The sequence below is a fragment of the Salvia miltiorrhiza genome, chromosome 8, assembly GCF_028751815.1.
Source record: "Salvia miltiorrhiza cultivar Shanhuang (shh) chromosome 8, IMPLAD_Smil_shh, whole genome shotgun sequence".
Taxonomy (NCBI): domain Eukaryota; kingdom Viridiplantae; phylum Streptophyta; class Magnoliopsida; order Lamiales; family Lamiaceae; genus Salvia; species Salvia miltiorrhiza.
This window is the reverse complement of record NC_080394.1, coordinates 22,801,737-22,873,268: the sequence shown is the minus strand read 5'-3', so window position 1 is coordinate 22,873,268 and position 71,532 is coordinate 22,801,737. Positions and strand designations below refer to the sequence as shown.

Genomic DNA, 71,532 nt, shown 5'->3' with positions numbered 1-71,532 from the left:
TATACATGTTTTGGTAATTGCGGGAAATGGAACCAATTAAAGCATGACAAAACAATTACCAACTAAATCATTAAAACCTAGGCAGCCTCAACTTTGACCACAATGCACCAAATGATTAAACCCCTACCCATCAAACCCTAGTTCTCCTACTTGATTATCTCTAGAGTTTTGATACTCAAATTTTGGTCAAATTAAAACGAACCACTCCTAACTTATAATTGTACATTTACGCACATATAAATATGTAGTCCTCTGAGTGTTTCAAGCATCGAACACGATCTTATAAAAAGAGATCATATTGAAAAACTACCAAACATTTGGTACTTTTATCTCATAACAAATGGCAAAGTTAGGTAATTTGTTAGGTCCCATATCAATATTTTGGTTGGTTTTAATATTGAAAGGCTTAATAGTTGAAGCCGAATCCAAGGCATTCTTTGTGTTTGGAGATTCGTTGGTGGACAATGGCAACAACAATTACTTGGCCACCACCGCTAGGGCTGATTCACCACCGTATGGGATCGATTACCCGTTGCACCGTCCCACCGGACGTTTCTCCAACGGCCTCAACATCCCCGATATAATCAGTATGTTGTGATAATATTTATCTATAAATAGATTCACTTTATTTGCTAAAAATCAATATTGTTTAACGTGCAATTAGTTTTGTGGCTAATTACTTTTGAGAAAATGTGATTAATCCATAGGTGAGAAAATGGGTTGGGAACCTACATTGCCATACTTGAGTCCAGAGCTTAGAGGGAAAAATCTACTAATTGGTGCCAACTTTGCTTCTGCTGGCGTTGGAGTGCTTAATGATACTGGATATCAATTTGTAAGTTATTTCAATTAATTAGTAGTAGATTGGAATTTCTGAAATATAAAAAAAGTTATTTTCGTTTGCAGGCTAACATAATTAGGATATACCAACAGCTTGATTATTTCGAGGAATACCAGCAAAGATTGAAGGGACTAGTTGGCAAAGAGAAAGCCCACAAACATGTGAAAGAATCACTCGTTCTTATTACTTTGGGAGGAAATGATTTTGTCAATAATTATTATTTGGTCCCTTATTCTGCAAGATCTCAACAATACTCTCTCCAAAAATATGTGCCATTTGTCATCTCCGAGTACAAAAAGGTCCTGCAGGTAAAATTAGAAACTCAATATATAACTTCAATAATGGATGGAGCTAGCTAGTGTATTTGATGAATGAATGAATATAATGTTGCAGAGACTCTATAAGCTTGGAGCTCGTCGAGTTCTAGTGACGGGAACGGGGCCGTTGGGGTGCGTGCCGGCCGAGCTGGCACAACATAGTAGGAGAGGCGAATGCGCACAAGACTTGATGAAGGCTGCATCACTCTTCAACCCTCAACTTGTTCAAATGCTTAAACAGCTTAACCATGAGTATGCTAAAGACGTGTACATTGCAGCCAACACTAATCAAATGCATATGGATTTCATTTCCAATCCTACACAATTTGGTATGTACCTCTAATCTTTTCTAATTTTTATTTATTCATATACACATCAAATCTTATGCGTCACTTACAATACTAAATCTTTGAGTTGCAAAATTGGATATGTGAATTCCTTTGACGTTTTTCTTATATGGAGTATGTATTTGGGCAGGATTTACAACCTCAAAGGAAGCTTGTTGTGGACAGGGCCCATATAATGGGCTGGGGCTTTGTACGCCGTTGTCGAATTTGTGCTCAAATAGAGATGCATATGTTTTCTGGGATCCATTTCATCCTACTGAAAAGGCGAATAGGTTGATAGTCCAACAAATCTTGATGGGCACAAATAAGTATGTTTATCCAATGAATCTTAGTGCAATCATGGCTATGGATTCCAGGGCTTAAGACCACACCCACTTCCATCAGATTTTGGGCCCAACTTCACCCCAAATCATTGTCTTCTTTTCTTTTTTCATATATGTATCTCTATTTCATTCATGTATTGTTTTTCTTTTCCTTTCGAATTCGATCGGTGTTGTATTTTTAAGAATTTCTTTCTCTCGTAGGTCTTATTTTTCAGCAATATTGCACATCTCTCTCTCTCTCTCACACACACACATAAGAGGTGAGCTAGGGAGAGCTCAAGCAAACCCACATCCACATCACAAATTTCGAGGGTTTTAAGCCCTATATATAAATTTGTTTAATTTCATACAAAAATTCAGATTTTAGATCCGTTATATATATGGCCAAGTTGGCAAGTTTGCCCGTCAAAGAAACACATGTTACACTTCAGTATTAAATTTATGTATTTAATTTTTTGGTGCTAATCATCAATATACAAAACATATGGAGTATTTTTTTTTAAACCTACAAAACATATGTATTGATCATACCTTGAACCGAAAAGAAAATAAAAGAAAAGAAAAGAAAATTTGTGGAACCGAATACATCATATATATATATATAGGGTGCGGTTATAATGAGAACCACAATTATTGTGAGAACATAAGAACCAATAAAATTACTGCATCTGCTATTAAATTTAATGCATCCGAAAAAAATAATTTTTTTGCTCCCTTCAGGATTTGAACCCAGCACCTGCATCCATCCACCAAGATGATGCATCCACCGTAGATCTTGATGATCGAATGGCTTAAAATGGTTCTCCGTTCTTATTTTATTAGTGGTTCTTATTTGAACCTCTCCCTATATATATATATATATATATATATATATATATAATGAGAACCACACTTATCGTGAGAACATAAGAACCACTAAAATCAATGCATCTGCTATATAAATTAATGCATTCGCTATTAAATTTAATGCATCCGAAAATAATAAAAATTTTGCTCCCTTCAGGATTCGAACCCAGGATCTGCATTCATCCACCAAGATGATGTATCCACCTTAGATCTTGATGATCGAATGGCTTAAAATGGTTCTCCGTTCTAATTTTATTTAGTGGTTCTTATTTGAACCTCTCCCTATATATATATATATATATATATATATATAGGGTGAGGATCTACAAAGAATCCCCTTAGTATAAAGAATAAGGAATTAATCCATACCATAGGATCTGAATAAATTAATGGTCCAGATTAACACTAATTAATAATTAATCTACATTTTTTATTTACTGAATAACTTTAAAAATCATATATAAAAACGTTGGGGGTATGTTAGACATTTTGTCTATTCAGAAAACTGTCAATTCCTAAATTAACTCCAGTAAATTAGGACATTTACTTTCACCCCCACTTTCATCCACCAAACGATCTTCCCCCCACTTTCGTCTGCCAAACCCTAGAGGCGACGGCGATTCTAGTCTACCAGACGACGCTCCATCTATAGCAGACGACGCTTCTGTTTTGGCCGACGAAAATCGATTAAGTAGTTAGGGTTCATTTGTTTTGATTTAGTTCATATGTTTATTCGATAATTCATACAAATCTCCTGTCAAATCGGAAACTTCTTTCGGTGTCACAATGGCGATTAGTATACAATATATCTGCGATTCATCCGAATAGATAGTTAGGGCTTTTATTTCTATTTGTTTTTGTTTCTTGTGTTATTCTGAATAGTTTAAGAAATATGCAGAGCAAGGTCGCTCGATACTTTATGAAATGGTTATGAAATCGACAAATCAAGGTTTATATTGAGTACTTTTTGATAGTATTATATGGTACTGTATGTTAATATGGTCCCCCCATGAATTTCCTATTCTATTCGGTTGAAATGTGGGCTATGGTGTTACAATAAATTTATTATATTTTCATGTTTGTAGGGACAATGACTAAAAAGGGGAAGAAGATAGCAGGTTATGATTAAATTCATGTATTTATATTTTTTTTTTCCAACTCTATACAGTTCTTATATCTTAAGTTTCATTTGAAATTTGATTTCAGATGTTGGCGAGCCATCTTCAAGTAAAATCAAAGGTAAACACAAGAAGAGTAAAAGGGTAAAAGCAACTTAAGAAGGTATGTGAATGATTTGGATTTATTGGAGTGAAATGTACATTTATAGATTGTGAATTATGTTTTTGTTTGAAAAATTGTTTTGGTGTGTATTTGGTCTGCTAAATCCCAAAAATGATAGAGGTATTATGATAAATTGTATCTTTATTCAATTTGTATAATTCCTACTTTCACTTCCCCCTAAAGGTCAACATTATTCAGATGTTATAATATTAGTTATATGAAAATATTCAGATGTTATATCGTATGTATTCACATGCTTGGCAACATTATTCAGATTATTTGTGCTTTTGTGAATTACTAATATCATTCAAAGCAATAAAACTAATGAGTTGACATTGAATTATGATTAATATTTTATCATTGAGATGTTATCAGTGTGTAATCAGATTTCTGTTAACATTATTCACATGATTTAAGTTTTCAATATTGTAAATTAATGTTTTTGGTCTGAATTAATTTTAAATATTTTGAATTAAAGATGATATTCATACAAAAAATTATGATGGTCTTATGATAAACTGTATCTTTATTCAATTTGTGTACTTCCTACTTTCAAATCCACCTTAAGGTTATTCAGATAATATTCACAAAATTTATTGCCAAAATACACGTGAAACCTCAAGCAAAACTGATACAAGGCTTAAGACAAAGACGAAACCTTTAAAAACAGGTAATTGTTATAAAGTGAAATGTTTGATATATTAATAACTTACAAGTTATGATCATGTAATTAATATACTTGCTTATTGAAATGCCCAACAAAAAGGATAATAACCACATAGGAACAGGCAGAGAGAATTAGGGTGCAAAGAAGGAGGAATTTCAACAAGCACAAAGATGTTACCTGTAAGCGTCGAGGTGATGTAAAAAGCGAGCTGCAAGGAGCACCTATAAAGTTTCCATCACTAAATACTCAAACAACACCATCATCCTTGTTTGATGAGCTGCCAAAATTGAATGATGCCCAGAAACAAGCCATTCATGATATTGGATTTGGAAGTGTACTGAGTTTGCAGGTGAAAAAGTTGCCTTGCAGACTTGCCTATTGGATTTTGGAACATTTTGATGAGAACAGATGTGAACTGGAGCTTGAAGGAGGAATCAGGGTTAAAATCACCGAAGACGACGTTTATAGGGTTTATGGATTCCCAAAAGGGAGTGAGATAATACAGGATTTTAATCGTTGTTCAAATAATGCATTATGTGAAGAATGGGTGGCATTTTTCGGGCTTGGGAATCGTGAAAAGATAAAGATTGGCCACGTCTTGAGTGAAATGCTGGATTGTACGACAGGTGGGACATGGTTCAAGAGCCATTTTATGATAGCAATGACGCATTCACTGATACAAAGTTGTACAAGTGGAACGGTTTATCCTCACATCTTGAGGTGTTTGGAGAATGTGAGAACGCTAAAGAAATGGAATTGGGGGGAATATGTTCTCAGGAGTCTCGTTGATCATAAGCTGTCATGGGTCGGTGACACTACAAGAAAATTGAGTATACATGACACTGCATACATGACGTTTTTTATTAAAAAGCGTCATGTATGAGCGCCTTTTTTGAATACATGACGTTTTTCAAAAAAAACGTCATGTATGCAGTGTCATGTATTCAATACATGACGCTCGGCTGACACTTTTTGAAAAAGTGTCATGTATGAGCGTCATTTATTCATAGTATTGATGACACTCATTACAAAGCGTCATATATGTGCGTTAATTTAAATGCAATACATGACAGTTAATTAAATTGTCATGTATGTTATTGAACAAACTGTCATTAAATATGAAATAATTTATAATAAAAATAATTTAATTCAAGAATGATTCACTCCCACCCACTAAACCCTAAGTACGTCCCCCCTCTCCCCACTTCCCCTCAAACCCGCTCCCTCTGGCTTCCGCTCAAAATCGTCGCCTCTCTCCCTCATCCGCGGTCTCTCTCCCTCGGACGTCGTCCCACTCCCTCAAACCGACGTCCCTCTCACGCCGCCTTCACCACGCCGTCGTCCACAGTTCTGTCACCGCTACGGTCATCCCCTGCACGGCATAGCCATCGTCCTCCGTTGAATCACCCTGCCTTCCTCTGCCTCACTGAGAGAGGATCGCTGCCTCCGCCGGGGAGAGGACCCCCTCCTCCTCAGGCTGACAGGCCCGCCGCACCTCGCCCTAAATCTGTCGATCGTGAGAAGGTTCTCTCTCCCTCTCCTCTATGTCCATCTCTACATTCTTTTGATTTTGATTCTGATGTTTTCAATTTATGAGTTTTCTATCTAGGGTTTCTCGGTTGAAATGTTGACTGGTTATTTTTGTGAGCAATTATTTTTGTGACTTTCTGGCAATGCCTGTCTAAGAAACGTTGCTGCAATTCTCGAGCTAAATGAAAACCTTGAAAGAAGTTTCGTGTATTTGAAGCAGCTCCGCTGGAATCAAGAGGAGTACCGGTGAAGAAGCCTTCTCCGGATTACTTTTTATAGGAAAGAGAATTCATATACGATTGGTAAAATTGTGAATTCTGTGGTGTTGGAGACCAGAATCTGTAAGCAGCTATTGGTTTGTTAAAGTTAACCATTAATTTACTGTCATTTTCATATCAAATATGCTAATCATAGACTAAACGATGGAGAACATGTGAAGTGGATTAGTCTTTATCTTCTTCTTCTGCAGAGAATATATAGAAGTGATATGTAAGGATGGGTATCCTGAGAGTTGCAGGTAAACAAAATACAACCTTAATTTCATCATCATGTACATATGTGATTAAGATTAGGGAATATCACTGAAAGCTACTACTTGTTTTTTTCTTGATTATTGGTCTGGTGTGGGCGGAGACAGTAATGGAAAGAGTCTTCTTCATCATGCAAACTTATTTCACAAGTGTTTGGAAGCTGAGCTTCACCAACGCTGCTACAATTCTTAATATATGGGGTGGATTCTACAGAATTCTTCCAGTTTTCTTTCTTTTCCTTGCTGACACTCTTCTTGGGAATATATAATGTTTTATTTTCCTACCATTGGTTTGTCAAAGTTAACCATTAATTACTTGTTTTATACCATTTATTGGTTCCTTCCAAACCATTTTGGAACAAGTTATTCAAAGAGCATATTCCAGATCGAAGTGACACTGGTTTATATTTCTTTCCCGGAGTTGGAGAGAGGTGTGCCTTTATTTAGAGTTGAACTTGTTAATTTTTTTTAACTGCTGTTGTAGTTTCTAGATGTCAACTTATTGTTTCACTTATTGGCAGCTCGAAGGAGTATTATTTCTTCCTCGTAGATCAAATAATTTCGACGAACTATGCATTGAGGAAGCAGATTGCAGATGTTGACCTATTGGTTTTCAGTACCAAACTTCTACATGCCAATTGTGTGCATCTAACTAATCTCATCATTAGTTTTATATTGTGTCTTACGGGGTTAGTTGAAAACATACATAAAACGGATGCAACTTCAGCACTAAAACTGTTACTTTGTCTTGTTACCAATCTAGAAATTGATAGGTAGTATTAGAATCCTTAGTTGGTTGAGTTCTCTCTGATTTGATGGATTCATGCCGAATTGTACAATTTGTAGATGATGAGGACCTTTTATCTTATGAACACCATTATCATTTCCTTGATTTAAGTAAGGGACCATCACTTATAGTCTTGTGTGGTTAATTTAGATAATTGATATTAGTCGTGGATGGATAATGGAGTCCATAACTTGGTATTGATATTAGCTGAGCAGACTGATTAAAGATTAAAAATGTAAAAACTTTATTTGAATGAAAATAATATTTTTTCTTTTGAGCACTAGGATTTGTGTTGCTGAAGTTGTTACACTTGACATTGTTGTTTCATTTTCATCTAAATTAAATATCTGATTCTTATGCAGGTATGCCAAAGAGATTCTTCAAAAAGAAATGCTTTCTCATGTTGGTGTTGGGGAGTACTGTGAGACAAAATTTGCTTATTACTTTGGGTAAGGCATTATTCTTTTGTAAGTTTCTATCTACATGTATGTGGTTGTTGCTCCTGAACCAGTACCAATTTTTGTTCTCTCCAGGTATGACTGTTGTCACAGTAATTAAATGATCTAACTATGATGTTGTTGGGATGTTTTTGATGTCTGAAGGAAGATCATTGGAGCAAGATACTTCAACAAGTGATATAGTGCCGTTGTCGGGAACAAACTGTGCTTGAAGAGGGAGAGCCTCTCAGCTACATTGTTGCCTCTACACAAGGCGTACCCCGTCATCTCTGCTGCATCGGCCAAAGCTGGCAACGCATCAGCTGATGAGGCGTAAGTTGATGTACATTATTGCTGATAATAATCAATCACTGGAATCCTATTGCTGCTGTTTTTTTTTCATCAAGAAATGTTGTGAAAAATGTAGCTTGCTCTGCAAATCTGGCACCTTGAATCCACGGAAGGCGAAGGGGAAGTTTTGGTGTGCCTACGAGGGGACAACGCGAGAGTTGACAAGGGCGAGCAAGCTGCCTTGGCTGGTGCAGTAGGGATGGTTTTAGCTAACAATGAGGCTTCTGGTAATAAAATTCTTGCTGATCCTCGTGTTCTCCCTGCATCACACATCAACTTTTCCGATGGCCTCGCCCTTTTCTCTTCACACATCAACTTTTCCGATGGCCTCGCCCTTTTCTCCTACATCAACTCAACGAGGTTCGAATCATGAATCATGGATCCTATTGAAAGCTTTTTCTGACATGGAGAAGTTCTTGCTTTCTTTGACCTTTCGAAAGCTTCTGGGAACTATTATGACTTGTGGATTTTGAATGTAGGATTCTCTATGAAAAATACTATTATGGTGTAGCTTTTTAGATGTTCATTATGGTGTTGGGAGATGTTGTAAAACAATGGATCTTATTTTGTGGATGTTGGATTATTAGTTGTTATCAATGTTTAAATGAGCATTTTTAGTATGTGTTAGTTTGTTATTTTATGGTACAATGAATTCATATTTATAAATATAAAAGCAGGAAAAAATAAATAAAATAGGAAATATTATATTCAAATTATGAAAAAGCATAGATGACGGTTTTCAACTGTCATCTATATACCTAAAATATGTCAAAAAACGCAAAAATGACGGTTTTCAAGCAATTAATGACGGTCAAAAACTGTCGTATATGTTAATATACATGACGCTTATCGGTTTTACATGACGGTCAAAAAGCGTCAAGAAAAAAAATATGAGTATCATGTATTGTACAATATTTGACGGTTTCAAACCGTCAAGTATAGATACAGAACCGTCAAGAAAATTGATCATACATGACGGTTGTTAACCGTCATCTATACTAGGGGTTATTCTTGACACCACTATACTTGACAGTTCTGAAAGGACATAGATGACGGTTTTTAGCCGTCATCTATGAGCGTTTTTCTTGTAGTGTGATGAAGATAAGGTCTTTTTTGGGCCAACGCTGTTCCTTGTGGTACGGCTTATTAATCTTATAGTTTTTACTGATTTTAAGGAAAAATTTCTATAATGATCAAAAACTGATAACTTGTTACTTTTTTCAGCTATTTTACGTTGATAGATGTGAGCTGCATCGAAAGAGAGTGGAAAGGGAGTTCCCAATTATAAAGAATTGGACTAGCGCAGTGTTGAGGAAGCGTCAGGCAAAATTAACGAATCTGCATGGTTAGGAGCACCTTCTATGTTACAAAGCATATATCGAGTACTTATGGACCCATCGTCAGTTTTGTTGATGGTAGCCTTACGAGAAATAAAACCACAGACTTTTGCGTAATCCTCATAAAACTTCTCAGCTTGTTGAAGATTACAGAAAATCTGCCCCTCAAATGGTTTTTCCTTAGCATCACAGTCAGGGATGAAAAAATCGGCACAACCTTCTACTTCATTTGTCGTTGATTCACCTAAAATAATATAAATAAACGTTGACAAAAAATATCACTAGAAATTCGGACAATTTTATTAAACTCAACATCCGGCCGTGCATGTCTAATAGTATAACTGGAAATCTCATATATATAAATGTTCTCCAACGTAAAAGGTAAAATATAATGTTATAAAACATGATGTTTCCATTCGAAATGTTGAAACTAAAGTAAATATTATGGACACAAACCTGTACTACACGAGCCAAACTCCATTCGCAGGTTCGTCGGATGAACGGACGATGATGTTTGCGCTGTCGATTTTATAAGTAATTTTATAGTTCGCCGGAATGATGGAGACTTCAGATGAAGGACGCCGACGATGATAGACAAACTTTCTGCAACAAAAAAAAAAAAAAAAAAACGCTACAGCTAGACCAGAAGGTGTTAGGTTTTTCTAAGTTTAAGGAAAGAAAAAGATTTGCCATATAATTGATAGATATTTACGGTAGGGTTAATTAGATTAGGACAAAACTAACCTTTTATTGATTTATAGCTGCAATATATCTTCTAAATCATCAGCCGTAGGATTTAAAACAATAAAGGGCAGGATTTGATTCCTTATTCTTCTTACATTTAGCTTTCTTTTTTGATCCCTTTCCTATATATATATTATTTTCTTAGGGTGCGTTCACTTTTATAAAATTTTCAATGAAAAATGATGGATAAGAAAAGATGATGAAATATTATCTTTTTCTCATTTTTCTATCCTATGTTTACTAGAGATGAAATGATGAGATCAAATGTTGGAAAATATTTTTACATCCCTACCTTAGGGTAATATTATCCAACATTGAAGAGAAAATGAGCGAAAAGGAGCTGCAGGAGAAAATTTTCAACGCTGCTCGGAGAATTTCTTTTATCATAGTAAAAGATATGAAAATGATAGAAAATGGTTAAAAATATATTTTTTCTCTCATTTTCCATCAAAACACAGGCACCCTTAGAGTAAAAGATTGTAAAGATTGTAAATTTATATAATAACGTATAAGGTAGGTTTGATTATTTCAAGTAAGTTGTTAGTTGTCATTTGTCAATGTATACATATATAAATCACAGTGAGCTGGAAAAAAGACTTGCCCTCTTCTTATTCTCTTCTTTTTTAATTGATAACCACAACATTAATTTTCTTGATCCAAGAAATATTGACTTTCAACTTTCTTAGCTTTTCATATTTTTATTCATGAAACAAACTATGTTGTTACGTGATTAATAATTGTTTCTAATCATATCATTCAAGAAAAAAGAAAAGCAAATAAAAAGCAAAGTGCAATAGTAAATTAATTAAATGTAAAAAAGAAAAAACGCAAACATTTATGTTACCAAGTGCCATCCCCAAAAAATATACTACGTCTTACCACATGCAATAATGGGAGAAATTAAATAAAGAAACCATATTAATTAAAGAGTGACTGAGAAGAAAAGAAAAGAAAAAATGGAAGTGGTGTGTTTGGAGGAGAATTAATGGGGAAGTTTGTGTTGGTGGCAGAAGGCAGATGCTTGTATTCGAGTGGGCTGCATTAATAAAAAGGTCTTTTTTTAAGGGTAGTTGTAAAATGATTTATTATAATGCTTAAAATTTTATATATATATATATATAGCTCTACTTTTTCTTCTTTTTCTCTCCTCTGCTTAGCCTCATTCTTCCATTGTGTGTGTGTGTGTGAAAGAGCAAATGTTATTCTATCATTGCTGGACATAATCCCATGCAGTATTTACCAGAACTGCAGCTAGCTATATTATGTTACCCAGTGTGTGTTGAGTCAAGAATTGATGAATAGAAGTCAATTTCCAAAAAAAAAAAAATGGTTTAAAATAGTTGTGTGTGGGGTTTCTTGGGCATTGAATGAAATGGGAATTGCTGCTGATAAAAGAGGATTTTCAATAATTCCTCTTCTTGTGCTATCTTTTGTTGCAATCTTGTGCCAAAAATCATTAGCCATTTCCACTTTCAACCATACAAATTACAAACAAATTAGCAGCTTGAGACAAGCCAGAATTCAGAGGCATTTAGACAAGATCAACAAGCCTCCTGTCCTCACCATTGAGGTATATATTTTAACACACACTTAATTATGTATTATCATTATTAATTGTTGTTATAATTATGATTAATCTTATCTATAATATTGCTTAATTTGATCAGAGCCCGGATGGAGACATCATAGATTGTGTACATAAAAGAAGACAGCCAGCTCTAGACCATCCTCTTTTGAAGCATCATAAAATCCAGGTTTATAACCTCGTAACTCAATAATGATCATGAAATCAAACACTTAGGACCATCAATAGAAAGCATTTTTTTTTTCTACATGAAAATAATTTTCTACCTCCGTCACGGATAATATTAATGTTGATATATTTAATTAGAGGGTGGCATCAAAAATGCCGAAAGGAGTGAAAATGGATGATAAATCAAATAGGAGCAGAAGCGTAGATGGATTTAGAGGGGTGTGGCAAATGTGGCATCAAAAGGGGCAGTTGTGCCCAAAGGGGACTGTTCCGATTAGGCGTAGCGCAATGCAAGATGTGATGAGGGCTAAATCTTTGTATGATTTCGGCAAGAAATCGCCCCAATTCTTGCCTCTCGCCTCCACCGCCGCCGCGCCGGATATTGCTGGCAGTGGGCATGAGGTACGATTTACAGTTCTTGCTCACTTATGCATTGCAGTCATCAAACCAACAAAAAAAATGGAGTTAAGAAATTTTTTCGATAGTAACATTAGATATTAGCGTGTGTTGGTCTTTTAGCAGAGGCAAAAGTTTGAGACCAAAGTTTTTTTAGACCCATAATTTTGATTTTTTTTGCAAATATAGGATAAATTTTTTCGGGCTTGCAATTATAGGACAAATTTTAAAAAATTCGACATAAGTAGGACAAATTGAGCCTGAAAAATCAATTTGTCCTGCAATTGCAAGCCCGAATATTTTTGTCCTATATTTGCAAAATGACCAAAGTTACGGGCCTAAAAAAACGAGAGAGAAGATAGAATTTTTAAGATTTTAATCTTTAAATAAATATAAATTTTACATTTCAAATCAAATATTTACATAAAGTATATAAAATTTAAGCTCTTATTGTGATATTTAATTTGATATGCATATTAAATATTTTATAATTAATCGAATTTTACAATTTTTATAAGAAATAAACAAAAAAAAATTAAAAGATAAAAAGAAAAATAGAAAGAAAATACTATAATTTATAAATAAACCTTCAATTTTATAAGAACTCCAAAATTGCCACTCAAATTGAAATCTTGTCTTTTTAGGGGTTATTTTTTTGCTTTTTTTTTTCTTCCCCTATATTTTCTTTTTTTGCGCTCAAAATATTTAATATGCATATCAAATTTAATATCACAATAAGAGCTTTAATTTGATATATTTTATGTAAATAGTTGATTTGAAATGTAAAAGTTATATTTATTTAAGATTAAAATTTTAAAAAATTATATCTTCTCTCTCATTTTTTTAAGCCCATAACTTTGGTCATTTTGCAAATATAGTACAAAAATTTTCGAGCTTGCAATTGCAGGACAAATTGATTTTTCATGTTCAATTTATCCTACTTATATCGAATTTTTTAGAATTTATCCTATAATTGAAAGCCCGAAAAAAATTGTCCTATATTTGCAAAACAACCAAAGTTAAGGGCCTAAAAAAACTTTGGGGTCGCAAAAGTTTATGTACACTTGAATATACGGTGCATTTATTTATTTTTTTTAATAAATTTTTATATACATATAATCTATCTATTTATTTTAATTTCTCTGATGTTTTGATAAGATGAGAATTATTATATAAATTTTATAACTTTCATGCATGGCATGCATTTAGCTAGTATATGAAAGTATGGAATAGCATAAAATAAATTCATGAAATCGAGTGAAAGTTAAAAAATTTGTGTGTAAATTTATTATGTGAAGCACGCGATCGCATATACGACGTCGTCGGACGAGATATACGGGGCAAAAGCGACAATTAACGTGTGGGATCCAGCGGTAGAACATTCGAACGAGTTCAGCCTAGCTCAGATTTGGGTTCTTTCAGGCTCCTTTGATGGCTCAGACCTCAATAGCATTGAAGCCGGCTGGCAGGTGACTTAATTAATTAATTAAAATATGAAGTCGTGAGTTACACAAAATCCTCTACTATATCCTTTATTTCCGTCAAGTATGTAATTGTGTTGATTGATAAAAAAAAAAATTGTTATTATTATTGTTATTGTTATTAGAATTTCTGAAAATTGATGGTTGTAGTAGTCAGGTTAGTCCGGAGCTGTACGGAGACAGTAGACCAAGATTATTCACTTATTGGACGGTCAGTTTCTATTTACTCTTACCATTTTTTCAATGCTCCGTGCAATTTGATAATTAATTAAAAATTTGAGATTAAATGCATTTTCAAAAAAAAAAAACGACTGGCGAGAATTTTCTATTACAAATTTCAATAAATAGTTGGCCCTTTTATATGTGAATATAATTTACATATTTTAATTTAATTTATTTAATGCAGAGTGATGTATATGAAGCAACAGGATGTTATAATCTTTTATGCTCGGGATTCATCCAAACAAACAGTCGAATAGCCATTGGAGCTGCCATTTCTCCCGTGTCTTCCGTCGCTGGAGATCAATACGACATCACCATCCTCATTTGGAAGGTTACACAAATATTTCCTATTTACCATATTCGTTTATTGTTTATAACGTATATGATGATCTATTTTTCAAATAAAATCGCGAGTTATTGTATAATCAGTGTACTTTAGGGGTAAAAGAAGGTCGAACTAAGCTGAAAAGTTACATGTTTGGCTTAATTGGAAAAAAAATAAAAAAAAAATCATCATTTATTGAATTAATAGATAGAAATAGTAAGCTGACAAGTTTCAAGTTATACTGAGTACAGCCTACCTTGAGTCAACCTAATCCTATGAGGAAATTTATTTTTAAAGCTTAGCTTTAATAGATAGAAATAGTAAGGTAATTTATTAAAATAAATTGCAACTTTGTGATATCACTATTGCTCTTAATAATTTTTAATTATCATATGAATTAACTCGATTTACATTTCATTAAAAAGATGAAACTGAAAATATCTTAATAATAAGGATAAAAATATTTAATTGTTCGTTTTATCAATCATAAAAAGTAAACGCATTCTGTATGGTTTCTCTTAAATTAGTTTTTTTTACCTGCAATCTTAATATTCGATTTTATAATTATTAGGATCCAAAATTGGGAAATTGGTGGCTGGGCTTCGGCGACAGCACATTGGTGGGCTATTGGCCCGCAGAGCTGTTCACCCACTTATCGGATCGGGCTTCGATGGTGGAATGGGGAGGCGAGATCGTCAATTCTCGGGCCGGGAACCAACACACTTCCACTCAAATGGGCTCGGGCCGATTCGCGCAAGAGGGATTTGCAAAAGCCAGTTATTTCAGAAACTTAGAAATTGTTGATTCCGACAACAGCTTAATCTCGGCCCGAGACATCACAACCTTAGCTGAGAATAGTAATTGTTATAATATTCAAAGTTCTTACAATGACCAATGGGGCACGAATTTTTACTATGGTGGGCCCGGAAGAAATACATTGTGTCCATAATTCTAGAAAATTTCTCGGCAAAAAAAATGAAAAGAAAATAGTCCTAATGAAACTTTCTTAGATGAATATATTTATTATGTTTGTTTCAAAAGAATGTAGATTGCCATCAGTATTGATGATGTTATTCTTCACACGTTTCCGTATTCGTTAGATCTTGAAATTACAAGAATAAATATATGCGTGAATAATAATAATAATAATAATAATAATAATAATAATAATAATAATAATAATAATAATAATTGTTAGAAATTGACGTTACAACGAATGCAGCAACTCAATTCAAACGCAGCAACAAAACTCTCTAACTCTCAACTTTAACACTCAAGTTTGTGATGAGAATTAAACAAGAAAATAAAGAAAGAAGACACCAGATTTTTACGTGGTTCGGTTGTTAAACCTACATCCACGGAAGATCACCCAAGAACTTTCACTAATCACGATCAGAGGTTACAAAGAATTACACAACAAAGAGCTAGAGATGAAAGCTCTCAAGCCTGAAACAAGACTACTTTTCTCATTCTCTTTTCACTCTTCTTCTAAGAGAATTCTTCTAACTTCTAACCTGATCTAGGAGGATTACATCAAGTATTTAAACTCATAAAATGGTTAAGTAACGAGCTCACAAAACCAGCTGCAAGATGCTCTGCTCAAAGTCGAATTCTGTTAGTTTGTTAAAACAAACTAACTTTCTGTTTTTCACATAAGCCCTCCAACTGTTGTTAATTGCTTTCAAGTCCTTACTTAACTAACTGCAATTATGAATTCACATTCTACAATTCTCCACCTTGAATCATCAGTGCAGTTCTACAGCAATCTTCACCCTCAACCTGCTACCTCACTTTGACAGTTTACTCTCATCTTGAGAGTTAAGCCTAACCCGCTCACAGCAATACTCAAACTTGTTCTTGGGTAATGCTTTAGTAAGCATATCTGCTGCATTATCCTCAGTGCCTATTTTAACTATTTTAACATCACCTTTCTCAACTATATCTCTGACAAAATGCAGCTTCACATCAATATGCTTAGAGCGTTCATGAAAAACCTGATGTTTAACAAGATGCACTGCACTTTGATTATCACAGAATATAATAACAGGACCTTGAACAATACCCATCTCTTGCACCATACCTTTAAGCCACAATCCTTCTTTAACTGCCTCGGTGACAGCAATATACTCTGCCTCAGTTGTGGAGAGAGCAACTACAGACTGAAGCATAGATTTCCAACTGACAGCAGAGTTGAACAAAGTAAAGATATATCCAATTTGAGACTTCCTAGTATCAATGCCCCCAGCATAATCTGAATCAACAAATCCATGTAAAGCTTCTCCATGTCTGTCATTCTGCTGTTTGAACAAAATTCCAACATTAAGAGTACCCTTCAAGTACCTCAGAATATACTTTAGAGCCTCCCAGTGAGCTTTTCCTGGATTAGACATGTACCTACTGGTCACACTGATTGAGTGAGCTAAATCAGGTCTAGTACAGACCATAGTATACATAATGCTCCCAACTAGATTAGAATAAGGAACTTTTTCCATCTCCACCTTCTCTCTGTCAGTTTGTGGCCTTTGCTTTTCATCCAATTTGATATGTTGTGGGAGAGGGACACCAATGGCTTTAGCTTCATGCATCCTGAATTTCTTAAGAACTTTACTAATGTAATCAGACTGAATGAGAATAAGCTCTGACTTCTCTCTATTCCTCTTAATATCCATTCCTAAGATCCTCCTTGCTTCCCCCAAATCCTTCATATCAAACTCTGAATTTAAAGCTCTCTTAACTGCATTCACTTCCTTCATTGATTTGCTAGCCACTAGCATATCATCAACATATAGTAGTAGATATACAAAACTACCATCTTTAGCTTCTTTAAGGTATACACACCTATCATAAGAAGACCTTCTGAAATTTATGCTCAGCATAAACTCATCAAACCTCTTGTTCCATTGTCTTGGACTTTGCTTAAGTCCATACAAAGACTTCTGTAACAAGCATACTTGAGACTCCTTCCCTGGAACACTAAAGCCTTCAGGCTGATCCATATAGATAGTCTCCACTAGTTCACCATTGAGGAAAGCTGTCTTCACATCCAGTTGATGTAATTCAAGGTTAAACTGAGCTACTATTGACAGTAGGAGCCTGATTGAACTGTGCTTAACAACTGGAGAGTAGATCTCATTGAAATCTATCCCTTCTTGTTGAGTAAAACCTCTAGCCACCAATCTGGCTTTGTACCTCAATGTTTCCTTTCCATCAATGACCTCAATTTTCCTTTTAAACAACCATTTGCAGCTTACACACCTTTGTGTCTTAGGTTTAGGAACAAGTTTCCAGGTCTTGTTTTTTATATTTTCACTATATATTATTTTTATATTTATATTTTTAATTATAACAGTTTTGCAAGTATGCAACTACAAAGATTAAACTTATATTTGTTCATTTTAGAACTCTTTAGCTTAAAATATAAATTTGTAGATAAATAATTATATACTCCCTCCGTCCCTGAAATAAGTTCCTCTTTTTCCTTTTTGGGACGTCCCCCAAATAAGTTCCTCTTTTTTTCTTTCTATTTTTGGACAACTACCCCACCACTAATAATACTTTATTTATTCTTACTTTTCACTTTTTCACCACTCCCAATACTAATTATAACACTTTTTCATCTTTTCACCACTCTCAATACTAATTATAACATATTTTTCTCCACTATCAATACACTTTACCATTTTTCATTAAAACCCGTGCCGTCCCCAAAGAGGAACTTATTTTGGGGACGGAGGGAGTATATATATACATATATATGCTACAGTGAAAAACACTTCTTAAAATATAAATATAAATGTTTTTTAATGTACGAATTTTATCCAACATGGTTACGAATTGTGAAAAATAAATTTTTGCTACCTTTGAGATTCGAACCCATGACCACGAATTCATTCAACAAGGTTACGAATCAACCGTAGATCTTGATGATCTAAGGGCTGAAAATTATTTATATTTTATATTTTAAGAAGTGTTTTTATTTTAGTCTTCCCCTATATATATATATATGTATATATATATATCTTAGAATAGAATTTCAAATAAGATTTAGATTTATTAAATTTTTAGTATGTTTTTGTATGAGTTTTATATCTATTTATATTCATATTAATTATTATTATTATTATTATTATTAAATATAGATGGATAATTACATATCTATTAAGCATCAAAATGACTTATTGGAAAATCATTAATTGGAGAACCATTATCAATTTTTCTTTAAAAATAAAAAATAAAAGTAAATTGAAGAGTGTAATTTTGTATTAGCACATCTATTTAAATTTACTGAAATTGCATACATTTTATTTTTGAAAAAATTATGAAAATGTGATAAATTGTATCAATAGAAAAAATTATAACAAAAAAATATCATTATAATCTAGAGTGGACGAAATGAATAAAAAAAATAGGAACAAAAAATTATTTCTAGAAAGTGGTTGTGCTTATATATATATATATATATATATATATATATATATATATATATATATAGAATATAGAAAATTGGCTATATAGTTTCTAAAAATTACAATAAAAAAATTATTTCTAAAAATAGTAAACTGAGTTTGGCGGGAAAATATAACTAACTATTTATATAAATAGTTGAGCTTATATATATATATATATATAGATTTATTTGTATAAATGTATTAATTTTAAAATTATATTTTATTATTTAAATAAAATAATTTATTCATATAATTATACTCCCTCCGTCCCCAAAATAAGTTCCTCTTTGGGGACGGCATGAGTTTTAAGGAAAATGGTAAAGTGTATTGATAGTGGAAAAAAGTACTATGTTATAATTAGAATTGAGAGTGGTGAAAAGATGAAAAAGTGTTATAATTAGTACTGAGAGTGGTGAAAAAGTGAAAAGTAAGAATAAATAAAGTATTATTAGTGGTGGGTAGTTGTCCAAAAATAGAAAGAAAGAAAGATAAACTTATTTGGGGGACGTCCCAAAATGGAAAAAAGATGAACTTATTTCAGAGACGGAGGGAGTATTAATTTTATTAAAGTAAAATATAATACAAAAATTAAAATACACAAATATAAATATAAATATATATATATATATAGTGGTAAAAGTAATAGGAGTAATAATGACAGTGGGGTCCGTAAATAGTAAAAAATGAGGTAGTGCTATAGTGGAGAAAATATTGGATAGTTAAAAAAAGAGGTAGTTATTGAGGTGGCACACATGTGACATCATGCTCTGAGGACTATTTGTCCAAAAAGTAGGAGGGAGAAACAAAAAAGAAATTATTATGTGTGAGACAATAATGATGACATTTGGTGTAAATAATGAGTTATGTGAGGATGTTTATTATGTATTGACTTTTCATTTTAGGAAATGACTTATTGAAATAGGACGTCAAAATAAGGAAATTGGAACGGATGGAGTAACCATATTACACGATACAAGGATATTTTGGTTTTAAAGGTTATTAATTATTTCGACAATTTTATCCATACGGATAAAATTTCATTTTAATATACTATGATTTTGACTAGAATAAAGTGTTGTCAATCATCGTTAACAAATTGAGGGGGAACCCTTTAGAAGGCAATGACATATTCTAATAGAAAATTATAGCTATGTGAATAAAATATATATAAAAGGTAGCAGTTTTTCAATTAAATATTCTTAATTACATGAAAAAATTGATGATTATACAAAAAAAACACATATAATTCGTATAATAGAGCTATTTACATTGTTATACGAGTATACAAATTTCATATAATTGGTGTAATAATATTGTGGACAATGTTAGGTGAATAAAATTTTCGTTCACTAAATTATATGGGCTGGAACTGGAATGGACCATTAACTCTAAGAAAGAGTTTGGTTTTACATTTGGCTGTAGCCTCAAGTCTATAAAAAGCCAATCTTGAATAAATTGGCGGTTGCAGTTGGGCAAACAACCCCCACCCCGAAATCATGGCGGACCCGCTAAGCTGCACGGCGACAGACCTCCTCCCCCTCCTCGGCGGCTCCCCAAACGCCACCGCCGCCGCCACCTTCTTATGCAGCCGTTTCGCCGCAGTATCGGCGAAGCTGAGCGACGCCACATACGCCATCGACAACACTTACCTCCTCTTCTCGGCTTACCTGGTGTTCGCCATGCAGCTGGGCTTCGCGATGCTCTGCGCCGGCTCGGTCCGCGCCAAGAACACCATGAACATCATGCTCACCAACGTCCTCGACGCCGCCGCCGGCGGGCTCAGCTACTACCTCTTTGGCTACGCCTTCGCCTTCGGTGGGCCCTCCAACGGCTTCATCGGCAAGCACTTCTTCGGCCTCAAGGAGTTCCCCTCGCCCACAGCCGATTACAGCCTCTTCCTCTACCAGTGGGCTTTCGCCATTGCTGCTGCAGGTCGGTCATATCCTCTACTCCATAACTCATGTCTCGTTTCATCACGTCACGCTAACAACATCAAAATTGTGGACTGGAAAACTCATACTCTGCATTATATGAATTACTATTACTTTATTTATATATATTCGTATATTTATTTGTTGAGTTTATGTTCTCCAAGAATTAATGTGCTTATGAAGCATTTAAGGCTCACATTAATGAAGCTATAATATGTCAACATAATTGCATATTTGGGTTTTAACAAACATATGTAAATTCTAATTTTATATAAGCAATTAGTCTTAATCCCTTAAGTGTGTGAATAATATAAAATAGACAGGAAATAGCGAATTATAAATTAGAGAAATATTCGAATCTTGAAAGCCTTGGATTTATCTACATATATGTAGTGGTTGGTTTGTCAATTTTTAATTTACATTTTGTATTGATTAGGTATTACTAGTGGGTCGATTGCAGAGAGGACACAATTTGTGGCATATTTAATTTACTCTTCCTTCCTGACCGGTTTTGTGTACCCGGTTGTTTCACACTGGTTTTGGTCCGGTGACGGATGGGCTGGAGCCGGCAAGAGCGGCGGCGGCCTTCTCTTTGGGTCGGGCGCCATCGACTTCGCCGGTTCAGGGGTGGTCCACATGGTTGGTGGCATTGCCGGTTTGTGGGGAGCCCTTATAGAAGGTCCAAGAATTGGGCGGTTCGACAGAAGCGGGCGGTCCGTAGCGCTGCGCGGCCATAGCTCCTCACTAGTAGTCTTAGGCACCTTCTTGTTATGGTTCGGATGGTACGGGTTCAACCCCGGTTCGTTTCTGGTTATCTTGAAGCCGTACGAGGACACGGGGCGGCCCTATTATGGGCAATGGAGTGCGGTGGGGAGGACAGCTGTGACGACGACATTGGCCGGGAGCACGGCTGCGCTGACTACCTTGTTCAGCAAGAGGCTGTTGGTAGGGCATTGGAATGTGATCGATGTGTGCAATGGGTTGCTGGGGGGCTTTGCTGCCATCACCTCAGGCTGCTCGGTGGTGGAGCCATGGGCCGCAATCATATGCGGTTTCGTGGCTTCTTGGGTGTTGATCGGGTTCAACAAGTTGGCTGAGAGGCTGGAGTTCGATGACCCTCTGGAGGCGGCCCAGTTGCACGGGGGGTGCGGTGCGTGGGGCCTCGTATTCACCGGATTATTTGCCAAGAAGATTTATGTGGAGGAGGTTTATGGTGATAGGCCGTATGGGGTGCTTATGGGTGGGGATGGGAAGCTCTTGGCTGCCCAAATTGTGGCAGTCTTGGTCATCATGGCATGGGTCACTGCTACAATGGCTCCACTTTTCTTGGCACTCCACAAGTTGAAGTTGCTTAGGGTTTCAAGAGATGATGAGATGGCTGGCATGGACATGACTAGACATGGAGGCATGGCTTATATCTACCATGATCAAGATCAAGATCAAGATCAAAATTCCAATTTACCACAAGTCAAGATGAGTAGGATCGATAAATCGCCTAATATGCAATCTCATGATTGATGAAGCTCCTGCTCTTCTATGTCAAGAAACGAACACCACAAAACAACATCGATCATTGCCCAAATTATAAATTGCGAGAAAATCGCAAGCTTCAAATGTATATATGTAAAAGTGTTTTGTTGTGGGGGTTTAGAAAATAAAATTATAAACTACTATTTCAAACTTGTAATTTTAATGTGATTTTTGAAGTGTGATAAATTAAAGAGTGGATTTTGAAAATAGCCACTTTCATATTGTAAAATTAAAAATTGTCCACTAAAATAAAAACATAAAAAAATGGCCACTGTTACCAAAATACCCTTCCACTTTAAAAATTAAAAAAATGGCCACTTTACATCACCCCTTTAAAAAATCCCGCAATTCACAACCAGTGTGAATTCACAACCAAATTTTTTTGGTTGTGAATTCACACTGGTTGTGAATTGAGAATTCACAACCAGTCGAATTCACAACCATAATTTTTTGTTTGTGAATTCACAACTAGTCAAATTCACAGCCAAAATTTAATTCACAACCAGTCGAATTCACAACTAAAATTTAATTCACAACTAGAATTTTTTGGTTGTGAATTCACAACAAACGAATTCACAACCAAAATTTAATTCACAACCAGATTTATGTTGGTTGTGAATTCACAATCAGTCGAATTCACAACCTGAATTTAATTCACAACTAGAATTTATTTTGGTTGTGAATTCACAACTGAACTGAACTGAATTGAAACTAAACTGAACTGAAACATTAAATTCACAACTAAACTGAAACCATAAACCTAAACCCTAGTTGTGCATTTGTTACGATTGTGAATTCAAGTAGTTGTGAATTTGAGTTTTTAAAGTTTGAATTCACAACTAAAACTAAAATTTATTTTGATTGTGAATTCAAGAATATTAAGTTGTGAATTCATACATGTGGTCGTGAATTCAAAAACATTAAGCTTCTGTGAATTCATAAATTTGGTTGTGAATTTAAGAACATTAAAAAAATAATTATACAGCTCAATCAAATTGCTGTACAACACCAAAATACAACAACTCAATCTACCATCAAAATACATCAATTCCTCTAAATCAACAATCAAAATACAACACAATATTATCCGATTCAATTCAATTTACAATCAAAATCCATTCTCAAGAAAGTGTAGAGTCACCAAAACCAAGCTAAATCAAATCTAAGCACACGCCGATTTTCGATCTAAAATCTCGGAATTCATCGCCGGGATCCTGCTGCCGGGATCGGAACTGCTCTCGCTCCGAGGCTTCAACAAATGCTTCGATCTGATCCACGCAACAAACACAGCCTTGGCGGAGCTAGCCATCCAGATCGACTACCCGATGCCGCAGTGGGGCGCCGCCCTAACCGACGAGTATCTCACCTGCACTTCCGACTTGCTCAGCCTCTCCAACTGAAGACGCCGGTGCGAAGCGACGGACGGGCGGCGAGGACGAGAGAGAGAGAGCGTAGAGAGGGAGATCTGGATGGACACGCCGACGGGATTGGACACGCCATTGGAATCTGGATGGCTGGCGTCGTCGTCGGCGCTGCGATGGCAGAGCACGGCTCGATCGGGGAAAATCGGCGAAGTCACCGTTAGGATTGGACGCGCCGCTGGAATCTGGATGGTTTGCTTCGTCGTCGGCGCTGCAATGGCGGATCTGGCTTCCTACGCGGGGGATGGGCGGCGAGAGGGAGAGAGAGAGAGAGACGCCGAGATTGAAGATGAGGAGAGGAAGGCGCGGCGGCAACGCCGACGTCGCCATCGCCGCCATCGGCCGCCACCGCCGTGCTCCAGTCGATCCGCCGCCTTAATCGTCTCTGTGAGAGAGAGTGAGAGAGAGAGAGAGCGCGGGTGGGGGAGGAATGAGAGAGAGAGACCGAGAAGATAGAGGGGGGGGCGAGAATTGCCTATTTTTAAGGAGGGGTATTTCAGTCTTTTCACACAAAAACTGGCTAAAATTTTATGTTTTAATTCTATAGGCTAAATTTTAAGTTTACAATATGAAATAGGCTAGATTCATATATTGACACTAAATTAAATCATCATATTTTCAATTTTCACAATTTTACTCCCCAATTATCTTCGATCGTCGGATTGTTGAGTTGGAACTTACGTAAATTAGTTTGCCACGTAATATTCATGTTACGATATCGTTTACAAAAAAATTGTTGAATATTAGAAATTAGGATCCAGATACATGATACAATCTCTTTATAATTTGGAGTTTAATTGAAATTGTACGAAATGACGACGTTTAGGCCTCATAAAAATAATGTTTTACTAATTCATGTAAGCTTCAACTTAACACTCTGACGAACAAAAAAAATTGGGAGAACAAAATTAAAAAAATAATAATTTAATTCGCCACACTTTAAAAATCACATTAAAATTACAATTTCAAAAAAAAATCGTGATTTTATTTGCCCCTTTTATTTGTCAAAAACCCTTTTATTTATCATATCAATAAGTCCGACAATGCGAACCATTGGGCTAAACGTGCTCTTATTGTTTGACTTGATATGCTCTTTTTGTCCTTTAAAAATATTCATTAATTTTTATGATAAAGTAGATTTTAAAAACTATTAGAATAATGTGTTATGAGTGAAAAAAAAATAATTTATTTATAATGAAAAGTATAGGGTTTATGATAGAATAGTATCTAAAAGAAAAAAAAAATACATATTTTTGTAAAATATTTATATTAAAATAATAAAAAAAATGCATTAGTTTAAAGTGACCGAAGAATATCATATACTATATTCTTGAAAGACAGCCAACACATACCATTAAATCTAACATTCTATGAATCTTGAAGATGAGAACCAATTTTAGTGGATGAGGTACATTTTAAGTTCCCATTAATATTTTCCTAAATTCATTCGGTTTTTTCTTGTGTGTGTGTGTGGCTGGTTGCCACCTTGTTTTTTGTTCGATTATTTGGCGCCGCAGGAATTTGAACAAATGTGAACCACCGGCTCGGCTACTTGTCACTATTGAGTTGTTTGTTAGTAATTAAAGTTTTGGACTTATTGACAGATTTTTATTGAATGAAAATTTAAAATGTCATATTCCTAAAGTTATATGTGACGAATGTCATCTTTTATAAACATAAGCGTTTTATAGATTTGCTTGATTTTACGTGAAAGTCTTACACATTTGACCGATTTGATAGCTATCAATCATAAAAGTTAATGATTTGACAGCTATCAGTCAAGAATACATATGACCGGTGGGTGGTTAGATCATGTGTCCGCTAATTTTATCGGGCGGACACATGATGTAGTCACTCAGATCATGTGTCCGGTCGGTAAAATCATGTATCCGCCCGGCCGGACACATGATCTAGCCACCCACCGATCATATGTACTCTTGACTGATAGTTGTCAAATCGTTGATTTTTATGACTGATGACTGTAAAATCGGTCAAATGTGTAAGACTTTTACAAAAAACCAAGCAAACCCATTTACATCAAAGGGTAAGATAGGTATTTCACATAATTAGGGCATAAAATGCTTAAGTTTATAACTTAGAGCATTTTTACTATACAACTTAAGGATGTGAGCATTTTTGCCTATTAACACATTTCTATTTATTTATTACTTATTAGTTATGTTACATTTATACGGAGATGGCTTATAATAAGAATTACATATGAATAAATTTATAAATAAATTAATGTAATATATAAACTGAAAGAGTTTATGGCTCAAATTACCTAAAGTAAAACTGTAATTTGAAAGAGTAATGTTAACAGATATTTTAGAAACAAAATGTTAATAATATTAAAGTTAACATGCAGCGAAAATGAGTAACACATATGAATACTTTTTCACGGTTTATATAACTATAACTTGTTAGTGCCTCAAGGCTAAATTAACTATGATTATAATACAAAGTACAGATTCAGATCTCTCTGGTAATCTATCTTTACAGATTAGTTGTCTAAGATAAATCTACATATCTAGAATCCTGCACTAAAGTGTTGAATCAACACAGAAAAATATAACAGTTGAATAACAAAAATTACTTGGACAAAGAACAACATGCTATGCTCCAATGTCCTTGTACTTCAATTCTTTTCCTTGACTTCCCGTCAATACAAAGTGAGACTTTACAGATTAGCTGCCTAAGCCCCCTTCGTCAAAGCAATCCTTGAAGAACCGGTGTTATGTTTGCAGTAGGAAAATGACGAGTTGGTTGTTAGTGAATGTTAGGTCGCTGAAATAGCACTTCCAAAACGTAAGAATGAGATCGAGATGCTTCTTGCTGCTTTTATAAACTTTCAAAACGTGGTTAGTTTGCACCACTTCCCACTTTCAGAAACTTTCTATAACTGCTGTAACCTCTCTCCAAAAACTGTCGGTCGACCAGCTACGAATGTTGATTGAAAAGATATTGGGTCCTGGACAATAGGAACAAACTGCCCACTACTTTGGACCATGATTAACCATCACTCCACTTATTAAAAACGTGGTCAACTACCACAAAACCTTTATTCCACAATCAAAGAATAATAAAACGAGAAAGGAACGTAAAGATTAAATATTTACATTTACCAATGGAGAGTCAAAGTACAGCTTTAAGGCAAACTCTGGAATGTTGGCTGATTTCCAGAAATATTGACAACAGTCATATTATCAACATTCAATCCAACATTGTCGGAGTCAACATTAACTCTAACATGAACAATCACATTCAATTAATTAATATAATTGTTGTATATGTTATATACTGATTTGTTCATTTTGAATTTAAAAAAATGGATATTTGTTAATGTATTTTCATTCTGGTGAAACATAATTAATTTTACTTTATTTATTCTATATAAGGGTGTTGGGAACTTAATGAAATATCATAGCCCTAGTTTTGATGATACCAAAATTCTTAGGTTTTCTTTGTAATCGACTCTTGGAGTTCTCCTTCTAGTTTGTTTAGTGTTCAAAAGACTGAAGACTGAAGACTGAAGAACTCGACTGATATTTGCAATTAAAGGCAAAGTCAAATACGGATGTTTGATTGAACGAGTTTCTCAACTGAAGAATCAGTCATAACTGATTCATCAATGCTGGCTATGTGAATTTAGCGGACTGATACTAAAGTCAAGTATCAGTTGACATTCTTCGACGGACTGAATCTCCAGAAGTTTAAAGGAAGCCACGCACTCCAAGTATAGCCGCATTAAATGCAGAGATACAGAGGATCGTCCTTTCTCTGCAGAGCATTCATTTTTAGTGATTACTTTTCAGAGGCGCCTTACCTCCTGTACCTGAGACGCCGTTTCTCACCAAACATGGAACCTCGAATATTAAAACCTCAGCCCAAATTCAAATTACTCTCACAACGGATGAATTCTTGAAGACCATATCCGCCAATGGATCTATTACCTCTTCTATAAATAGAGCTCGAGAATCACTTTAATCTTCACCGATTCAAAAGCACAAGCTGAAGCGTTGGCGAAATTGCAACTCTGCCATTCAAAACCATCAAAGTTTGAATCGAAGAAGAGAATACACCAAGCCAAAATCAGACTACTGATTGCCTATATTCTCTTAGATCCTTAGGCAAATACACTGTATATCCAAAGCCTAATTTCCGATTACATAGAGCCTGTTCTCTGTGATCTAGTTGGTATTTCGAACCTCCTTTCAACTGAGCGAAAAGAGTATTTAAGTAGAGCGGAGTTCAGACCAGTATTCTGACTCCAAGATATCTTAGTCAGCGCTAGCAAAGACATTGTTGTGTCATAGCGTGCTAAGAGTGAGCGAGAAATCCAACCCAGTGTGTTGGTACTGAAAATTTGATTTTCAGTTGTAAGGTTTGTTGTGCACCCGTAAGCACAAGCCCAGAGTGTTTGTCGGTGTGATCAACTGACCATGGACGTAGGAATTTGTTCCGAACCACGTGAAAATCCATTTGTCTTTTATCGCTTTCAGTTCTTACTTTCTTATCTATGCTCAAACATGTTCTTAACTGAAACTGATTAATCGCAAGTGAAACCTTAATCTGACAACGTGTTAACTCACAAAGGCTTTTCAAAGTAAAAGTTTTCAGCTGCCAGTGTTATTAGTCTAACTGACCAATCTTCGGATAATCAATAAGATTCATAACACTCCTCTGTTTCTAAATCAAGACTGAAGCTCTACGTGAATATCAGTTAAAGTCTCGTGCTTAACTGATATCTCTTTTCTGAAGTCATCTTCAGTATCAGTATTCAACATTTGTTTAACTGAAGTCTTCTCTTTCAGTTAACTTCAAAAGGTTGTTCTGTTTTGTGTTTTGAAAAATAACCTATAGGTGTATTCTCATCCCCCATACACCTATCCTGACCTTTCGGGACCTAACAAAGAGCATTTGATTAGGTGTATAAGATTGATAAAATAGCGTATGAGTGGATTATTTGAAAATTTTAATTAATTGATTGTGATGAATAAATTGAAGAGTTATGATCAAAGATTCAAAATGATAAAAGAAAAAGCTATACTAAAAAAATAAAATTCCTTTTTCATAATTCTACAAAAATATAAAAAATTAACGAGAAATAAAATCAATAATCATTTTCGTAACCACAAAAAGAAGGGAAAGACTATAATTGATGCATGAAATTTTTCCCACCACTATATTTATATAATATTTGTCTCTCTATCTTTATGTGTGTTTTCTTTCAAGAACGCTATCGATGTTTCATTTTCCCAAATCATGTGACCTATCCCGACTCTTTTGGCGGTTATTGCATTATTCTAACGTGTCTTGGATATTTGTAGCGAAGACTCGGCATAGATTTTAGAAAAATTGATAAAATAATTTTTATATAATAAAGAAAGGATCTTACCAAAATTTAAAATAAATAGTAGAAATTGAAGTTTTTTTTAAATAAGAGGTGTTTGTAAGGATAAAAGATAAAAAAAAGTGGTGAAGTCATGTCTTAAAATGAAAATTACTATACTTTTCGTGAACACCCAAAATGAAAAAAATGTCATACTTTTTGTGGACGGAGGGAGTAATATTCTATGAGTAAATAGGATCCAATTTGATATATTCAGGGCTTGTAAACCAACTAATTAAGTCCCTCTGAAATTATTCGGAGCTCAACTCAAAAAAAAAAAAAAAGAACTCATTCGAAATTCATTTGTCTTCTAAATAAGTTGAACTCAAGCCTAAAATTGAGCTCGATAAATTATCGAACCAAACTTTAGTCTGGATATATTCGACTCGTAAGCTAGCGAACATGTTTAATTCGAACTTGTTCGCGAATATGATCATATAAATAATTTTGTATATTATTGATTATTGTATTTTTACTATTTTATTATTAAAAAATCTGTAATTTTTTATAACTAGATCTGTATTGTTTTAATCAATCCTCAAATAATACCATCAATACTTAATTATCAACAATGAATTCAATTATATATTTTCATATAGATTAAAATGGAAATCTTAAAAATTAATAATTTATTATTATTATTTTGAAATCAAATGCATATATATTAGCAGTATAAGATAAGAATATTCATATACTCTCTCCGTCCCACTCCAATAGGCTCACTTCGTTTGGGCACGGAGATTAAAAAAACTTACTTTTTAATAGAAAAGTGATAGTAAAGTGGTGTGGTCCACACCAATTAAGTACAACTTTTTTATCCAAAAATGAAAATGAGTCTATTGGAGTGAGGCATCCCAAAAAGGAAAATGAGCCTATTGGAGTGGAACGGAGGGAGTATATTTTATAAAGTCAACTTTGAGATAACCATAGTGAGTAATGGAACTCAATATTTGGCCATTCATCTTAAAAACACAAATTTTAGCAATTTTTTGTAATTTTGAACTGTATTGCCCTTAATTTGGACGGACCAAATTGAGTTGGACGTGCGGGTTCGGGTGGTACTTTTGGCACTAATATTATAATTTGTGCCAAAAGTACTAACATAAAGCAAAAAAAATACTAATTAATTTGGTATTTTTGGCACTAATGTTATAATTTGTGCCAGATGTACCAACAAAAATTAATCAAAAAAAATCAAGTAATTTGGTACTTTTGGCATAAATGACAATATTAGTGTCAACCCGTGCCAAATTACTTGGTATTTTTTTATTTTACATAATTGGGTACTTTTGGCACAAATTATAACAATAGTGCCAAAAATATCATCTGAACCCGAGCCCCAACCCGTGCTCCCAATCCGCTCCGGTCCGCCCAAATTAAGGGCAATACAGTTCGAAATTACAAAAAATGACCAAATTTTTTGTTTTTAAGATGGAGTGCCAAATATTGAGTTTCAATCCCCAATATGGCTATATGAGTAGGGCTGGGAATTTCGGGATCGGGTAATCGGGTACCCGATACCCGACCCGAAAAAATCGGGTATCGGGTACCCTATACCCGAAAAATTAGGGGTCGGGGTCGGGTTCGGGTAGTTAGGGTGTAAAAAAATCGGGTATCGGGTATACCCGAAATACCCGAATTAATTGACTTAATAGGCAATTCGACACACAGCTGTAATCCACTTCCCTTGTTGAATGATTCGGGTACCCAAATCCCTTCGGCCTTCCCAATCCCATTTCCCAAGTTCCAATTTCGCAAACCCCAAATCCAATTTCCCAAACCAATTTCGCAAACCCCAAATCCCAAATTCCAATTTCCAATTGAAATCCAATTTCGCAAACCCCCACTCCAGAATCGTTTCCGTTTCCGGCGACCCGGCGACCCAGCGGCCGTCGTTCACAGTCGCACAGTCGCGCGCCGTCGTTCCGTCGCCGACAGCACAGAAACACTCCAGGCCTCCACCGGCTGTCCCTCCGCGCGCCTCCAAGCTCCGAGCTCCGACAGAAACACTCCAGGCCTCCACCGCGCGGCCGCGCGCCTCCGAGCTCTGACAGCACAGCAGCCTCCGATCTTCTTCTTCTTCTTTCTTTTTTCTTTTTTTTCACAGATTTCTTGGTTTTGACTATTTTGAGCACAAACAATTGAATTGATTTAGGGTAATTTAGGGTACCCGAATACCCGAGTCGGGTATTAGGGTACCCGATTTTTTTTCGGGGTCGGGATCGGGTACAAGGTTTTGGTGTTATTCGGGTTCGGGTACCCGATTTTTTCGAGTAGGGTACCCGAACCCGACCCGATTCCCAGGCCTATATATGAGTGTATATTCTCTATTTTATATTATACTATAATATATAAAAAAAATCAAAATTAAAATATAATAATAGATGAAAATAGTTGTCAATCGAGTCTGAGCTCGAGCTCAAGTAACAGGTTCAATGTTTTATTCACGAGCCGAGCTCGAATAATAATTCGCAAAAAAATCTCGAGCCAAACACAAGCCAAGTTCGCTCTAATCGAATAATTATAGAATTGAATTTGAACAAAGCTCGAGCTCAATATTTATTTGTCGAGCCGAGCTCAAATTGAGGCTCAAATTCGAACTCGAGTTGGACAGAAATCTCATGAACCAAGCCCAAGCCTCAAGGTATTCAACTCGGCTCGGTTCGTATACAATCCTGGGTGCTCGGCTCGGTTCGGCTCGCTAGAAGCTATTTTTCTAGCCGACAACTTATTTTTTCCCATAGTAACCTACTTTTTCTGACACTTTTCTTTTACAGTTGTACTTATGTAAGAAGTTTTGTGTAAGAAAAGTGTAAGACTTTACACAACAAAAAAATGTAAAGTCATCAACATCCAAGGACAATCTAGACACTTGCTTTAATTTTGGTATATGATCAAGTTTTTATTAAAAGTTGACATTTTTAATCAGAAGTTATAAATATGACATTTTTGCCCATTAACACAAGATCTCATTACCTTATTCTTAATATAATTGAAGATTTTATTTTCCTTTACTTTGATTTACATTCTTCTTTTCAATGCTTAAGTAAGTAATTGAATTTATTAGTTAAAAGAAATCGAAATTTAATGTTTTTTTACATTAGGATTGAAATTGATGACAATTCCTCTTTTTAAATGTAAAATAAAATTACAAAGAAATAAATTTATTTTATTATAATTTCAAAGAAATATTCACTCAAACTTTTTTCGTAACTAATTAACCAATTAACTTACGTAACGCAGTGCTCTATTATTTTCCATGACTTTGTTTTTGAGCTATAAACTCTACAAACGCAGCCTGATTCATAAGAATCATTATCACTCGCAAGCACAAACACCTTGTACTCGCCAATGGAATGCAGAGCAGCCCATTAGAGCATCCGCAGCGGTGGGTGCGATGGCCGGATCGAACCCGGCCTATCGCACCCACTGCCGTTGCCGCACCCGGGTGTGAAGGGGGGGGGGGGGGGGGCGTTGCTTCGCACTCGTGCATAGTGGGAGCGAAGGAGGGGGCGTGTAAACACGCGCCCCTTTTCGGCCCAAAAAAAAAACAAAATTTAAAATGCATGCAGTAGCCGTTTTTTACCGTTTTTTTTTTTCCGTTGCCGATTTTTTTTTTTTTTTCTATACCCCCTCTATATATACATATACAACCTCATTTTCTTCTTCATCCTCTATCATTCATCCATTCTCCTCATTCATCCATTCTCCTCATCTTCTAAATTATTTCAACAAATAGCAATGGATGCGAAGAGGTTTGAGGCCATGCACAAAAAAATGCCACGATCAATGGAAATCAGGCATGAGTGATATTCAAATCCTGGAGCAAGCAGAGGCAATGTGGCTAGCCGAGTACAAAGTTCCGTTCCGGTATCCGCATGCATGGAAAATCTTGCGCGAGTCCAAGAAATTTGCAAGTCTCGGCGAGGATGTTCACTCCGATGTCCATTCGGACAAACGATCAAAGGGGTCCGACGGTCTTCCCACAACGACTTCTAGTGACGCGAGTATCTCCACCCGGCCCCAAGGCCAAAAGGCGGCCAAGAGAGACAAGCGGAAAGGCAAGAAAAAGGCCGAAGAGACGTCGGAGGATAACCAAAAAGCTCTCGGGTACATGGCGAATATGGTGAATGCAATGGAAACGTTCTCCCAAGTTCAACGTGACCTCGCCGATAGCATGTTGATGAGCCGGGACACCTCTCAAATGAATCCCGACGAATTGGCGTTTCACATGTGCAAGGTGGCGGAGATCAAGCAACGACACAACATCCCGTAGATTTTTAGGATTTTTTATTTTATGTTTGTTTTAATTTAAGTAATTTAGGATTTTAATTTCTTGTACTCCCTCCGTCCCATAATAAGTGGCCACATTCTTTTCGGCACGGAGATTAAGAAATGAAGTGTTATGTTTTAATTGAGTTAATTAAAATAATTTCTTCTCCCTTTCACTTTCTTCTTCATCCACTGCCACCCACCTCCGGCGAAGTCGCCGGCATCAGCCACCCCCTCCTCCGGCGAAGTCACCGTCGCCAACAACCACCACCGCCGCCAACAACCACCACCACCACCGCCACTCAAAAACCAGAAATCAAAACCTCGTCTCCCTCCCAATCTGCCAACAACCACCACCACCATCGCCAACAACCACCACCGCCGCCAACAATCACCACCACAACCGCCACTCAAAAACCAGAAATCAAAACCAGATCTTGCCCCCAAACCAGATCTGAAAGAGAATAGAGGGAGAGAGGGAGGACGACGACCTCAAATCGGCACACAGGGAGAGAGGGAGGACGACAACCTCACCCAAATCGGCGCAGGCGAGCCCTAGCCCCCAAATCGGTGCACGACCTCACGCATTTGGGCGGCGAGCTTCGAATCCCTCAAATCGCCCAAGGATGCGACGGTGAGAGGGAGGGAGAGAGGCGGCGACGGGATCTGTAATGAGAGAGAGGAAGAGAGGCGGCGACGGGATCTGTAACGAGAGAGAGGAAGAAAGGCGGCGACGGGATCTGTAACGAGAGAGAGAGGGAGAGAGGCGGCGACGGGATCTGTAACGAGAGAGAAAGGGAGAGAGGCGGCGACGGCGATATGGGCGAAAGGCGGCGGCGGCCGGAGAGGCGAGAGGCGGCGGCGGCGACGGGGGTGGCATCCCGCCGGAGAAGAAGAAGAGAGAGGCGGCGACGGGATCTGCTCTCTATGTGTGTGTTTGTGTGTGTATGTTTATTTTAAACATAATTGAGGGTTTAATTAGTAACTTAATTAATGGTCTAATTAAGTTAAATTATTTTCATTTTTAGAAAGTGGCCACTTATAGTGGGACAGACGAAAAAGGAAATGTGGCCACTTATTATGGGACGGAGGGAGTATTTCTTTTATTTCTATCAATGTAGGATTTGAATTTTAATTCAATGAAATTTTAATTTCTTAATTATTGTAAAATGAAAAATAGAATAAAACTAATTCAAAAATAAAATAAAATCTATTGCACCCAAGTGGGTGCAATACCATTGTTGGAGTGGGTGCAATAGAAGTGGGACCCATTCTATTGCACCCACTATGGGTACAAGCATTATGGATGCTCTTATTAAAAAAAAAAAATACTAGTACTAGTATATAAAATATAAAAAGCTTTCAATTTTAAGAAACATAATACATCCATTTATAATCAAACCATACATTGAACATATTCTCAAAAAATCACATACCAGGAAATTGTTCAATATCATGTTCTAAGATGATATTTGCATCCTTCACACATCATAAGCCAAAGTGCTTGCTCCAATTTACAAACAAAAGTGAAACATATCAAGTATGTAAAGAGGAAGTCTCCAATGGGACATCAAGCGGTGCAACCTCTTCTGTGTGTGAACAGTGAGGTCTCGGGTTCAAACCCCACTGCTCCCCCTCCCCAACTCCCCCAAATAATAAAAAAAAAGGTATGTAAAGAGGAACAGTATTTTTTGCTCAGGCTTGATACTTATCTCGGGCCTTCAAGATACGTATCTAGAATACCAAACAATCACATTAGTCTAGATACCTATACTATCTAGGGCTAATCTCACATATACACAGATATATAGAAAAAGAGAAAAAAAAAATTATCTATCATCGCCTCTGCTTTTTCTCTCACTCTGTATCTATCTCTTTCATCGGCCTCTGTTTTTTCATCTAATTTTAACTCTTTGATCTGAGTATCCATTTTTGAACTTTTTAGTTTATTTTTACTCCTCTATTTTTTTTTATCAGAAAAAAGTATTTATATAGAAAAAGAGGTTATTGGTACCAGAGATACCAAGAACTCAAGCTTACGACAAGAAATTAATGAGATCAGGCTGATCAGCTGCACACCAAGCTTGGACATCAAGCTCTTTGTCGACAATTCTAAACACCTTATTCCAGCACCAAAGCCTAATTTTGATCTCCAAAACAATGGAGTTTGCAGCCCACTCTTTCTTTTCAAAACGTTTCTCGTTTCTCTTCTTCCATAAAATCCAAATAGTACAAACCCAAGTCGACAACAGCAAAGATCTGATTTTTTTATCATTCCGGAATGAAGAGAACATACCGAAGTAGTCTTGAATACGAGCTGGCCGTGCCGTGTATAAACCCATCCACTGTTGGATCTCATTCCACACCATCTCCGCCTTTGAACACTGTAGAAAGAAATGATTGGCAGATTCTCCTCGCAAATGGCATTCACCACAAGTAGCTTCATCTTCGTTCTCAAGGATCTTCCTTCTCAGCAGATTGTCACATGTTGGGAGTCGGTTTAAGAGGAGTCTCCATGCCGTTGTAGACGCTTTTTGGGGTGTCTTTGCTCTCCAAACAGAATTCAGTAACTTAATGTCAACACAATTAAGAACTCAAAAATTTGCCTTGTGAAGCAAGCCAGTGGCAGAATCCTCATTACAATTTACAACAATACACGAACTTAAATGACAAATCCAGTATGTATATATATAGAAAAATGATTCAATGAGAATAGTCAAATGTGGTGAGATGTAAAAATGTTTGAAATATGTAATATGAAATATTTATATATACACACACACACACACACATAGAGAGAGAGAGAGAGAGAGAGCCATGAGCATAGAACTCTGGGTGAACCACCTAGAAAGAAACCTCTCAACTAGCACAATATTATTGCAAACAAAACAAAAGCAGATTTTATAGCCTAAATATGTAAAATGTTGAATCCTAAAATAGCAGAAGAGATGGAAAACTATACACAATTTAATACAGAGATAGCCAATTGTTGGGTGTGCCATGGTTACAAAATCCCCATTACAGAGACACAAACAGGCCATTTATGATCAAATCTTTTTTTTTCTATATTCTTTCCTACATCCCGAATCTCATTCCAACAAACTGCCCGAGCCTCATTGTAAGATCCCGATGTCAGGTTGTAAGCATACTAATCTACATTCAATCAGAATCTATACAAAATTACAATACTTCTTACCCCCCAATCAACCAACCTCAGACGCAGCAGTAATCACCCTTCCGTAGCTCTCAAAATTATTGGCCATCATTCATGAGATCCGATCATCACCACTCAACCGGATGAGTCAACCAAGGAATAACGACGTAACTCTCTCCGGGGCTTCATCAACTTGAGCTGCCTCAGCAATCCTAAGAGCCATCATCGCTTTATAAGTAGCTAAGTCGGCATTTTCCATAAGCATCTGCGCTCTGTGACGCTTCTGAGTAGCCAGACCCTCGTATTTGTTTGCAGCAGCTTTTGCTTCTTGCAATTTATGTACATTGTTTTTCTGTTCCAAAGCATCTCGTTCGGCTGCTATTGCTGTATGATCAATCATGAAATCCATTATCAATTCAGCGGTCCAAGGAAACGAGATAGAAAACCAAAATACACCAACATAAACTAATTGACCCCAAATGACATTATGAGCAACAACAAACCAAATGATGGTAATCTGACCTCACAACCATTTGAAGAAAAGTTAGACAACTTTGATTCTGAAAGACTGAAACCCTTTCAAGTTCGAGGTATAATATATGCATGAAGATACCAAATCACTGCATACTAATTTCACAAGGTCACTAATGATACAAGAATATCGGGTGTTTAACAAGGCTGTACAGGTCACAGATCAAACTTCGATGATCTACAGATAGTATCACATAATAAGTGACATGCTTGCTCCTAACTTATTCAGTTTGTTATATGTAACCTTCGATTATACAAACAAATGAATATATACTTACATTCCATGCATAAGATTGTTCGCAGAAAATATTTGTGTAGATATTGAAAGGGCCTACTTGGGCTCTTTCACAAAATTCCAGTAAACCAATAACAAGAATGAAAAAAAAACAAAACAAAAGCTTGAGGTCATTGAGGACAAGCACCTTTCAATAAAGGCTGTTGTTTGCCTCTCCCACCCTGGCTTGCTTGTCGTTTAAATGATCGTTTCTTCCTTAAAACAGATTTTGGGATCACTTGACTTCTTCTAGGCTGATAGAGCTGCCAATAAAACATTGTTTTTGTAACGTCCGGAAAAAACAAAGTAAAGGCAGTTAATAAGATGATTCAAAACAGAACACAAATAGAAACATAACACCTATAAACCAATGATGGAAATTTGCAAATCACATGGAAAATACATGCTTCCAGCATTTTAGCAATAGCAAATTTCGTTCCTGAAATCATACAAAGACTCAAGCCTATAGACTACATAGTCATTCGATCAACTTAAAGCTGGCACAGTATCATCAATATTGAGACATCATGTGGTAGTCTTACATGAACTGAAGCTTATAATATTTACAAGCCCGATGACAATAAAACTAGGTTCTTTTGGAAACAAATAAACCAGCTAACAAACATAATACGGCATCCAGAAAGAACAACTGATTTACCTGGAAAACCCTTACTAAAGCTGAGCGTTTCTGCTTCCTCTTTCTAATCCAGTACTTATAGATAGCCTCTATGACTTCTTTTCTTTCCAGATGCATAGAGAAATCACAGGCTGCTTGCTCATCTACATGCTCATCTGGATTGGAATGAAGATACTTTTCCAGAGCATCAATCACCAATTCAAAATTCTCGGATGTGATAAATTCTTGCAGCTCCTTCCCCACATACAACTCATTATTGAGTTTTGCCAGCCACTCCTCGTCATCAGAGTCCATATCATAGTTGGCAGTCTTCTTCATCAAAGCCCTAATTAGCTCATCATTTTTCAAAGTAATGTAGGACTCCGGTCTCACAAATGGGATGTACTGATCATTGGGAATGGATACTTCTTGCACCCCAGGTACAGGAATAACACTAGTAGCTGCAGGGGTCTGCATGTTCCGGTCAGAGCACTCCTTGTACAGTTCCTTAAAAATCAACCAATCTTGTTTATCAGGAAACTCAAGCTTCAAACTACCATCGCTGGCCCATATTACAGCATGAGTGAAGCGGTTAGAAGAAGATGGTCTCATGACCTTCTGAGCAATGAGACTGCATTGCTTCGTTCCATCCTTAGTAATAGAGAGTAACCATTGTTTCGAAGCAGATGTTTCTAGAGCAATAGTGGCTCCTTCCACTCTATAGCACTTTTCGGTATCGGTAATCAACAGGTTGGCAGAACAGCTGCTGGCGCACACATCCTGGGTTGTCGCTCCCATAGCAGATTTCAGCTCTCTGATGTTAGTCGTCAATCTCCTCTTATCGGGACTTCTGTGTACACGACTAGGAGATGCAGCAAGGAATTGGGAACCGTCATGTCTAATCCTGAAAAGCTCTGAAGCTAAAGCTCCCTTACCCTTCTGAGCTCTAAAAGCAGATGGTGGCCTACCTCTCTTACGCCTCAAAGAACTACGCCTTTTCTGGATACTACGGCTGTTTCTCAATTGCAAATTTCGAAGAGCAGATTTGGGAAATCCAGCAGCTGACTGTCCCAACTGCTTCCCTCCTGAAGTATCATTATCAGACACTGCGACATTATGGAAAGATATTTCACTTCCTGTTGACATTTCAGATGCTTCATGAGCACAATCTGGTTGGTCTCTCAAAGACGGAATTTGAAATGAGGGTTCTTCAGCATCATCGTCCACATTTATCAATTCCTCATCATTCTCACATTGTCGGACTAGCAAGCAATCTAAATGCGCAGATCTGAGAAACACACTTGTTTGTATGTGCACAAAGAAAGGTGGGATTGCAAAAATATTAACAGAAAACAATGGCATCGTAGATCTGGATCCAGTAACTATACAGACACAGGGTTTCACGGCAGTAATAGGATCCTGCAATAAGGATAATTATAAGTTAGAACCACAAATGAATTCTGTGCACATGCAAACATAACATAGCAACCACCGGATTGAATAACAATATACCTGGAGAAAAAGCATTCCACAAGAGGAATAAGCATCAGACATCGGTTTTGATAACATAAATGCAGATAACTGCCTCATCCCAATTCTGGCCCTAGCCATGTAGCTAAGCAGAGAGGTCAAGAAGCAAGTAATCCAGTAATAACAATCATAAGAAGACTCGTTCACAACAATAGCAAGTTCTCGAGTCCTAACAGAATCCCGTATGCCTCCACAAGCACCAAACGATTCAGAGGCTCTACATCGCTTCCTCCATTGTTTCCTCACGTACTTCTTTGCAAACCGGCCATCTTCTACTAGGTCAGCAGCTGTCAACTCTGCCCTCTTTCTTTTTCTCTTGTACACAATTCCACACCTCCTGTCCACATTTTTTTCCTCTACACCACCAGTTTCACGCTCTTCCATTTTAGGTTCTGCACTCATATCAAGTGAAGCGCTCGTTTCATCTTCCTGCCACAGTTTCCTGCGACGGCCATCAATGTCCCCACCTCCATCAGCAGTATTGTCAAGAAGTTCCTGGAACTTATTTTCACCATAAGTTGCTCTCACGTTTTTGCCGCCCTCTTGAGGTTCCGTCCACAGCTTCCTCCCTGAACGCAAAACTCGTGTCCCAAACACCCTTGTACTTCTTCTCATTCCCACTGAAGGCATCTGCTTGCGCTTATTCCTGCTAGGCGAAGCCCCAGAATCAATTTTCCTCTTCAGAATTAAATATGAACCACCTTTAAAGACTGAGTCTTAGTCTATCGCGAAGCACAGTGATTTCTCACAAGTCAAGCTTAAATCGACTAACTTCACACATCTCGACTCGTCCAAATTCAAGAAATACGAACTCAGGAGCACTCAATCTCCCTCCCCACTACTCCAAGAACCAGAAGCGGAACTGATGCGCTTAATCAATCAAGCGACAAAATAGCCATGTGCTCCATATCACAAAAGGCAACTTCCTTAGCTAGACCTCCGCTAACTTCACACTCTCAACAGATAAATCAGAATAAATCCCAAATCAAACTCGGACAACAACCTGGTCCCAACTCAGCCAAACCCGACCCAAAATTCATTTCCCTCCAAGGATGCAACCAAAAATCACACTCATCCACACGACTCCCACACCCAAAAAGACGGCATCAACTCAGTAAACTCGGATAAACTCGTCGCAACTCGGACCCACCACACACCCCAGATATTTTTCTCAACTCATTTTCGCCCCGAAGTAAACTATAAAATTAAGATTTACAAAAATTATCAAAGAAACAAAAGGAACCGTGAAACAAATACCAAACCCATCTCATAAAAAACCAATCTTTGCTCTCTCAAACGCAAGATCCCATCAAATACAAGCAGAATAAACTCAAGAAACAAGCATTTACCTGTCTCGAAAAGATCAAATCATCCCTTTCTTCGTCTAAGACGAAACTTTCCCACGAATTACTCGCGGTGGGCTTCTTAATTTTATGACGAATTCCCGTCTGATTTAAAACTATTCACGTAGAAACGGTGGCTGCGGGGTCTAGATTGCAGATTCTAGGGTTTATGAGAAGGGAGCGAAAGAGGAGGGTGACTAATAACTGCTGCTGCTACTGACCACGAGTAAATGGGACCGTTGGATCAAAGCGATGGACCGCTGAGATTCGAGGGATTTGATGACTTTGGGGAATAGTTCGAGGAGGTGAGGGGCCCATGACTTTTTCTCTGTGTGTGTGAGAGAGGGAAACAACTCGAAGGAGATTTTTTCTTTTTCAAAAATTTCCAATTAGTCACTATACTTCAACTGTATTATATTTTGCTCCCTCGGATAAGTTTTGCATTTTTGCTTATAGGTCCTCTGTTCAGTATGTAAGAATATGATGTTTTGATAGTTACGTTTTATATTTATTATTTATAGAAGCGCCACTTTGCCGTCAAAAGAGGGGTTTTGGATTTAAATTAGACCTGTTAGATTAGCTCCATATGTGGGGCGGTTTTATTCACCCATCCTTATGGTTAAATTCAGCTATCAAATTAGCTTGTCACATTATTTTTATGTATTCTGTCATTAAATCTGCTCTCAATTTTTATGGAATCGTCGTTTAATTTCGTCTAAGATTGAATTATATCCGTTTTTCTTAGTGATTTGTCGAGTGATGCCACATGCAAACCGAAACCACCGGTTTCGGCCCGGATCGGACCGTGGTCAACAGTTTCGATCTGGACCGTTGACCACGGGTTGGTTCCAGAACCGGAACCGATAACAGATGCGAGTCAATTTCGGGTCCAAAAATTTGGAACCACAAATTGACGGGCCAACTCAGCGATTCAGCCCGGAACCGACGGTTTCGGCACGGATGATGAGGTATTTCAATAAATGTGTTAGAATTCAATAAAGATATCAATTTTTATGTATTATTTTGATGGTAAATGTATTAAAATTATTTTTCCTTTATTGTATTTTAATATTTCAACACAAGTCATTTAATTTATAAAAAAAAGATATAAAAAATATTAAGTTACTATAAATTACATAAAAAAGTACAACATAAATAATTTCAAATTTTCAAAATTATTTATAAGTTATTATATTTTTATTAAATTAACTTAAGCAATTTCAAATTTTCAACACATGTAAAGTAAAAAAAATTCAAAATTTCAACACTAGTCATTTAATTTAAAAAAAACATAAAAAAAATTATAAGTTATTATGTTTTTATTAAATTACATGAAAAAACACAACATAAATAATTTCAAAATTATTTATAAGTTATATATTTTTATTAAATCAACTTAAGTAATTTCAAAATTTCAACACTTGTAAAATGAACAATTTCGAAATTTCAACATAAGTCATTAAATTTCATAAAAAAGAATACAAAAAAATATAAAAAAGGGAAGAACCGAAGAATCCTCGGTTCGGCCCGGAAATTGTCGGTTTTTGGCCTGGCCCAAAACTGTCGATTTCGGGCCCGAAACCGGCCCGCATGCAAAAGACCTGGGCCGATTATAATTCACCATTTTGGTGAACCGGGACCAGCGATTCACGACCCGATGGCAACTGTGACGTCCGGGGACGAAGTGCGGAGTGATCGCCGGTGCAAAAGAGGCACGGACAAGGAGCGGCTCCGGTTAAGACTTCCAAGCGGAGGGGCGCAGGGATGAACCGAAACACACCCGAACGAGAGGGATTCCGAGAATATGCAGGTATGGGACTGCATATTCGAGGAGAGCTTAAATGATTTGATAGGTGCTACTCATATCAACAAGATGCATCTTCTTTTCTGGTGCCCACGTGGAAGAAACTCCAAGGTTAAGCGTGTTTGGCTTGGAGCAATTTCATGATGGGTGACCCCCTGGGAAGTTTCTCAGCGAGCGTGCGAGTGAGGACAAAACACGCTAGAAAAGACTCGTGTTGGTCTGTGGGGACAGCCGTCAACTCTGGAGCCGGGCTGTTACAGGTGGTATCAGAGCCGAACCTCTCCCAGTACGGTGTGGTTCGAGGACGAACCAAGCGGAAGCTGGTGGGCCTGTGACGCCCGGGGACGAAGTGCGGAGTGATCGCCGGTGCAAAAGAGGCACGGACAAGGAGCGGCTCCGGTTAAGACTTCCAAGCGGAGGGGCGCAGGGATGAACCGAAACACACCCGAACGAGAGGGATTCTGAGAATATGCAGGTATGGGACTGCATATTCGAGGAGAGCTTAAATGATTTGATAGGTGCTACTCATATCAACAAGATGCATCTTCTTTTCTGGTGCCCACGTGGAAGAAACTCCAAGGTTAAGCATGCTTGGCTTGGAGCAATTTCAGGATGGGTGACCCCCTGGGAAGTTTCTCAGCGAGCGTGCGAGTGAGGACAAAACACGCTAGAAAAGACTCGTGTTGGTCTGTGGGGACAGCCGTCAACTCTGGAGCCGGGCTGTTACAGCAACACTAGTTTTACATTGTGATTTTGGAGTGTCCCCCTGTTTCTGTAAATAATATTAATATTAACTAGCAACACTAGAGTTCCCAGTGTTCCTGCAATTAAGGGTGAGATACCGATGACTGGATTATTTTTGTGGGTCACAGATAAGAAAAAAATGAAACCATGGGTATTGTTTTGTAAATATGTTTAGGGTGAGATATTTTTGAGAAAACGCCCAAACGATGAGCCAAAACTGATATTTACCCAAGTAATAATAAATAAAGTATTATTAGTGGTAGATAGGGCTGAGCATCGGTTCAAAACCGAACCGAACCGAACCATTTTAAGAAAACCGAAACTGAACTGACCTTGGCAGCAGACGGACCGAACCGAACCGCCTGAACCCTGAAAACCGATCAAAACCGAACCGGTCGAAATCAATCGATTTCAGTTGGTAACCGAACCGACCGACATTTTATCTTTTTTTTTTCAAAAACACTGCCAAATCTGCCAAATTCATTAGAAAACAGGCTGTATAAATTTGTGCACAAAACATAACACAACTGTACATTCGAAATTGGAAAATCAACCAACAAAAACATAAGAAATTGGCTTACCTTTCGGAGGAGGGGAGAAGGGTCAGCGGCGGTCCGACTAAGGAGTTGCGGGCGGCGGGTCTACTCGTGAGGCGCAGAGGACACGCAGGCTCGTGCTGGTTTGGTCTGCTCGCCCTGGAGGAGAAACGTCGGGGTGGGGGCGGTCGCCGGTCAGAGAGGCGCCGACTAGGCTGTGTGGAGAATGGAGGCAGCGAGGCGCGACTGGGAGGGATAGAGGAGACTAAGGTTTCGTCTTTTTGAAATGGGAGGTGCGGCTGGAACCTTAAAAATCTGAAATGGAGAGTAACTTACTAGGGTTTTAGACTTTTAGTTGTAATATAAAATAAATAATAAATAATATATATATATATATATATATATATATATTAATGTACATGTATCGGTTCGGTTCTGTTCATAACCGAACCAAGAACAAAAAACCGAAACTGAACCGATACATGGTCGGTTTTTAACTTCAAAAACCGAACCAAAAATCGAACCAGAATTTTCAAAATCGAACCGAACCAAAAATGGTCGGTTCGGTCGGTTTTTTCGATCCGATTCGGTCCATGCTCTGGCCTAGTGGTAGAGTAATGTCCCAAAATGGATAGAAAGTTATTTGAGGGACGTCCCAAAAAAATTATAAAAAGTTATTTCGGAGACGGAGTGAGCAATTTACAAATTACAAATAAAAATTCAATTTTTTAAAAACTACAAAATTGACATTCAATTTTTTAATAACTACAAAATTGCCATTCAATTTTGAAATTAATTTCAAATTAAAAGTAACCTTTTTTAATTTTTAATGCTCCCTCCATCCCACTGAAAGTGAGTCGTTTTTTTTTTTGGTAAGAATTAGAAAATTTATAGATTATAGAATTAACACTTGTTTAGTATTCACGTTTAAAAATCTATATAATACTATATAAAAGATGAGTTTTTTCCCTTTCTTTTTCTCTCTAATCTTCCACCAAAATTTTCACTATTTTTTTTCTTTTTACTTTTTTTTATATTGTAATTAATTTCTAAACGTCATCAAATTTGTTCATGAAAAAATAATCAATATGCATCTTAAATTTAATATAGTATAAAAATCATATAAAATAAATAAGTTATGAAACATTTAAATTATTTTATTTTCTTTCTCTTCATTAAAAATTTATAACTTTTTATTTATGTTTGTGTATAAAAATATTTATTATGATGAATAATAAATGCATAGTGAATATTTTCATTATCAAATAATTTTTAAATTTATTTAATAACTATAATTATCATTACACTTTGTATAAATTGAAAATTTACATTTTTAAATTCAGGATTTTATTGAGTAATTGATGTGAATTATTATATTTTATTAGAACATATTTTGTATTTGTTTATATTATGATTTTTTATTATTTATATTTATTTATTTAAATTTAGCGTTTAATTTCATTGTCTGTCGTGCATCGCACGAATGATTAATAGTTAGTGTATCGTTAAGATTAATTTATCTTAAAAATGAGGTGAAATTATGTTTTAAAGAGAAATAATGAAATAAAAAATATTTTAATTTTATATCAAACTCTCTTAATCAATAATATAAAATACCAAACGCTGATTATTTAATTATCAAATCTTATAATGGCTACCAAATATGCATTTAGAATATGTATTGGATTAAGTACATTTTCTATTACATAATAATCCACTCGTGCTCGTGCAGACAAAAAAACCCGAAAACCAAAATGCAGGAACCAAACGGATCCTTAAAAAAGGTGCAAGTGTAAGCCTCTCCGCTACAGTGATGACCACTACTTTGCCCGCCACGCAAGAAAATTCGAATGACCAGACATCGTTTCGCCTCCCATTAATCTTCCATCTCTCCCATTTATTTATACTACGTGAAGATTTTGAATAAACACTAAAACTTCTGCAGAAAAACCAGTAAGAAATGGAGAATGGTAATTCCGACGATGATTATCTGGAAAATGAAAGTATTGCTCAATATTACGAAGATGAGGAGGAATCATTTTCCCAGGTTTTGACTTTTAGTATGATAAAGAATGCAGGTTTTTTTGTGGGTTTTTATTTTACTTCTCACGTTGTACACTTTTGCATCAGAAGGTTGTATTCATGATCAAACTCTCCTCTTTTTATTTTTCTTTTTCTTTTTTTGAAGATTTTGTGTACTTTATTAGCTCCGCAGTTCTGTTGTCTCCCTTTTAAGGAAAGCGGAAGCTTTAGGTCTAACAACGTTGCGCCACTTCATTTTCTCGGCCTATTGCAGCAGTTATACTCCATGGCTGTATTTTTTTTTTTTTTTTGTTAACCCATTTTTGTGTTTTATGTTGTGTGTGTGTGTGTGTATTCTTGTATACACGCTACATATCATTTTGTTGTTTTCGCATTTTCACATCACACATTTCTCAAGCATCTTTACAGCACTGTGCTCTTTCAGTATTTCATTTAAAGGTTAGGTGCTCTTCCTTTTCTCTGTTTTACTTATTTCACCTTTCATTACTTGTATTATCTCAGGAACCTTTGTCTGAAGAGGAGTTGGAAAATCTCGTAGCCGAGCTTGTAGAAATTGAGAGAAAAGTGAGCTTTTCAATCTTCCACTATCTGATAACAAGCAAATACTGTAGTTGTTACTTACTTGATTCCATTATTTACCTGTAGTCCGCCGAAGCGCAAGAGGCTTTGGAAGAGGAACCTCTGATGGAAGTAGAAGCCGATGCTAGGGAAGAATTAGCTCAGTCTCTCTCGGGTGATGAAGTACATAAACTCAGCATTTTTCTTCATCCAATGCAGCTATGAAATTGTTGCTACTTGATATAATCTTTGCATTTTGTGACATTTCTTTTGGATGGACAGTTGGAGAAGGCTGTTTTGGAAGAGATGTCGATATACAAGGAAGAGTGGGAGTTGATGCTTGATGAGCTCGAGAAGGAGAGTGCTTATTTATTGGTATATAGAAAACTTAAAATCTCTGTTTAATTTTTGTTGGTTTGTTTGGATTTGGAGGAAGTTCTGTACTTTTACTTTATTGTCTTGCATTTTCTGTTAAGTTTTACTAATTACTGTAATGAACATACTTACACTGATTTTTTCATCTGAGAAGGAACAACTCGATGGTTCTGGAATCGATCTTTCCAGTTTGTATAAGTGGATCGAGAAGCAAGTTCCTAATATCTGTCACACAGAAGCATGGAAAGGGAGGACTCACTGGGTCGGGACTCAGATATCAGATGAAGCTACGAAATCAGTCTTGCAGGCGGAAGAGTATCTCAAGATTCACAGGCCTGTGAGAAGGTTAGATTGCTCAACATGTGCAGTGATTTAATATAATCACGAACTAGATTTCTTGTTCTGCTTCTGAAGTAGTAGCCATCGTGGAGCAGATGGCATGGTGCCAGCGGTTTCCTCGGGAAGAAAATTGCAAAGTGTGATAAAAGTGTAGCTGTAGACAAAAGCATGGATAAAGATTGGGAAGCTTTCGGCAAATTGTGCTCAGAAACGGCATCTAATAAAGATAACGAACCTGGTGCTACGCACTGGGCTTCTGTTTACCTGGCCAGCACTCCACTGCAGGCTGCTGCATTGGGTCTAAAATCTGCTGGAGTTGATGAGGTGTCACCCGAATTTACTTAAGGACTGCCTTTTCATATATTTGCCATTTCAATCTCTTAACTGACATGAAATGATAATGGTGCTAGCCTTTGATTCTCATGCAATGTTTCACATGTTTTTCCAGCTTTATATGAATACCTTAGCTCATTGAAATCATAGTTTTTTGTGATTTTTCAAGAATACAGAATAATATGGTGAATTACTGGCCAGGTGGAAGAGATTGATGATGTCGATGCTGCTTCAAGCGATCCATTTGTTGCAGATGCTATATCAAATGAAAGGGATCTTTGTCTTACTGAAGAGCAAAAGAGAAACCTTAGAAAAGTCAGGCTTAGTCTTTTTCGACATCACCTCTGAGGATTGCCTAATGTTGAGATTTCAAGGCAAAGCTGTATGCATTGTAGGGCTGATTAGTTCTTGACTTTTATTTTGCATCTATGCTTTTTGGCAGATTAAAGAGGAAGATGATGCAAAGGATGATCTCAAGCTTCATAATCACCTGAAAGAAATGAGACGTAGAAGGCAAAACAGAGAGGTCTGCTTTTAAGCTTTCAGTTATTCTACTTTCCCCTTTCGTTTAGAATCAGTGCAAGTCATAGGAAAAATGTAGGAAATGCATTATTCAAGGTGAGATTTTCGAAGTTGGTTTCTGCTTTGGGTTTCACTAACGAAGTCAATGTTGGTCCTTAGAGTTGCATGTATGAGTATTATTTTATGAATGGCAACTACATGGTAAGAATTATTTTCTTTCTTTCTTTTCTTAAAAATCTTTCTCTATATGACATAAGCAGTTCGACCAGACTTGATGCCTATTATGATTCCTAGGCGTGGAGTATCAAACATATAAAATTCTTTACATGCTTTTTAGCAGTGCTATTCTTTTTCTATGTTAGGCTTGGATGCTCTGCTAACTTTTACGTGCTACTAACAATCTGAATTGTTGTATTTTCCATAATCACGACTCTGTTCAGGGAGAACTTTCATCAATAGATGAGGAGAGCCACATGGATGTCGTCATCATTGATGACAATGGGTCTACTGAGGATGTTACCAAACACCTGTACGATTTGTCTGCTGACCCTGATAGAGAGAAAGCTAAGAGGAACTATGACACTTATGCTTCTAATTCTGTAGTCATATTCTCTAGTTCCGAATCTGATTCAGATAAGGAAGCCAATGTCAACGAGAGGCGGAATGTGAAAAAATCTGAAGTTGTTACCATCTCGAGTTCTGATTCTGATTCAGAAGCTGATGGCAATGTCGACTCCAGGTGCATCTTGATTGCAAATCTTTTAATTATCTCCCTCTTGTTCATCTGTCCCTCGCTCCACTAGGATTATGTTCAACTTCAATTCACTATTACTTTGTGATGTACTAGCACTAAGAGTAGACGAAAGAAAATTCGTAGAATCCTTGATGATGCTGAACTTGGAGAGGAGACACAGAAGAAAATTGCAATTGAAAAGGTAATCTGGCTGCTGCACTGTATATTGTCACACTTCATGTTTATCTATATCACTTTTACAGGAACGTCAAGAGCGCCTTCGATCTTTGGAGGTCACAGAATCTGTTATGGTCGGCAAAGGAGTTGGAGTTGAAGTCCCGGACAATGCATCCTCGGGTTACATAATAAACTTGGTGAGAGAGGAAGACGAAGAGGCAGTGAGGATTCCTCCGAGCATCTCTATGAAACTAAAACCCCATCAGGTTTCTTATTTAATTCGTTGCATTTGCTATACGAATAGGGGACTTTATATTTCTCAAATTACTCGTAGTAATGGGGATAATCTGCCTAGTCTAATTTCTATTCTGTTCTATGAATCTTCTTACATGAATCTTATATGTGATACATGCATTTGTTTTGTGTTGTACTGTTATTCTTTCCGAGCTGAAGATATGCTATTTGTGCATGTCTGATCATCTTAGGAGTTAAACTTTTGTTTTTCAGTATTTTCTCACAAGTTATTGTTGTAACTTCTGCTAATATTATGATTATTAGGCATAATATATCACTAAGTTGATCATGCATCTATCTGTATTGGTTTTGGATTTCCTTCCTTTTTCTTCTTCTTTAGACACATACTCACAAACACTCGCGTATCTGGGGGGTGTGCTGGGGGAGCTTCGGCACCCCAACCAATTCTTTTAACCTTATATTTATTATTTTGTCAATTTTAGCTCGCTAAACTGTTTTCCTGCATCTGCCCTGCTCACAATATCACTTTCTAGAGTTCATGATTCAGTTATCGTGCACTGATATGACAAATTAGTTTGTGCCATGACTACAGATTTCAGGGATCCGATTCATGTGGGAAAATATTATTCAATCAGCGAGAAAAGTCAGATCCGGGGACAAAGGTCTTGGTTGCATTTTGGCACATACAATGGGGTTAGGAAAAACGTTCCAGGTAAAAGTTCAAGGCTACATTTCGCTCCGATTTCTCATAACTTTCAAGCTATATTAATTTCTCGAACCATCCCTGAGAAAATGAACTTGTTGCTTTACCTTTATAGCACCTAAAACAGGCAATCGTTTTCTTTTCCATGCCTAAGGTTTGTTGCAGATATTTATAGACAGTAAGATGCTCAAGTCACAAGCAAGATTTTATTTTTGGTGCAGTGGCAAATGTTATCTTCTATCTTAGACTTAAATGATCTGAAGAATGTAAACTACATAGTATTATTCTTTAAGGTATCATTTATATGGATACAGGTCATTGCTTTTCTATACACTGCTATGAGATGCGCGGACCTAGGGCTAAAAACGGCACTTATCTTGACGCCTGTAAGCGTTCTACATAATTGGCATCATGAGTTTTCAAAGTGGAGACCATCGGAGCTAAAACCACTTGGGATCTTCATGCTTAAAGATGCTCGAAGGTTCGTCTTTCGCTTCTGTTTGGTAGATTAACACATAAATTGGATATGGAACAGATTAGATTTTGTTTGCTTTAAATACGCTAAACGTGAACATATTGAGTACTAGAGTACTTAACAGAGGGTGAATTTCAGATCATGAGAATATACTATTTACTTGCTCAGGAAGAAAAGGCTCGAGTTGCTGACGAAGTGGAGAACCAAAGGTGGCATATTCTTGATCGGCTATGCTGCATTCCGTAATTTAACCCTCGGGAAGTATGTCAAAGGATACCAACGAGGCGAGGGAAATTAGCCACGCGCTTCAGGTGCTCCGTCATTATTCTTGACTCAGTCCATTTTCACCATATCTGTCTTTGTTTTGGATGAGAATTATGATTAAGCCTGCAATTGTTAGGTTGGACCCGACATCCTTGTGTGTGACGAGGCTCACATTATCAAGAACACCATGTCTGACACGACGCAGGCGCTGAAGCTAGTGAAATGCCAGCGAAGGATTGCACTAACTGGATCACCTCTTCAAAACAATTTGATGGAGTACTATTGCGTATGGTCTTCGATCCGAATCATTAAAATTTTTGAAGTTGATAATTCGGCTGTGCACTTACTGTTCTAAATCTTTTTACCTCAACAGATGGTTGATTTTGTTCGAGAAGGCTTTCTTGGCTGCTGCACCGAGTTTAGGAACCGGCAAGGCTCCCTCAACTTCGATCCCTCTAAATCTTGCTCTGCTTTGAGTTTCGTCTCCATACACCCCCGTAATCTGTTGTGTCATTTTGCAGTTTCCAAAATCCCATCGAAAACGGCCAGCATAGTGATGCTACCTCTGAAGATGTTAAGATAATGAACCAAAGATCTCATATTCTATATGAACAGTTGAAGGGATTTGTTTCACCGGATGGGAGCCAGCACGGTCAAAAATGACTTACCCTCCAAAACTGTTTTTGTCATTGCTGTTAAGTTATCTACTCTGCAGAGGAGAATGTATAGAGGCTTCCTCGACTATCATGGGTTCGCAAAGGGCAAGGCGACTGGTGACAAAAAATCTTTCTTTGCAGGTTACCAGGCCTTAGCTCAGGTAATAATTTATCTTTGCTAATTATTTGACAGTAGGCTAAAGTTTGATGCATATTAAGCTCGGAACACTTTCTGCACATGTTAGAGCTGGATGAGTTCGATCATTTTTGTGTCACTTTCAGATATTGAACCATCCCAGCATTCTGAAATTGATGAAAGAAAACAAAGACCAAAGCAAATTTGAAGACGTAGAAAAATCTGTTGCAGATGAAGGACCGGGTGATGAGAATATCGAATGCAATGTGATATCTGAAGGTACCTTTCAACTAATCACAAAGCCAGAATCTATATTATGTGTTTTAATTAGTAGTCTGTGGTTTTAGTTTATGTTTATTTTGCCTGCAGAAAAGCTGCAGAATCCTCAAAAAAAACTTAGCAATGCTTATGTTGACGAAGTGAGTGAATTTCCTTAACTTTTCACTTTCCAATCTATAAGTTATGAATGTCTTTGATTAGATTTTACAGTGCATCATAATCTCCTTTTCTTATGTTACACGTTATGTCAGGACTCTTTTTTGAGAAGTTCAATTTTTGCCTGTTATATAGCAGGACTGGTGGAGTGGTCTTTTACCGGAAAACACTTTCAAAGAGGTGGATTACAGTGGAAAAATGGTTTTGCTACTTGATATTCTCACAATGTGTTCGGATATGGGCGATAAGGCCCTCGTCTTTAGCCAAAGTTTGTCGACTTTGGAGCTGATTGAATATTATCTACCAAGCTTGCCTCGACCAGGAGAGAACGGAAAATGTTGGGAAAAGGGCAAGGACTGGTACAGGTGTGTCTGGACGACCTTCTAAACTCATAAATTTTGGATTTATGAGGCCGTAACGTAGATGAGTTCTAGTTCTGTAAATGAATCCACGTTTCATCTAATTCTTCTTATATGACTTTTATCTTGTTTGAAATGTTGGAGATGATGTTTGGATTTTTGTTCGGGCGGCTGCAGATTAGACGGAAGAATGGAAAGCTCGGAGAGGCAGAAGTTGGTGGATAGATTCAATGAAGCTGCAAATAAAAGGGTCAGGTGCGTTTTGATTTCTACGAGGGCTGGATCTCTGGGGATCAATCTTTGTGCAGCTAATCGAGTCATCATAGTTGATGGCTCTTGGAACCCGACATATGATCTTCAAGCTATTTACCGGGTTTGGAGGTGCATATACAGTATACTATTCTTTTTCTACTACGACAAAATTAGTACCAAAATTCGAATGTTTGAAGACGTTGTGACGTGTAGGTATGGCCAGACGAAGCCGGTCTTTGCATACCGACTGATGGCACATGCCACAATCGAGGAGAAAATCTACAAGCGTCAGGTATTCACAGCTCAAGACGGCAGTAAGTTGCAATTTCGTATGAATTTTTCTAATATGTATCGCTTGACAGGTGAACAAGGAAGGCCTTGCAGCGCGAGTAGTTGATAGGCAGCAGGTGCACAGGACGATTTCTAAAGAAGAAATGGTGGATTTGTTTGATTTTGTAGATGATGAAAGTGCTCTTGTACTGCATGATTCGGGACAAGAGCATGTCGTGGACAAACCGGACACGTCAGGTAGCATTGGAGATATGTTGAAGCAGTGCCGGCCACCTTCTCTTGGAGCTTCTTCGGACGAAGTGATGCAAATCTTGATCAACAGACATCAGCCCAGGTAGATTGTCGTCGAAACTCCTTGTGATAACACACCGTATATAAACCGTTAATTATAGTCTAAGAAGCAGTGCAGTGATTGCAACGTTTTGAAACTCTGTATGAAAATTGCAGCCTTAGGTAAATGTTATGTTATTTCTGACAATATCTTGTTTCCTTACTTTTCTTTTCTTTCAGATGGATTTTGAGCCATCACGAACACGAGGCGCTCTTGCAAGAGAATGAAGACGAGAAACTGTCGAAAGAGGAGCAGGACTCGGCGTGGGATGTGTACAAGAAGACGCTCAAGCTGGATGTTTCTGCAGACGATCAGCATAAGATCATTGTCGATCCATCCTCACAGCAAAGTTCAACGGTCGTGTCGAAGGCAGGGGTTTCTTGTGTCTCGACATCCGTGAATGATGCAGCAACACGCCGTGGGAAGTGCACGGAGCTGTCGCATCTACTAACATTGAGGAGTCAAGGCACAAAGGCAGGTTGCAGCACCATCTGTGATGAATGTGGCGAAGGAGTAAGTTGGGAGGTTTTGGGGTTATAAGTTCTTGATCGACCTCAATATCTCTCCCTTTTTGAGCAGTGTATGTCATCACATTATTGAAAAAGTCATCCATTTTGAATTGTATATAAAGCACACTACGTTTGAGGGAAACATAATGTTTTGAGCCTCTTAGGCAAGTATAGCTTATGGAATTTCTTCCCTCTGGCTATGTCCAATTTTGATAATAATTGGCTGCATTATGTAACGCTAAATATCACTTCCTAGCTAAAACTATGTGTATTCTTAAAAAAATGTCTCACATTTTTTATAATGACATTAATATCTAATAACTTGACTCCCACTGTTGTAGTATTAATAAGTTGTAATTAGCAACTAAAATTTTGCGTGAAAATTGATAGCGGAAAAGCAGGCAAGTACTGAATTCGGAAAAGAAGTCAATTTATTAGATATTAATGTCATTATAAAAAATGTGAGACATTTATATAAAAAAGATATGCATAAGTGATACTTACCTACTCCATCATACATCATTGATCATTCTACTTATAAGTAATACCACATTTTTAAAGCAAGTATAGTTTATAATTCAGATTTCGAAATTCTATTTACATGTTACAGATTACAATGTATGATAGTGAACAAAAAACCCAACTCTCACACCAATCAACACACCACAATTACTTTAGCCCCTGATTTTGCACCTAAAATTATCAAAATCTAGCGGCAGAAACAATGCACCTAACACCTACATGCACTCAGAATTCGAAACGTTTTCGAATTCTGTGAGTTGCTTTTGCGACCAATTTAGAGAAGGTGGCTAACACCTTTCATCCCCACACCAATTGTCCTTCTCCTTCGGCCCCGTCGGCCCCTCCTCGCCGTACAGCTCAGTCGGAAACAATTCTATAAGATTTTCCACAGAAAACCTAATGAAGAAGGGTAGGTGGTTGAGTATCTTCTCCAGTTCAGATGTTGAGTCATAAACAACTGTAGGACCCCACTCCCTCATGTACTGCAGCCAATGTGGCTCCGATACAACATCGTCTCCGACATACTCGGCCGCAACGACCCGGTATCGGGCGCTCGAGTCGACAAAATACTTGCTCTTAGCACAGTCATTCCTTGCTCCAATTCCTAGTTTGCTAGAGCCCTGAATGTAGCACCCCTCATGAGGGAAGCTCGCGTGTCCGTGCTTCGATGCGTACACGGCCGCCTTGTTTCCCTCGGTGAACTCGAGCTCAGAGACGTCTAGCCACCCTCCACCACTGTGTTCCGAAAAATACATGCTCCGGAGCTCTCCATCGAAGTTGCTCAAACGGAGGGTGAAGTGTTCCCAGTCACCGACGTGCTGGCCGATTCTGTCAAATGTATAGCTCCACAACCCGGCTTTGATCGTTGACGGACCGTTGAAGGGGCAGAAGATCCACATTACAACATCTGTGAAAGTCCCTCCAGAAGCCGGTTTAACATGAACGTAAAGCTCAGCACTCTCGATGTTACCAAGTTTCACGTAGTCCCCGTCTCCAGCAACATCTGGTAGGTCGAGCCAGAATTCTTTGTCGTTCTCCCCACCACCGGGCAAAACCGCGCCTTTAGAATCGATGGCTAAGCCCTTATCCTTCCCCTGTTTGTACAGAAGAGCTCCATTTTCAAAGAACCAAGAAACCGACGAGGGCAAATAGACCTCGTCTGGATGGAAGTAAAGCGTAGGGCCATAGTGCTTGATGAGCGCATGAATCTGTTCTAAAGTCGGCATTGCACTCAGGGAAGAATCAAGATTCCTCAGGCAAGAAACCCTCAGCTCGTCGTCCCAATTCTTCTCTCGACTACAGAAGAATGTACCTACGGGAACCCCGTTGCAAAGCATCCCTCTTTTACATGGCCTCAGTTTCCCAAACATAGAATTGATCCCTCGACAAGAGTGAATTATTATCAAACACAACCTCGCCAACTTCGCAACTCTCAGTTAGATCAGCACGGACGCATCGCACTTCTTCAATGTCGGGTTCATCAGGCTCGACTGTAACTACAAACCCCATAGCTTTATAGCCCTCAGGCGGATTTGGCATCCAAATATAACCACATCCATCACGACGAGATTCTGAACTCCAAACTAGACTGTAGTCTAGAGGCTTTTCAAGAGGCGGAGACTCTTGGTGAATACAATCATCTCTCGCTGCATCTATGGATATACATTTGGCTGCAACAGCATAGAAGACTCTTGACTCTTTGTTGCTCGGCTCACAATAGTGACCGAGGCTTAAGAAGCCATCCAGGACCCCAATGGGTCTATAGAAACTCACACCTTTCGCCTTTCCACGCGATGGACTACAACTCCATATCTTATCAAAATTTGTGATTTTTGCCACTTCGATTTCTCCTAAGCATATCTTCCCCGTACCAAAATCTTTACCTGAAAAGTATATATTCATCTTTAGAAACAGGGAAACCAAAGCTTTCCCAAAATATTGCTTTTTTTCTAATTCAAATCTATTATATAACTCGCAGACTACAAATTCAAAGCTCAATCTTTTTCATACACCAAATAAACTCAAAGCTCCCATGTAAGAAAGAAATTTCACAAACCAGTTCATTATGTTCTAAGATTATATGGCCTCAGTTCAGCTCGTCGTGTATTCCCTATCATATTTCAATCTCGTATTCCATTACATCGCACATATGAACTACCGTCATACTTATGCAAGGGGAGTGTAATAACAAAATGAAATACTACGAGATTGAAACACTACCATCTGTGTCATCTTTCTAGCACGTGGCGTGCACTAAATAAAGTACGAGGCTGAAACATTATAGAAAATAGATGATCTCACACACTTTGGCTGAAACATGATAGAAAATAGATGATCTCACACACTGTGGTTATACTAATTAAAGTAATAGCAATCCCCTTATGTTCTTTAATGATGCCTTGTTACAATATATGGGAAGGTGCCAAATGAAGTCAAGAATAGTACATTATGAATTATCAACAACTAGATATAGTAATACCTAACAAGTTCTACCAAGAAAAAAGAAGTTAAATTGAGCATGTGCAGATAAAATAAAATTTCCTAATGAACACTAAATTTCTTTAGCGCTAAGACAGAATAACTATTCTCTAGCACTCAATTTATAAAAAACTGAAAGCAAATAATCTCTATTTAAAGAAATTTCAGCTGACATACGGGATTTGTGAAAAAATTGCAAAAAACAAAGAAATAGGGGGTCAAAATAGAAGCAGAAATTGATCATAAAACACATAATTGAAGCAGAATCACAGATAAAAATCGAATCTTTATAAATAATTTCAAACAAAGAAACACACCTTTAGGCCATTGTGGAAGGGGTGAAGGCAAAGAAAAAGTGTTGAACTCCTCCGCATATTCCTCACACTCGCACACACTCTCAGAATATGAGTTGCAACAATCCAACCACTCAAACATTCTTCACTTGCAAAATTTTGATTTTACAATAAGCACAGCAGTTTCTTTTTCTCATAAAAATCTGCAGAATTGTGATATAGAGAAGAAGAAGCACAATATTAATTTGTTATTGCTTCAAAGGCAAAACAAGTTGGAACTCGAAAAGAAGAAGTAGGCCCCAAACTGACTAGGTAAATGTAAAATATTTGTGGGAGTGCGGAAAAGCTGGAGGTTTCTAGTTTTTGCTTTTTGTTCAGGTTGAGTAAGAAGACGGCTAAATGTTTGAGAGAGAGAGAGAGAGTGTTTTGAAGCTGACGATGTTTGGAACTTGGGACTCCCGATGTACTTTCCAAGAAAGAAAATGAAGTTTATTTCACCATCCTATTTTAAAATTTTACTCCCTTGTTACTATTTTATATAGACATGAATTTTTAAAAAATGATTGAATAATACTCAATTGTAATAAGTATTACTGGGAATGAAGTTTGGCTTATTATAAATGTGTGAAAAAAAACAATATTATATAAACTCTATTTCTATAAATAAAATAGAAATAATATCGTGGATAGATTAAAATTAGTGTGTAATCCGTCGAAATTTGATTCGTAATTATTTTAGTTATATTTACAATTATAATAAATAAAATAATATTTATATTAAAGTAATTAATTTGCTATGTAAATAATGATTTTACTAGTTGTTTTCGTCACAAAAATGTATAGTAACATGTGTTAAATATCCACACATATTTACATTAAATTTTGTCACATAATTGGTTATCCATCTCAATAAAGACTTGAATGTTAAAGAATAAACATTCATATCACTATATTTTCTTCTACTATTTTCACCTCCATTAATACTTCCTCAAATTAAATTTTTTGATGACATTATTGTGGACCAATTTTCCACCCGATTTCAATTCACTCAATATTTATTTGTATTTTATTTTTGTACTTATTCTTTATAATTTAATGTAAATTAATGTGACAGAAAATTTTAATTAATAGAAGCACACCATAATTAGAAAAAAAAATAGAAATTCATGAGAAAAATAGAATGACAAAAGAAAAAGTAAAAAATAAGTGCAAGCCAAAATAGAAACAACCGATAAGAGAAGAAAATTAAAAAGAAAAAAAAGGAAAAGAAAAATTAAAGAAGAAAAATGAAGAAAAAAAAAACAAAATTTACTTCCTTCCATTTTTTGTATAGTTATACTATATTCCAATAATGATGTTTCAAAGCATTAGGACATTCATATTGTATTTTTTCGGCCTTGAAAGCTTCAAATGAGACAATGCCTAACACTTAGCTCAGGTCTTTCAAGCTCCAAATGAGTGATGCTTAGAACCTGGATTCCGGTCTCTTAAACTATAGAAAAATTTCATATAACAAGCTTTAGATAAAATAATACTTAGAAGTTCGACGTACAAAAATCAAATGTGATATTTCAAGCTACAGACGAGATGGTGCTCAAAAGTCTTATAAGGTTCGAGATGACGTCCATATATAAGATGTGGTCAATCCTTCATCATATCCTATGTCAAATATACCTAAATCTTTTTCTTCTTATTTTTACTAAAATCTCCAACTTCACATCAACTTTTTATGAAATTTCAACAAATAAAAATTTATATAAAAAGACAATCTATTTTAACTCTCAATAAAAAATTAACATATAACTGACAAAAATTATTCAGATTATTATAACTTGAATTATACTAGTAATTATTTTAGTCAAATAAAATTAAAATTTAAAAATAATTTATATAACAATTATTTCATATGCTATAACAAAAAATAATGTACATGATGATTACAATATAAAGTGGATTTCCCGTCGAATTTCGATGGGTTACACACTACTCATCACTATTTTCCTTAATTAAATCATTACTCTCACAACACTTTATAAAGTGAGACTTATTTTTCATTTATAGTAACTCTCAATTAACATTTTTTAAGACCGGTATCATTTTCAATTGTTGATATTTTTATAAGACAGGAGAGAATAATAATTTTGGTCATGTTCAAGTTCATTTATTTTTGTGGTCTTTTTTTTTTTAAAAAAAAATGAGGATCTGTGGTTGAGTTACGGGATTCATTTCATCTGAGGAGTAAGTAGTAACTCATGGGGGTGGACAGATTCCACAAAATTGGAGTGGTTGCGTTGATTTGAAAATTGAAATAGGTATTGATGTCGTGAGGGAGGGGGAAACTCTACTGACTCTTTTAAAAAATAATCATATTCTATTTGTCTCACTTATCTTAGCATATATATTTGGAAAACAGTATATCTGTATGGCCATTTTGAATAAGGAAACACAAATTTTGGTCACTGATTAGAAAAATACAAAATCTGACCATTTTACGTTTTAGGATTGTTTTGCCCTTAATTAGGGCGGGATCGAATATGAAGTTTGCAGCGCGAGTTATGCACACTTGGCACTATTAGTACCAACCGAAAAAAAAATCTAAGTAACTTGGTATTTTTGGCACTATTAGTTTCAATAGTGCCATGCACGAATGATACTAGTGACCACTTGGCACTATTAGTGCCAATAGTGCCATGCACGAATAATACTAGTGACCATATTAATGACAATAGTGTCATATACTTGTATTGATATACTGTCTTGTCTTATATAGATAAGTGCAATTATACGACCATTTTGAACACTTTTTCGTAGAGTTTAAATTATCCATTTAGGGTTTATATTATCATTTAAGGCTTAGATTCCTCATTTAAAGTTTAGATTATCCATTTAGGATTTATATTCTCCATTTAGGGTGCTGCACGAATGGTATTTATGGCCATAGTAGTGTCATTAGTGCGATATACTTTCTCTTATGTAGTGCTGCACGAATGATACTTATGGTCATATTAGTGTCATTAGTGCCATATACTCTCTCTTATGGTCACTAGTACCATTCGTGCATGCCACTATTGACATTAATAGTGCCAAAAGTACCAAATTACTTATATATTTTTATTTTTTTTCTGTTGGTACTTTTGGTACTAATAATGTCAAGTGTGTCTAACCCGCGCGCAAACCCGAATCCGATCCACCCTAATTAAGGACAAAACAGTCTTACAACGTAAAAAATGACTAAAATTTGTGTTTTTTTTAGATTGGTGGCCAAATATTGTGTTTTACTGTTCAAAATGGCTATCTCAAAATGGTACTCTATATTTGGAGTACGGAAATTAAGATTAAAGTGTTAAAATTATAAAATTAATGGAGACCACTTATTTAATGTGTACAGAAAAGGTAAAGATCAAATACTATTTTTAAAAGGTGTCATTATAAATAAGTCAATCTAAAATTAAAAGTTTGTCAAGATAAATAGGACAGAGAAGGTATAATATTTTGAGACAACTATAATACTCTCTCGTTCATGAAAAATTAGACAATTACTACTATTTTTGGCGTCCACGAAAAGTGGGACACTTTCCTTTTAGTACATGGCTCCACCTCTTTTCATTATCTTTTATCCTTACAACTATATTAATTTCATTAAAAAGAAAATCTTATTTAATGTTGATTTCAATGAGACCCCCTATATGTGGTGAGATCTTAGATTGATTTGTGGATGTTGATTTTATGTATACTATGGCTGATATTTATCTAGAGTGCAATATTTTTTACCAAGGGTTTCAATCATGGAGGGAGCGAAAATTTTACCAATTTTTTAAATATTATTATTCATCAGTATATACTGTCTTATTCAACACTGTATACTATCTTATTCATTGTACTCATGATCTCACGAAAAATAGCAATCTCACACGAGTGCTTCCCTATATATATTTATAGGGGTGAGCTAAAATAAGTACACTTCTTAAGATATAAAATAAGAATCATTTTCAGCCCTTAGATCATCAAGATCTACGGTTGATTCATCATCCTATTGGATGAATTCATGGTCTTGAGTTCGAATCTCAAAGGTAGCAAAGATTTATTTTTCGCAATTCATATCTTTATACAAGCGAATTCATACGTGTTCTACATAAATGTTAGGAACTTAATGAAATATCATAATCCTAGTTTTGATGATACCAAAATCAATAGGTTTCAATTGTAATAGACTAGAATTGCTCGAACTCAAGTGTTAGAGTTCTTTTTCTAGTTTAGTTGCTGTTCTGAAGAATGAAGATTGAAGAACGAAGGACTGAAAACTGAAGATGCCGACTGAAGTATCAGTCGAAGGATCAGTTTCGACTGATTACTTAATGCGTGCCACGTGGATTCAGCGGACTAGTTAAGTATCAGTTAAACATTCTTCCTCGGATTGAACCTCCAACGTTCAAAGGAAACCACGCACTCCAGAAGTACAGCCGCATTAAATGCAGAGATCTCAGGATCGTCCTTTCTCTGCAGAGGCCATTCATTTTGGTGATTACCTTTTCAGAGATGTCGCATCTCATGCTCTTCAAAGTAGTCGTTCTCACCAAACAAGGAACCTCGAAGATTGAAGCCTCAGCCCAAGTTCAAATTACTCTCTAACGGAAGAAATCTTGAAGACCATCTCCGCCAACGGATCTATTCAAGACGTCTCCAATAAATAGCGCTCGAGGATCACTTCAATTTTCACCGATTCAACAACATAAGCTGAAACGCTGCCAAATTTGCTACTCAGCGAAACCAAGCCTCTCCAAAGTTTGAATCGAAGAGGAGAATTACAAAGCCAAAAATCAGTCACTATTGATTGCATACATTCTCTTAGACCTTAGGCAAATATTGTATATCCAAAGCCTAGGTAAAACTGACTGCAAAGAACTTGTTCTTTGTGGTTTAGTTGGCAAGTTTTCAAACCTTTCTTCAACCAACCGAATTGAGTGTTTGTGTCGAAAAAGAGTTCAGATAGGTGTTCTGTCCCCGTGAGGTCTTAGTGCCCAGTGTGCGCTAGGAGTGAGAAATCCAACAAAGTGTGTTGGTACTGAAGATAGGATCTTCAGTCGTCTCAGTTGTGTGCACCCACAAGCACACGTTCAGGTTTGTTATGCACCTGTAAGCACGAGCATCGGTTTTTTGCAGTGCACCCGTAAGCACTTGACCAGTGAAGTTGTTGGTCTGATCAACCGACCGTGAATGTAGGAAGTGTTTTCTGAACCACGTAAAAATCTCTGTGTTATTTACAACTTTCAGTTCTTACATTCTTGCTTGCGCTCTTATCTTCTTGAACTGAAAACTGACTAATTGCAAAGAGAAACCTAACGACTGACAACATATTTAATTCACAGGCTATTACGAAACAAAAGTTTTCCGCTGCGTGTGTTATCAGTCTAACTGATCTATCTTCTGATAGTCAGTAAGATTCATAACATATCTCTATTTATCAAATTCGACTGAAGCCTTACGTGTAACAGTTAAAGTCTTTGACTTAACTGATAACTCCTTACTGAAGAGTTTTCAGTATCAGTCGTCAACTCTGTTTTGGTCAAAACTCTTTTCAGTAAAACATGTTAAGTCAGTTTCTGTTTGAAGTTTCGTTTTGATTCATTCGAAGAAAAATAGCCTATAGGTGTATTCCCTCCCCCTCCCATACACCTCCGGACCTAACAATAAAATTTATATATTTTTCTGAGTTCTTATTTTTTATTTTAAGAGGTGCTCTCACGGTAGCCCTTCAGTGTGTGTATATATATATAGATAGATAGAGAGAGAGAGATTACGGTATGTACTTTAATTTACCTATATGATTATGATATATAATTTAATTATATAATACTATACTATTTTATTATAAATTATTAATTTTAATAATTATTATTACCACGGTGGGAAAATCTAGTTTCTATTAATAGTAACATGTTCATAATTACATTGGACTTATTTTTACTGTCCTTTTTTCTTTGATTTTTCTTCCTTTTCCTCTTAGATGAAAAAAACTATAAGAAAACATGACAAGAAATTGAAGAAAGTAACTACAAATTAAGACAAACATGCTTCGGAAATGCATTTTTATTAAAACGTGCAGTCGAAACCTAATTTTTTCAGGATTATGCAATTGAAAGATGTATGTGTGTGTATATATATGTAAGAATAAGTGAGAACAATGTGATTTCCTTAAGTGATATTTATATGGTTGTCGAAAGCATTCTTATTGCGACATATTTGTATTTGTGGATTAACGAAATGTGACAAATTTTATAAATTTATAGCAATTTATTCCAAAATAGTATTTGAATAACACATAAGGGTGCGTTCTCTTTGATTGTAAATTTATCACGAGAAAAAGAAGGATAAATAAAATTTCACCCTTTAAATCCTTCCTTTCTTTTTCTACACTTCCTACTTGATCCTTACTCATTCCTCATTTACACTACAAATGAGGGATAATATTATCCCTCCAAAAATGGTGTGATAATATTATCCCTCATTTGTAGTGTAAATGAGGAATGAGTAAGGTCAAGTAAAAAATGTGGAAAAAGAAATGAAAGATTTAAATGGTGAAATTTTATTTATCCTTCATTTTTCTATGATAAATTTACAACCAAATTGAGAACGCATCCTAAGAAGACAAAGCCACTATTTGTCCATAGGTTTAGTGTCGATTCATATTTTATAACAGATAAGAGTTTTTTATAAGGACATAAATAAGATGGTTGCATCTATAGGCAATTGTAAAGGAGTGAACAATGATTAACAGCTTTTAATGATATATATTTGAAACTTGAAAGTGAGCTGTATTAGTTAGAGAAGAAAGAGCAGTTGGGAAGATCGGCCCAGAAGCTCATCATCCGTCCGAGACGCCCTCGCCCTCCTATGTGGTCGGAGACTAAGGCTCCGATTGAGCATTGCCAGCTGTCAATTCCACCACCAAAATCACCCTCGTTTCCTACTACATGAGACTGTCTTCAAAATTGTTAACGTCTCACGAGATTCTTGCTGTTATTGCCCGATCGGCGTCGCTACTCCGCCACTCAGCAGATCGCCGGTCAGCAGACCTCCGTCGCCAAGTAGTCGTGCAGATCTGAGGCAGTAGCAGATCGGCGCCGCTCCTCCGCCATCTAGCAGATCGAATCCCAGCAGACCTCAATCGGCAACTCTCCTACGCCACCCAGCAGATCGGCGCCGCTACTCCGCCACTCAGCAGATCGCCGGTCAGCAGATCTCCGTAGCCAAGTAGTCGTGCAGATCTGAGGCAGTAGCAGACCGGCGCCGCTCCGCCGCCACCCAGCAGATCGGATCCCAGCAGACCTCAGTCGCCAAGTACAAAGAGTCGTAGCTGCAGTCGTGCAGATCTGAGTATCTGCCCGCTGGAAACCCATCAACCCGATCCGCTTTCCGCAGCCTCCCCCGGAACAGCGGTTCACCTATTTTTCTCGAGGTATCTTCAGCTTGGGCAGTCTAGCGACGGAAAGATGCGGCGGAGGTGCTGCTATCGTTTGCGGCGGGCTGCATATTGAAAAGTTCCAATTTTAGAGATGGGAGAGGAGGTTTGGAGGGAGGTGAGGAGACGAGGGGCGTGGAGGACAGGAGCTGATGGGATGGTGAAGAAGCAGATGAATCAAAAGACTCAAAGGTTTTCGAAAATTTGGAAAGAAAGAGACGACAATGTAGCACAAAGAGTTACATTCTTTTTCAATAACATTCCAGAAGAATGTAGCATCGATTTTTTGAGGAGAAAGTTCGGTTCCGTTCGAGAACCGACGGACATCTTTTGTCCAAGGAAGAGAGACAAAAAAGGGAAGCCTTTCGGTTTTCTTCGCTTCGAAGATGTTGAAGATAGGGATGGTTTGCTGGAGCAGCTGAATAAGTTGTGGATTGGGAGCTATAAAATTAGGGTGTACAAACCGAGATTCGAGAGAGAAGTAAAAGTCCAAGGAAGTAAAGTGAAGGGAATCAAATCTGACGCAGTTGGAAAGCCGGAAAAGGCAAATCTCGTGCATGCCGCAAAAAGAATGATGGGGGTTTCTTTTAAGGAGGTGCTCACTGGATCCAAAGAAGGGGAGTCAGGACCGTCGGATTTGCTTCAGTTCAAAACTTCGGATGAGGAAACACGATGGCTAGATGGAGCCTTCACGGGTTTCATCAAAGATGAGTTCTTGTGGGAAGAGATTAATGAAGAAATCAATAGCGAAAGTGCTGGTAAACTGAAGGTGACGACGATGGGAGGAAATTTGGTGTTGATACGTAGTGTCTGCGACGCGCCAACAGAAAAAGTTTTAACGGAGATGGATGAATGGAGCGAGTTCTGGTTTCAATGGAAGAGGAAATGGAACGCTGTGGATGTGTTTCAACAACGAGTTGTGTGGACGAGGTGGGCCGGGATCCCACTCCATGCATGGACTCCTCGTTTCTTTGAGTTGGAAACTGCAAAGTTTGGTCGGGTGTTGAAGATACATGAGAAGACGAAAGAAAAAGAAAAACTGGATGTTGCTTTAATTCAAATCTCCACGGGCCTTAGATCCATTGATCAAGTGACGGAGTGTTGTATTAATGGAGCAAGATTCATGTTTCGCATTGACGAAATTCACGAAAACCCATTCTCTTCCATGATTGGAGAGCCGGAGTTCGAGGATTCGGGATCAGATGCAGGATGGACGAGCGGGGAGGAGTCTATGGAGCCGGCAGCTGCAACCATCGGAGATTGGAAAGAGAGCGGTGAAAGGGATGGTGACGTTTCGGTTCTCCAAGAAATCAACGTTTCGTCTCCTTCGATCCAAACCGTTGCAGACACGTTTGTTGAGGAAACCAATTATGAGGGGGCGGTGGTGGGAGGATCGAAAATGCTTTTGAATTTGGTTGGGACCGAAGGAAGAAGCGTTTGTGAGGGAGATCATACTTTAATGTCGACCCAAGCGCAAGGAGAGAATAGAAGCGCTATTCTGGAAAGGGAAGAAGCCGATTCATTTGTGTACAGCGAAAGTCAAGGGGACAAAAATGTTGTGGAGGATAAAGCGTGGGAAGAGGAAGGGCAAAGGATCGAAAGGAACGAGCATCCGATTTTTATCCGTTCAAAGCAAAGCAAAAAGTGTGGTGACCGAAATTCAAAAGGAAAAAAAGGGAGAGAAAAGAAAAAGAATACAGCCAGGGAGAAAGAGAAATGGGAACACTTCATTTCAGATTTAGAGCCAATTGATGGAAGGGGGGAGGAAGTGGCAGAGCAGGAAAGAGAAGGGGATAACGAAGAAGGGCAGGAGACGACAGTTGGAGAGCAAATTTCAGGTCAGCAGATCTGGGATTTTGGAAAGAAGATCGGGATGTCAAGTCGAATTCCAGACGAAGATGTTGCTCGACAGATTGAGGCGCAAGGTAATTTTCTTTCTTGCGAAAATGCTGGGAGTATTTTGAGGAATGTTTTATGAATTTATTATCTTATAATATTCGGGGCTTGGGGAGTGTTGCGAAGCAGAGAGATGTTACTGATTTAGTGAAAGGGCAGAAGATCGATTTCTGTTGCTTACAGGAGACAAAGATGGAGGTGTTCAGGGATTTGTTCTGTAAATCTTGGTGGGGGTCTAATTATACAGACGTAGCGATTAGGAATTCTGAGGGAAGGGCTGGAGGAATTGTTTGCTTGTGGAATAGGGAGGTTTTCGAAGCCTCTAGTACGTGGGATTTACCGGGGGCGGTGGTGGTAAATGGTAGGTATAAGGAGGGTGATATCTTATGTTGCATCATCAATGTGTACGCACCAGTCGGCTCAGGGGATAAGCGGATCTTATGGGATGCCTTAAGCTCAATTGTGGAACAAAATACGGATAGGAGTGTTTGTATCTTGGGAGACTTTAACTCAGTTAGGAGGAGGGATGAACGTGTGGGCACTGGGGAGACGTTTGGAGCGGCTGATGCAAGAAGTTTTGAAGAATTTATCCAGGAGAACGATCTGGAGGAAATTAAAACTCAAGGCCGGAAGTTTACTTGGTACAAACCAAATGGAAAGTGCAAGAGTAAGATTGATCGCTTCCTCGTTAATGAGAATTGGCTGGCTGCTTGGGAAGGGACGTCGGCACGAGGACTTCAACGTTCAATTTCGGATCATTGTCCGATTATTCTCACTACAAGATCGGAGGATTGGGGACCAAGACCTTTTCGGTTTCTCAATGCATGGGTGAATCATTCGGAGTTCGAGGAGATGGTCAAGCAGGTTTGGACGGGGACTATTGTGGGGGGATGGAGCTTTTTTGTGGTTAAGGAGAAATTGAAGAAACTCAAAGAGGCCTTGAAGGAGTGGAATCGGACTTCTTTCGGTGAGATTGACTACAAAATCCAAGAACTTCAGAAGGAACTTCAAGAGAAGGATAAGGTGGACGAGCAGAGAGGTCTTGAAGAATCAGAGGTGATCAGGAGAAATGAAATTCAAGCCTTGCTCTCCCTTCAATTCAAGAATAAACAGATGATGCTGCAACAGAAAGCCAAACTCAAATGGCTCAAAGAGGGAGATACTAATTCAGGTTTTTTCCATAGGGCAATTCGTGGGAGACGGGTTAAAAACGAGATTGGAGGAATGCTCTTTCAAAACTCGTGGATATCTAAACCGGAAGAGGTTAAAGCAAGAGTGAGAAATCATTTTGAAGCTTTTTTCAAAAGGAAAGAACGACAGATGCCTGATTTCCCCCTGGATTTCATGAGGAGAAAAATTTCAAATGACGAGAGGCATTGGCTGATCAGGGATTTTGATCTGGATGAGATAAAAGAAGCAGTTTGGAGCTGTTGTGGAGACAAGAGTCCGGGACCCGATGGATTTAACTTCACATTCTGGAGAGCGGCGTGGCACGTGGTTAAAGAGGACTTACTCCAGGTTTTGAAGGAATTTCACGAAAATGGGAAAATACCGAAAGGTGGTAACGCCTCTTTTATTGTTCTGATTCCGAAGAAAGAAGGGGCTGGGTCGCTCAATGATTTTCGCCCAATTTCTCTCATCACCAGCTTGTATAAAATTGTGGCTAAAATCCTGGCTGAGAGATTGAAGAGGGTTATGGGGTCGATCATTTCCGATAATCAAAGTGCGTTTGTCAAGGGTCGCTTCATCTTAGATGGGGTGGTTATCCTGAATGAAGCTATTTTTGAGGCAAAAAAGAAGAGAGTGGGCCGTATTTTCTTCAAGATTGACTTCGCAAAAGCATACGACTCTGTGCAATGGGATTTTTTGGATAAGCTTCTCGATCAACTTAACTTTGACGGAGTTTGGAGGAAGTGGATTAAAGGGAGTCTGGAATCTGGAACAGCAAGTGTTTTGGTGAACGGATCATCGACGGGAGACTTCAAAATGGAGAGAGGTTTGAGACAAGGTGACCCATTGTCACCTTTCCTTTTCCTTATCGTGGTAGAAGGCCTCAACGAGTTCATTGAAAGAGCAGCGGAGAGGCAGCTCCTGCTTCCGGTAAAGATTGGCAAGGATAAAGTGTCCATTACACATCTACAGTACGCGGACGATACTATCTTCTTGTTGGAGGCAGATGACAGAAATATGGAGAGCGTGAAGAAACTCCTGATTCTCTTCCAGTTCGTCTCGGGTTTAGCTGTAAATTTCGACAAAAGTAGTCTTATGACAGTGGGAGTGGATGATGCAGTTGAGAGGAGATGGGCATCGCTCCTCATGTGCAAGATCGGATCCTTTCCGTGCAAATACTTGGGTACTAAAGTTGGGGGGCGCAGCAATGGTGTTGGAGATTGGAAGTTTTTGGTTGAAAAAGTCTCAAACAAAGTGGCAAGCTGGAAGAAGAGACACCTTTCGTTGGCAGGACGAATTACTCTAGTTAAGTCTGTGTTGCAATCCATCCCGGTCTATCAATTATCCCTCGCTTTCATACCTAAAGCGGTGATTAAGGAACTTAATTCACTGTTCTCCAAATTTTTGTGGGGAGGAGGTACACAGACGGGGGGTATCACCTGGTATAAGTGGAATGCCTTGTGCCTCAACAAGGATTCAGGAGGTCTGGGGTTTCGGAATATCGATTGGTTTAATCAGGTGCTGTTAAGTAAGTGGCTCTGGAGGTTTTTGGGGGAGGGAAAATCTCTGTGGGTAAGGGTGATCAAATCGCTTTATGGGGAGCTAGTGTGGGGGGAAGGGGGAGAATGTTCGGTGGCGGGAAGAGGTGGACAGAAAGGGTGGTGGCAAAAAATTGTGGATAAGGGAGGAGGAAGGAGAGAACGGTGGTTCATCAATAATTTGAGGCGAAGAATTGGGGATGGGCTTGAGACCAGCTTCTGGGAGGATGTGTGGGCGGTAGACAAACCCCTTAAGTTTGTGTTTCCGAGATTGTATAATTTGAGCCTGAACAAGAAAACGCTGGTTGGTGAAAGCGGGTTTTGGGAGGAAGGGTCGTGGGTGTGGAGGGTGGAGTGGAGGAGGGAGTTAAGGGAGAGGGAGAAAGGGCTTGTGGAGGATCTTCGGTTGGTTATTGCTGATTTTGCTCCTGGTGTCGATGTAAAAGACGAATGGAACTGGAAGGTGACACAAGATGGATGCTTCACAATCAAGTCGGCATATGAAATTGTGGCAAAAACAAGAGAGGAGCAACAAGTTGTACCTCTGGAGATGGCAAAGGTTTGGAAGGCCCCTACACCAAATAAAGCCAAGGTGACGGCATGGAGATGTCTTAGAAACAGATTGGCAACATGTGATAATTTGAGTAGAAGAAATGTACAGATCAGCGTGGAGGAGAGATGGTGCAATGCATGTGTTTCTAGCGAGGAAACGACGGAACACCTGTTCCTCCATTGCCCGAAAGCAGCGGCGGTGTGGGATCAGATCTTTCAATGGCTCGACATCAAAACGGCAAATCCGAGAGATATCTTTCAACACTTCATTTCTTTCATTGCGGCTGGAAAAAAGAAGAGAGAAAGAAGACTGCTTAACGCTTTGTGGGTGGGAACAGTGTGGTTGCTCTGGGAAAGCAGGAATGGTAGTCGTTTTCAGGACAAGGCTTGGGATATAGATAGACTTGTCTTTCAGATTAAGGGGAGACTTTGGAGTTGGAACGAGGCCTACAAAATCTTGGAGTTAGGAATTCCTTTTACTTCTTGGTGTTCCAAAGACTTCAAACTTGTTTTGTTGTTCTGATTGGCATTCCTGATGCCTTGATTCATTTTCTTTCAATAAAAATTTTACTTTACTGATCAAAAAAAAAATATTTGAAACTTGAAAATGACATTGTTCAAGCATATAGCATATTCTCTTTCTTACAAAAATTAAAAAGCAATAGCATATTCTGTTATGCTTTTAATAGGTACCATCTTATCCTCTCATGGATGCTCAGCGTAATTACGAAATGCAACTTGTAATATAAGAAGCTCCTTTGTCTTCATTAGAAAGTTCTTGTTTTTTTCATAGCGAGAAATGATCAAATAAAAATAAGTAAATGTAATGAAAAATAAGAATGAATTTAAAATGTGAGAGATATTTAAATTTTATAATTGATACTTACTTTTTATTTAATACTCCTATTAAGGTTATGTTTGTAAGGTTTTATCTATCATATCCAAGAATCCCTTATATTAATTGAAGGGATTTTACTTGTTTAATCTGCGAGTATTTTTTTTTTTGAGAAGGCGAAGATATTTATTGATCACATGAACATGGTACATGAAAATGACCCACCACACACTCCGGAGGTTCATTCCAAACATGAAGTGAATTGATATCTCGCGCCGCTTTCGCTAAACCATGAGCGATAGCATTATGTTCTCTCTTGACATGCTTAACATTAAAACCAGGAAGCAAGGACAGCAACTCTCGACAATGCTGAGCTATGACTCCACACTCGGCAATTGTTATTGTCGGTTTAATCTGCGAGTATAAAACACCAAAAAACAAATCTGCGAATATATCATTCGAAATATATCTTCTACAGCAAAAAATTAAATCTTTAATTCGCTTTTAATTTCTTATAATTTATGCTTATCTAATCTGTTTCTTATTCGTTATTATAATTTACGAACTATTGATTTTCTTAAAACCACATTTTATTATATGTTGTTCATATAATTTGTGTCCTTGTTTGTAAGTTATTATAGTTATTGTTCATTTAAAGTATTTAGAATTTAGTAGTGTAGGTTTTTGTTCATAGAATTTATAGAATTGTTCATAAATCGTAGTTCTCGTGCATTTCGAATTTTTGAAATTTTAAAGAAATTAAGAGCAAATCAAACTCAAATAAAATCTACACATCTATGAATAAAAATCGAGTAATGAATATGAGAGGCAGAAAAATAGGGATTTAAGTAGAAGAGAAACGATAAATTGGTGGGTACATAATATATTTTACTCTTTTCGTCCCATTACAAATGTCTCATTTTTCATAATGAAATGTCCCATTACAGTTGTCTCATTTTTTTTAGACAAATAATTAAAAAACTAATTAACTAATGGATCCACC

General features: G+C 37.2%; 6 protein-coding genes and 1 long non-coding RNA gene across 12 annotated transcripts; 5 read left to right on the top strand and 2 right to left on the bottom strand.

The window, feature by feature from the left end:
- The first annotated feature begins 267 nt into the window (after positions 1-267).
- On the top strand, positions 268-2,023 carry LOC131001928 (GDSL esterase/lipase At5g33370-like). Its single transcript, XM_057928576.1, has 5 exons — positions 268-587; positions 708-835; positions 907-1,149; positions 1,235-1,487; positions 1,636-2,023. The coding sequence occupies exons 1-5, from the start codon at positions 341-343 to the stop codon at positions 1,866-1,868; spliced, it is 1,104 nt and encodes a 367-aa protein (XP_057784559.1). The 5' UTR covers positions 268-340; the 3' UTR covers positions 1,869-2,023.
- A 3,756-nt stretch (positions 2,024-5,779) lies between these two features.
- On the top strand, positions 5,780-8,876 carry LOC131001926 (uncharacterized). 5 transcript variants are annotated; one of them, XR_009094073.1, is made up of 8 exons: positions 5,792-6,146; positions 6,373-6,493; positions 6,622-6,669; positions 6,790-7,112; positions 7,203-7,321; positions 7,831-7,917; positions 8,071-8,238; positions 8,333-8,876. It is a non-coding gene; the product is annotated as an uncharacterized LOC131001926 (long non-coding RNA). The 5 variants fall into 5 exon arrangements; XR_009094072.1 differs by having other exon boundaries at positions 6,373-6,507; XR_009094074.1 differs by having other exon boundaries at positions 5,780-6,146; positions 6,373-6,669.
- Positions 8,877-11,411: 2,535 nt separating this feature from the next.
- LOC131001925 (uncharacterized) lies at positions 11,412-15,572 on the top strand. Its single transcript, XM_057928575.1, has 7 exons — positions 11,412-11,907; positions 12,005-12,091; positions 12,229-12,492; positions 13,785-13,955; positions 14,125-14,178; positions 14,374-14,520; positions 15,086-15,572. Exons 1-7 carry the CDS (start codon positions 11,632-11,634, stop codon positions 15,461-15,463), a joined length of 1,377 nt encoding a protein of 458 aa, XP_057784558.1. The 5' UTR covers positions 11,412-11,631; the 3' UTR covers positions 15,464-15,572.
- A 4,704-nt stretch (positions 15,573-20,276) lies between these two features.
- Positions 20,277-22,580, top strand: LOC131001924 (ammonium transporter 1 member 2-like). Its single transcript, XM_057928574.1, has 2 exons — positions 20,277-20,894; positions 21,330-22,580. The coding sequence occupies exons 1-2, from the start codon at positions 20,459-20,461 to the stop codon at positions 22,409-22,411; spliced, it is 1,518 nt and encodes a 505-aa protein (XP_057784557.1). The 5' UTR covers positions 20,277-20,458; the 3' UTR covers positions 22,412-22,580.
- Positions 22,581-36,385: 13,805 nt separating this feature from the next.
- Positions 36,386-41,300, bottom strand: LOC131001923 (uncharacterized). Of its 2 annotated transcripts, none has more exons than XM_057928573.1 (5): positions 40,963-41,300; positions 39,596-40,259; positions 38,126-39,502; positions 37,616-37,730; positions 36,386-37,046 (listed from the first exon to the last, which is right to left on the bottom strand). In XM_057928573.1, exons 2-5 carry the CDS (start codon positions 40,241-40,243, stop codon positions 36,811-36,813), a joined length of 2,376 nt encoding a protein of 791 aa, XP_057784556.1. In that variant the 5' UTR covers positions 40,244-40,259; positions 40,963-41,300; the 3' UTR covers positions 36,386-36,810. The 2 variants fall into 2 exon arrangements, with proteins under 2 accessions (XP_057784556.1, XP_057784555.1); XM_057928572.1 differs by having other exon boundaries at positions 39,596-40,810; positions 40,963-41,299.
- A 4,541-nt stretch (positions 41,301-45,841) lies between these two features.
- Positions 45,842-53,919, top strand: LOC131001922 (protein CHROMATIN REMODELING 20-like). The gene is given in 26 exon segments (XM_057928571.1): positions 45,842-46,087; positions 46,585-46,647; positions 46,729-46,824; positions 46,924-47,016; positions 47,171-47,361; positions 47,451-47,679; positions 47,890-48,003; positions 48,131-48,214; positions 48,651-48,949; positions 49,058-49,145; positions 49,207-49,386; positions 49,968-50,087; positions 50,393-50,559; positions 50,722-50,821; positions 50,823-50,864; positions 50,954-51,103; positions 51,191-51,246; positions 51,339-51,447; positions 51,449-51,634; positions 51,756-51,888; positions 51,979-52,028; positions 52,183-52,409; positions 52,581-52,784; positions 52,869-52,947; positions 53,018-53,280; positions 53,457-53,919. Coding segments are annotated over 26 exon segments (3,771 nt in total). The 5' UTR covers positions 45,842-46,000; the 3' UTR covers positions 53,818-53,919.
- A 419-nt stretch (positions 53,920-54,338) lies between these two features.
- On the bottom strand, positions 54,339-57,549 carry LOC131001921 (hypothetical protein At1g04090-like). Its single transcript, XM_057928569.1, is given in 3 exon segments — positions 54,339-55,663; positions 55,665-56,191; positions 57,104-57,549. Coding segments are annotated over 3 exon segments (1,713 nt in total). The 5' UTR covers positions 57,222-57,549; the 3' UTR covers positions 54,339-54,595.
- Positions 57,550-71,532: the final 13,983 nt, after the last annotated feature.

Bases quoted from the DNA above. Each gene is read 5' to 3' on its own strand.
- LOC131001928 (XM_057928576.1), top strand. From the start codon at position 341: ATGGCAAAGTTAGGTAATTTGTTAGGTCCCATATCAATATTTTGGTTG. The intron at 836-906 runs GTAAGTTATTTC...TTTCGTTTGCAG, and splicing joins ATGATACTGGATATCAATTT to GCTAACATAATTAGGATATA. The intron at 1,150-1,234 runs GTAAAATTAGAA...ATAATGTTGCAG, and splicing joins AGTACAAAAAGGTCCTGCAG to AGACTCTATAAGCTTGGAGC.
- LOC131001925 (XM_057928575.1), top strand. From the start codon at position 11,632: ATGAATAGAAGTCAATTTCCAAAAAAAAAAAAATGGTTTAAAATAGTT. The intron at 12,493-13,784 runs GTACGATTTACA...TATTATGTGAAG, and splicing joins TTGCTGGCAGTGGGCATGAG to CACGCGATCGCATATACGAC. The intron at 14,521-15,085 runs GTTACACAAATA...TATAATTATTAG, and splicing joins TCACCATCCTCATTTGGAAG to GATCCAAAATTGGGAAATTG.
- LOC131001924 (XM_057928574.1), top strand. From the start codon at position 20,459: ATGGCGGACCCGCTAAGCTGCACGGCGACAGACCTCCTCCCCCTCCTC. The intron at 20,895-21,329 runs GTCGGTCATATC...TGTATTGATTAG, and splicing joins TTTCGCCATTGCTGCTGCAG to GTATTACTAGTGGGTCGATT.
- LOC131001923 (XM_057928573.1), bottom strand. From the start codon at position 40,243: ATGCCTTCAGTGGGAATGAGAAGAAGTACAAGGGTGTTTGGGACACGA. The intron at 39,503-39,595 runs GTATATTGTTAT...TCCTTATTGCAG, and splicing joins GTGGAATGCTTTTTCTCCAG to GATCCTATTACTGCCGTGAA. The intron at 37,731-38,125 runs GTAAATCAGTTG...TTTTATTGGCAG, and splicing joins CTTTAGTAAGGGTTTTCCAG to CTCTATCAGCCTAGAAGAAG.